General features: G+C 44.3%; 3 protein-coding genes across 6 annotated transcripts; all 3 read left to right on the forward strand.

Moving 5' to 3' along the window:
• The first annotated feature begins 6,366 nt into the window (after positions 1-6,366).
• MTMR8 (myotubularin related protein 8) lies at positions 6,367-32,762 on the forward strand. Of its 2 annotated transcripts, XR_012630780.1 has the most exons (16): positions 6,367-6,715; positions 8,370-8,492; positions 9,162-9,324; positions 11,629-11,786; positions 13,291-13,419; positions 14,392-14,501; positions 15,955-16,027; positions 16,451-16,583; positions 18,291-18,400; positions 19,525-19,650; positions 21,316-21,365; positions 23,467-23,667; positions 24,091-24,219; positions 25,154-25,280; positions 27,155-27,544; positions 29,393-32,762. XR_012630780.1 is itself a non-coding variant. In XM_074883106.1 (14 exons), the coding sequence occupies exons 1-14, from the start codon at positions 6,554-6,556 to the stop codon at positions 27,437-27,439; spliced, it is 2,031 nt and encodes a 676-aa protein (XP_074739207.1). In that variant the 5' UTR covers positions 6,371-6,553; the 3' UTR covers positions 27,440-32,762. The 2 variants fall into 2 exon arrangements, 1 of the variants encoding a protein (XP_074739207.1); XM_074883106.1 differs by lacking the exon at positions 15,955-16,027 and having other exon boundaries at positions 6,371-6,715; positions 14,392-14,526; positions 27,155-32,762.
• On the forward strand, positions 29,403-43,008 carry ASB12 (ankyrin repeat and SOCS box containing 12). The gene is made up of 6 exons (XM_074883108.1): positions 29,403-29,492; positions 33,170-33,275; positions 34,851-34,998; positions 35,344-39,027; positions 40,934-41,779; positions 42,791-43,008. The coding sequence occupies exons 5-6, from the start codon at positions 40,969-40,971 to the stop codon at positions 42,922-42,924; spliced, it is 945 nt and encodes a 314-aa protein (XP_074739209.1). The 5' UTR covers positions 29,403-29,492; positions 33,170-33,275; positions 34,851-34,998; positions 35,344-39,027; positions 40,934-40,968; the 3' UTR covers positions 42,925-43,008.
• A 2,355-nt stretch (positions 43,009-45,363) lies between these two features.
• Positions 45,364-55,500, forward strand: AMER1 (APC membrane recruitment protein 1). 3 transcript variants are annotated; one of them, XM_074882553.1, is made up of 3 exons: positions 45,364-45,387; positions 47,226-49,950; positions 50,233-55,500. In XM_074882553.1, the coding sequence occupies exons 2-3, from the start codon at positions 47,296-47,298 to the stop codon at positions 50,644-50,646; spliced, it is 3,069 nt and encodes a 1,022-aa protein (XP_074738654.1). In that variant the 5' UTR covers positions 45,364-45,387; positions 47,226-47,295; the 3' UTR covers positions 50,647-55,500. The 3 variants fall into 3 exon arrangements, with proteins under 3 accessions (XP_074738654.1, XP_074738655.1, XP_074738653.1); XM_074882554.1 differs by having other exon boundaries at positions 47,226-50,071; positions 50,233-50,583; XM_074882552.1 differs by having other exon boundaries at positions 47,226-55,500.
• The last annotated feature ends 5,448 nt before the right edge of the window (positions 55,501-60,948 follow it).

Genomic DNA, 60,948 nt, shown 5'->3' on the forward strand with positions numbered 1-60,948 from the left:
AGATGAGCACATGATTTCACAATAAAATAATCAGTGACTTTTTTAAAAAGGGCAAATTTATGCAGCCTGTTGAAAGAAAAAAGCAAAGTGCAGCCTAAAATTCCTTTTATTTACAGTGGGAAATGAAGCATGAGTAAGATGATTAGAACTGTAATTAAACAAGGGAGTCAAATCCACAGATATGCACAACATACAGAGGGAGGCTCTTGGAGAGACAGCATAGAAGAGTCCTAAAGTATTTTTTCCACTGCAAGCCCTAGGGACATCCCTCCTTAATTTGATCTCTAACAAGAAGCTATCTCCAAAAGCCCCTCTGTTTACCCTTGAATAAAAGCTGAGCCTCAGGAAAAGGTCTAGCTAATTTTCTCACTAAAAAGATACTGCATACATAGTGCATGCATAGATACTGAAATTTGAGCTTCATTACCAATGGGAAAAAAACATTTTCTAAGTACAGGAGGGGAAAACCCCGGAGGAGATTCTGTCTGCAGCCAAGTAAAGCTTGAGTTTGGCTCCAGTCCTGAATTATATGCCTTTCTGTCATTTGCCAAACACCATCTCAGTTCTCCAGATGCTGCTAACGTCCTCATATCATACTGCATTTAAGTACCATCCCTGCACTCCTTCCCTGTGTTATACAGTCCTTGGCATGTTTTCAATAGCTTTCTTAAACCACATCCGAATTCACTGGTAGGTTTCAATAGCTTGCTGAGAGGCAGATAATCCACCATTGTCACTATGGATTGAGTGCTGTCTCAGAAAAAGAACAACTCCATTTCATCAAGGAAAAATAGTTAGGAATAAATTTGCCACTGCTAACAAGCTTGACTGAGCTTTGTGTGCTGGAACAAAGACTTTAAGACCCTGAAACATGTTAGTATTGCAAAGAATATTCTATTCAGTCTCTCTGCCATACATATTTTAATGCACTAGATCACTTGTATTTTGTTAATCATGTCTTACACTTCCTCAGAAGAGTACCTGTCAGATCCTTATAAAGTATCTGCTCTGCTCTAAGTCAATATGATCTCTTTTTTTCTATTGTGTAAGAGGTCTCAGTGCCCCTACCTGTTTCCAGATGTAGCAAGACAGACAGCCAAATCCAGCCCTCAGCTAACCTAGTGCAATGCCAAGGGGAAGACAACCATTCCCAGCGCTCAGCCATTGATTCATTCATGCAAAGCTTTAATCCAGCTGGGAGCCCAGTGTGCAATGGAAGCTGTTAAAAAAATGTTCCAGGAAACAAGTTTCCTACTTGACAGCAGGGCGAGGGAGAATAGCTGTGTCCTTAGGGAAGCCCAGGATCTGTGATATTTTGAAGACTGGGGCTTTATTCTTCACAAACAGAGATAGACACATACTGTAAAACATTATCTACGGAGATTTGTTTGAAACTGTAAACACATCTGCTTTGGCCTTGCTCAGACTTCTCTCACGGTCCCATTTCATGAATGTTCATGCAAGTGAGTTCTCAGTAACCTGGCTCTTTGCAAAAGTCAAATTTATATCTGTTTTCTCAAGTTCAGGCGGCAAGTACATTTTATATGAGCATGCCTTGTGATGTTCAGGGAGACTGTTTCTATTCAGGCGGTAGAACAATGCCACTTAATGATAAGTCCATTAAAAAACAAGGAGTGCAGCTCAAATTGCAAGGCAATAAGCAAGAAGAATCTTGTAGAATAATTTTGAAAAAAACAATACATCTGAGAAACATCACAGCCTGCTCCTAGCTATTCCCTAGAAAAGAGAAGAAACCTCACTGTATGAACTATTTGTTATGAAAGTATTCAGTTCCGTTCCAAGAGCAACAAACCAGATGAAACTATGTGTTCATCAGCTAGCTTCCTAAACTCTGCTGGAAGTGGATGTGTCAGGCAATTTCATCAGAGCTGTTATGATATTTTTTCTTTCCATTAAAAACATCTAGCCACAGCAACTGCAAAGGAAAAAAAAAAAACCACTCTGCTGAACATTTCCTTACCTCACATCTCCGTGATTTTCCATCTCTGCAAGTGATGCTTTAATTAGCTAAAAACCTTCTGACTCTAAGCAGGTTGGAGGTGCTGTTCCACAGCCCCATCACAGCAGATTATTAATCTAAAGCAAAGCAACGCAACCAGGAGGTCTAAAAATACCAGAGACACCTGAGTTACTCCGTTTGATTGTACTGAATTTAGCAGAGGAGAGAGATGGTCCCTGCATGCAGATTGCTTGGTGCCTGTTTGTAGTCACAACCTCTTCTGCAGTGTAGAACCTTTTGAAGGGAAGATCAGGGGCTAGACTGGATTTTTGAGTTACTTCAGCAGTATCACCTCAGAGGCAGCACATGTGCTAGTCCTGCGACTCCTTCGGTAGTACAAGAGATGAACTAATTATGTTTTGTCAAGCATATCTCTTGATGTCCTATGATGTGGAAGATACAACTGCAGTATGGCATTGGGAACCAGGTGTTAGGAACCACTGCACTTGACCCAGATGCATGGCACTAAGAAGATCATCACTGTCCAGGGGATGTCAACAGAAAAATGTGTAAGAAATGGTACAGATTTTTTCCATGAGGTATTTTCCAAACTTTCAGGGGAAAGTCATTAGTTGTGTAATACTGGGCCTCCTAGAAGAAGCTGTAATTATAATGGTGCTGCAACTCATCTCATAAGGACTGTGACATCACCTCATGAGATCTAAATTCACTTTAAAAAATTTCCAGTGAAGGGCCCTTTAGAATAAGGTCAGTTCCAAGGGTTAAAGTAAAGTTTGCAGGAGCCCAGTTCTGCTCTCATGCTTCTCAGCAGCCTTATATTCCTTGAATTAAGCTACTTTTAAATTTTTCTTCTCTGGGAAGATACTTCAGAATCTATTTGTGACAGTAAAAATTCTAAAATATGGGCAAAATCTGTGCTCCCTAAGGCTATTTCTTGAGACAGCAATTTCTTGAGTATCATTAAAGTGAGAAAAACAAACTCTGAAGGCCAAATTCATGCCTGGTGTCATTCAACTGACCTAGCATCAGTGCACCAGCAATGGACTTGGCCATGCACATACATTATGCTGTCTGCTTACAAAATGACAAAATCCAGCATCTGGGCAGGCCTGCGTGCATACCAACTGGAACTGGTTATTGAATTGTATCTAAACCCACCATCTCAATGAATTTTTGGCACCATTCTCTTTATAACACTCATAAACAAGGCCCCCCTTCTCAACAGCCCCTTTGGCACTCATATTCCAGGAGTTTAGCAGTGTGGGTGTCTAGTAATGCCCCTTCCCATCCTTCACTCAGTGAAAATGGCACAATAAATTGTTTCTCAAATGTTTCCCAGACAGAATGTAATTTCCATCCACATTATACAAGATTTCACTGTTTTGTTGATAGGGATGTATTGTGGTAGACTTTAGCTGCCTGTTAAACACTTCCTAAATGGTGAGTAATGAATAAAGATGAGATTACAGGAATTGCTTGGTGTGGGACACACCATACCTACAATTTAGCTTACCTTTCCCTGCAAACTGAAGATCTTCAAACTGGTCTCCAGATAGCAAAATAATTTTAGAAAGCCACTCTTCTATCAGTAGAAAGCCTATCGGTAACCTGACCAATTTGATGCCGGGGGTAGCACCACTGAAAGCAAGTCTGAAGGTGGCCTCCAGATGAATGGCAAAATCAATGTCAATGTAAGGAACTCAGAGCAAGATCAAAATAATTACAGGTTCCTGTAGTACAGGGGGATTTCTGTAATAAATGTGACTTAAAATGACAGAAAAAAATCTGTAGCATCTGAAGACACTGTGAGCTGTACTGAGAAGTTCACTCAAGGCTGTGACATTGTCTCGGTGGCCTTGTGCAAGACACTCACTGCTCTGTGTCAAGTTTTCTGCATCCATCAAATGGGGTTTTAACACACTGAATGCCCCTCATGATCCAGTGGAGGACATTCAAAAGCCTCTGTCCAAGAAAACTATTCACTGAAACTACTCTTCTAACAGGTGCAGGGCTGATCTCTTTGGATGTGCCTACAGAGTACACCAGTATCAGAAGCAATGTACTGGTGTTTGGTGAGGCTCTGCCTGGCTCAGTACACATCTGAAGTGGCTTGGCAGCAAATGGCACTGCTGTGAGCTGTATGGATGTATTTATAACCAACATTGTAAGGGAGAGGTCTTCAAGAATGCATTTTGCTCAGCTGAGGTGCTGCAGCCCTTCAAGGGAACATGCTGCGTCGCAGTGACACATCCTTCTTGTTCCACATCAACACAACTCTGTTGGAGGCAGGAGTTACTGATGATGCCACCTCATGTTTTAAAAATACTTTCCCAGTACTTGGAAAATCCAGCTGTTTCTTTCACTGTTCTGCTTCCAGTTTACCACAGCAGCCATGTTATTTCTTATTATGGAGTCAATGCTCTGATGGAGATAATGCAGTGGAGTTTGATTTTTTTTAAGCTAATGCAGTGGGGTTTGATTTTTTTTTAAAGCATTCCAGCTGGTTACAGCTCTAATTAATTGTGTGAAATGCAGCTCAGCCTTGCCTTAGCAAAGAGTCTGATCAAATTGACTTTTCTAAGTATTATCTTTGAAAACAAGAAAGTAGAGCAACAGAGAACAAAAAGAAGTAGGAGGACAGGTTAAATAGCCTCTTTTTAAATCCTACTCATCATTGATCTGGGTGGTTTTAAGATCCTTTTTTATGATTTCACCCTGCTTCCCAAATACACTCAAAATTTATTTGCTAAGCTCAACTCTGTGGCCAAGTTCTCTTTTAATTGCTTTCTTTTGATACCTCCCTTTGTTGCATCTCCTCAGGTTCAGTAAACACAGACTTCTGGTAGAAGATGTGCACACAGACCTGAAAGGTCCGAAAAGGAAGAGCGAACCTGCTGCCACATCAGGTGAGAGGGAGTGAGTTGTGTGTTAGACAGCATCTCCCCCCTTTACAGCATACTTATGATAAAGGCGGGTTAGAATTGCCTTTACTTTCAGATTTCTCACAGATTAAGCTGAATCAGTATGTTTCTCCACTGTGAGCATTTGCCAGCCTCAGCAGCTCAGTTCTGCTCTGTACTTTGCCCATGGCTCCATCTGTTACTTGAGAAAAGCTCCCTGGAAGAAGTCAGCACCCTTTATTCCTTGGGATTCCTGCTCAAAACTGGTCGCTGTGGCATAACAATTAGTTTGGAAGTAAGCTGTGAGGGGGATAGCGTCTGTCTGATTGTTCCACATCTTCTACTCCTCATCTCAAAATGCTTATTTCTTGCCTTCTGTGTGTTATCTTTCCCTTGGGAAGAGAAGAAAGAAGTGTTGCTATTATACATGTATATTGTGTAGTGCTGTAGAGTCCCCTTCAGTGATCCCCACCCGGTTTATTATTAACGTTGTAAACTATCATCATCCCTCTGCAAACCCCGGGAGAAGCTACCAGGGAAAGAAAATTACTTTGGATTGATGTGCAGCACAAATGCAAAGCCCTAACAAGAGCTGGCCCCACTAATTGTGGTGGAGAAGCCTGCATGCAGGTGCTGCTTGGCATCCGGCAATTGCACCACCTGTGTGTCTCTGTTTATCTTGAAGAGGTGTGTTTTTATATAACCAGTAGAAATGAACATTGTTGCTTACTTCTCAGATCATCCTATACCAGGTGTAAGGATTGCAGCACTGGTGGACAGGATCTGGGCAGCGTGCCATGGCTAGCAGTCTGACCCCACACAGCTTGGGTTTCCACCAGCAGAAGGAATGTAAGAGTATCTCCACTATCACCTTTTCGTGTTATCTCTAATGAACAGTATTTTAATCAACACCTTAGGGAGCCCAAGTGTCTTTCTTGCTGGGATCTGTAACAAACACTTGACTGGCAGATTACACTAATATTATCCATTATGTAATAATTGAAAAACTGTAAATTCTCAGGCTTGATACAAGGCCATCCTCCTGAAGTAAATTTCTTCACAAATTAAGGGTTTAGATTGCAATGAACACCTGGGGAAATTCTGCTGCCCATGGGTTTGCAAGACATCATGAATATTCATTGTGGAGGCAGCAGCAGGTGAATAGCAATTACAGCAGATCTTCAGGATCAAGCCTGGGTATCCACGAGAGACAGCATTATGCTTTGAAATTGAAATATAGGGAAAAACAGATAAAACAGGTATTAGTTCTGTTAAGTGCCTGTACAAAGCATTAACATGGTCAAATGTATCTCCAACCCCCTTTCACTAGTGGAGAATGCTATTAGCTGGCTACCCACCGAGGGCAATGCTGATGCCAGAGCTGAGGGCCTTACACATTGAGGAAAAAAGGGGTTTTTTTCCTGAAATATCCTCAGAGCTTCGTGTACGCCCGTGCCGGGAGGGCAGGGCAGTGGGCCTGGAGACACCAAGGTAAGAGAGAGGCCTCTCGGGGCGCAGGGGCCGAGCCGTGCTCAGGACCGCGGAGGATCGCGAGACTCCCCACCGCGCTCCAGGACCAGCTCCGAGTCACGGCGAACAGCCACAGCAGGAACGTGGCAACCCAGCAGACCCCGAGCCCTGCTACCCCGCCGGCGCTCTGCCCTCACCCAAGATGGCGGCTGTGGCGCCGCCCCGCGGGCCTCTCGCGAGGTTTTTGGCGGGGCCGGGCGCTGCCCGGTGCAAATGGCGGCGCGGAGGCCGGGTCGCGCGGGTGTGCCGAGGTGAGGCCGGGGAGGCGGGCGGTGTCGCCATGGAGCACATCACCACCCCGAAGGTAAGAGGCCGTCCCGCCACGGCAGCCAGCCGCTGTCCCGCTGGGGTACCCCTGTGGCGCCTCGGGGCGGCCAGCCGGGCCGGGCCCGGGGCTCCACTCGCCGCTCTGCGCCGAGGCCTCCCTGTGGGACACCTGAGGTGAAGCCTCTCCGGGAGCGGTAGGCCTCGGCCGGGGCTGCTGTCAGGACTGTGCGTTTTCAAGCACTTCTTTGTTTTGTTTCTTGTTTTGTTTTAAGGTCGTGACTAATTTCGGTAAACGAGCTGTCTTTGCTTTCCTTCAAGGCATATGTATCCGTGAGCGTCCCTTGCACTTCTCAAATGGGTCACGGATAAGTCTGGAAGGCTTAAAGCTACTTGACGTGGTATTTACGTATTTATTACTGTATCGCCTTCTTGGAAAGGAAATTTTTAGTAAGGATACTGATTAAAAGGTGGTTTGGGTACGATTCGTATAAACTTCATTTGTATCAAAGTGTGGAGACCCCTCAGTCCGAATAAGTGAATCAAAGTGTGCTTTTTCAGTTGAATAAAGTGAAACAGAAGCTCTGGGAATTCTGTCTTCATGACAGTTAAAAAAAATTGCATTACTTACACCTGGAAAAAAATGTATTTACTTTAGGCAGCTGTCCAGCCGTTGACTGATTTCTTTTTTCTATTTTTTTTTAATGCCATGAAGGTTGCTGTTTGCTGTGTTTTGTTTTGTTCTATTCTCTAGGATATTAGTTTGGGGATGCTACTTACCCATGTTGCCTAAGGTGCTTTGGTGGATCTGCTTGTCTCTAGTGGCCTGAAAAAGGGCAATATTAGATATAATAATTATACATGTCAAAAAACTTGATGTACTAGGAAGACATAGAGCCGACAGCTCTGCTCTTCAAGTTTCTTTGCTGATGTTTTCCATGATGTATCTCAGACCAGTGGTCTTGTAAGGAAACTTACATGCTCAATACCCAGAACTAATTTATCATTATTATCATTATTTAAACTGTTTGTTTCCATTGTCCTTCCAATTATTTTTGTCCATTATTTTTGCTTAATGATGAAAGAAAAATTCCAGCTACATTCATCAAGAAGCAAATAGAGCAGGAGAAAATCAATCAAATAATGTAAAATAATTTAAAATTTTATTATATCTGCACTGATGTTTTTTAAAACTGTTTTTATTAGTTAGCTTAGTGTGGTTTATGAAATGCACTTATATGCCTAGGATGTGTTACAAGAAGTAGCTACTAATTTTTTTTACAGTGACTGAGCAGTTGGAAGTCAGACTGGAGAGGACTGTTTCTTTTAGAGCAATACTTTGATTATACTGAATATGGACAGTCTTTTCTTTTGCAGTTCTCTGCCTTATTTTTTCTGCAACCTTGCACAATAATAAACTGTGATCATCACGGCTACAAATCCAGTAACCCTGTTACTCACACTGGTGCTAAACCTTGACTGTTTGCTTAACCTTTTTTGCTTTAATTTCTGGAGAAATAATTTGAATTTATAGTGTAAAGCTGAGTTAGTGTTGCAGGGGAGACTTTAATTCTTACATTTTTGTGTCTTACTTCCCAGATTGTATGTTAGAAGTTAAAGGATTGCAATTCAACGGGTGCTTAGATATTTACTCAAAGTTAAATTCATTTTTTCATACTGTTTTTATGTTGCAGGTTGAAAATGTGAAATTACTAGATCGTTATACAAATAGGAAGGCAGCAAATGGGACATTATACCTGACAGCTACTCATCTTATCTATGTAGATGCTTCTGCTGAAGTCAGGAAAGAAACATGGGTATGTTGTGATACCTGGAGTTTGTTTAAACATAACTATAAAAATTACTTTATATCTCATATCCAAAATGAGTGGGTTTGTGAATTGCAAAGTTATAGTGGTCTTTTATAGCATTTTGATACCAAATGCTTAACAGAAACAGCTGTTTTGAAAGGAAATGAACACAATGGTAATGTGACTTGATAGAGGTCACTTGCTTGAATTAGTGTTAGTTCCAGGAACGTAAGAAACTTGTTTAGTTTCCTGTCTGAAACTCAATATATCAAGCCACCAAACTTGAATTTACAGCTTTTAGAAGTGCAAAATTAGCACTGAAATGAGCTTTTTTTATTAATGCTAAAGTAAAATGTGAATGACAAAAGATATTGCATATGGGCATGGAGGGAAAGCAAAGTAAACCAGGTAAACTGAGCTGCACATCAGTCTCTAAAAGTAATTTTTATATATCTGTGTTTTTTTCAGTCTTGCTCTTAGTTACCTAGCCTTTGGGTGCACAGTCTGGATGTTTATTGTGTTTGTTTGATAAATACCACAAATAAACTCACTTTCTGCTGCTGGTTAGTTGCAGTAACCATAAATAGCTGATAGTATTGCAAAAACTTAGTACTGCTTCTACTGCTTGCAACCTTATCAGTGGCTTCTGAAAAATGTTTATTTCCTGTTTTTCAGATTTTGCATCACCATATTGCAACTGTAGAAAAATTGCCTCTGACCACAGCTGGATATCCACTCCTTATTCACTGCAAGAACTTCCACGTGGCTCACTTTGTTATTGGGCAGGAACGTGACTGTCACGAAGTGTATGCCTCATTGCTTAAACTTTCACAACCAGGTATTTAGGATGAGAGTCTGCTTTGCAAATTGTTGAAATGCTTTAAGCTGGAAGGCTCATCTGAGCAACAGAGAGAGCTTCACCTGCCAGACTATTGGTTTTGCAGTGTTGGTACAGGAGGGGGAGGATGTGAAATCAGAATCAGTTTCCACCACCAGAGATGGTCTGTGTGGGTCAGCTCAGTAAGTAGAATGCTGCCTTGTCAACTGGGACATTTGCTTCCAAACTAAAGAAGTCTTTTGGGGCAGTGGGAATGAGGTGGTCTCCCATGAGGAACTTCTGAAGACCCGTGCAAAGTTCACTGAGGTCGTATGCAGCATCTCAGGCTTTTTTCTTGTAGCACTCATGCTGAGTGTCAGATCCTGTACCTGGCCATTGTCAGTCATTTCTGTGACGTAGCTGTTGGCCATGTGTAGTTCTGCCCTTTCCAGTTGATCCAGATGTTCACAGAATTCTGGAATCCCACAAATAAAGCTTTAAAGGTTGGCATCTTTCATTTGTTCCCCTATAGCATGTTTAGGCTACTCTTCAGTGTTTGTCTTTTCAGTTGTGAAACCTGTGCTTCAGCCTGGCTGCCCTGACTTGGAGTCACTCTTAAATTAAGAGTGTAAGCCAGACATCCTCAAAAGCGTGTGGTCTCCTCTGGCTTGAGCTTCTTAGTCCACCATGGGTGAATCTTCAGGCTCCTAGTTCTTCTTGCAGGACAGCATTCCACTGAGTTTTCTACCTGGCTTCTGTCTGTGCCAGCTTCTGTTTTTGGGGTGCTCCTTCAGTGAACCAGTATTTGGAGTTTGACTTTATTGTAAGGATGCCATCTGTAACTGCATGTTGTGATTATGTCACTAGTCTAAGGGAAGGGAATTGATAGCACCAGTCTGGTTCATGCTGGCCATCCCGTAGGACTTGAATAGAAATACTCTAATAGAATGGGTTTTGCTGAGTTTGGGGTTTTTTTGACTGATATTAAGGGCTTTGTCTATTTCCAGCATCTCCCTTGTGCTCTGAGCTTTGGAGTTTTCTTAGTTCTGAAGTTCTAATGCTGTATCTGGCAAGTTTCTGGTGTTGTGTTTAAAAGCTGTCACTGTTCTCTCAGTTTTGAAAATTAGAGACTTACATAGTGTCTTGAAGCGTGGGAGCTGTCACTGCAGGGGATTACATCAGTTTCTTTTGTCTTGTGGGTTTTTGTGTAATATGCTGCAGCTCTTTCTTTTGTTCTATTTATGGATTTTAACAGTTCTCTTTTGTTGTTTTTAAAATTTCTGTATGTGTGCTTCCTTCATGTTTTTTTGGCATATAATTATTTATGATTTGCACATGTATGATTGACAGTGATGGGTTACCTGTCTGGTAACCTGGCTACTTTATCAGACTCTGACAGGTTTCACTCTGTCTCTGGAGCACTTGCTGCCTTGGGAATCAGCTGAATGAGTTATTGGTTGGATTTGCATTTTATGAAGAGAGGGAAGGAAATTGGGATGGTAGAGATGGAGGGAGGAAGAAATTACCATTTGTCAGACACAGCCTGAAGCTTTTGTTGTGCTGACAGTAATATTCAAGACATCTATCAAGTTTTCCATGCGACTCAGAACTCACTGTTGAACGATGAACTTACAGGTGTGCAAGAGCTGTTTTATGAACTCTTCACAGAAAATATACCTTTTAATATATGTTTTCATTTATGGTTTAATTCTTATGATATAAATCTTGTCTAACATGCCTATTGCAGTGAATTCAATAGGAAGTAATTTGTTTGGGAAAAATTATTATTTTGAAGTTTTAATTAATTCTAACAAAATGTTTTAGTGTATCTCCCTGCATGAGGGAACTGAGTATTGCAAATTTCAGAGGATTTCAATATGAATTGTCAGCACTCAGTACTACCCCGAACAAAAACTTGTAAATGTGAGGTTGAGAAATTTGAAATATCTGTACTCTTTTTTTTTTTAAGAAGTGAGAATCAGTCTTAACTTTTCTTAGAGTGGTGAATTACACAAAGTGCCAAAAGAAGACTTCACGCTTCTGATATTTGAGGAGGCAAAAGCATAAGGAAAACAGCTCTTATTAAAATAGTCAACTAAGCAGTACAGTGGCATAGCCCTTTGGCTTCTTTAGTAAATGATTTCTAAGTCTCCTGATCTTTCTTGACTGAATAAATTTTTTCAGTCCTTGTATCAGTTGTAGTACACCTGCAGCTCATTGGCTTGCACAGTGTGCTTGTCCAAAAGGTGGCCTTTAGGAAGAAGTGTTGACCTCTCCGTGTGTCTTTTGTATCTAAGTAGTTAATTTTTTCTTTCTTCTTCCCAGTGAAACCTGAAGAACTTTATGCTTTCTCTTATAACCCCAAAACGTCTAAAGAGAACCGGGAAATTGGATGGAAGCTGATTGATTTAAAAGTAGATTACCAGCGTATGGGAATTCCAAATGACTATTGGGAAATAACGGATGTTAATAAAGACTATGAGGTAATTCTTGCCCAAAGTAGCCATTTAATGCAGTATCTCTTCTTTGTTATTAATGACATACAGCAGTCCTTCTACTGCTGCATAAGTGATGTCTCTGGGGAGGAATGAGCTCAGTTGGTTTTAATCGAAGCAGCATCATCTTGATGCAAAGTTGCAGATAATGATGCTATGAAAGAACAGAACAGAGCTCCAGAGTCACCTTGGTTTGTTTTGATCCCCCTTGGCAAAGTACCAGATACTTTTTTTTGGGTTTTTTTAGAGAAATGTCAAACCATCTGTTACGAAAAACCTGAATTACCTTTAGCTGCTTTTGGTATTTCCAAACCCTGTCCCATCAGGCTGGTGACAGATGTGTAGAAGAGAAATAGATGGCAGCAGTTTGGCTTGGTGGGGAATGAGGCAGAGTGGAAAGGGATTAGGTAAGGAAGGAAAAAACAGTAACGGAAAACAGACATGTTTTTTCTTGCTTGGTTGGATCTTCTGCTAAATAAGGGCTCTCGGTCATTTCAGTCCTAACTGACTACTACTGTTGGTTTTTTCATTCTCCTCTGTAAAGTCGGATTGGATTTAAACCACATTAAATGAAAGCGTTTTTCAGCAAGTTTACTTACTTCCCTTTTTATTTCTTCTGATGTTGTGTACAGTCAGACCTTTCTGTCTAAAACACAAAGCAAACAACTCTGAGGAAGATAGAAATTACTAAGTCTTGAATCTCTTTCCCCTGCTTGCCACTCCCTTCCCCCACTAGTTTTTTTCAGTGTTACGTTTTGGGTTGAAGAAATAGAGTCCTGTGCTGTCAGAAGTGACTGGTAATTTTAAATGACTATCTTTGGATGCCCGAATTGAGATACGAGGTGAGAGGTGCTTTTTCCATTAGCTGATTAGGGCATCTGAATGTGGGCATCTAAAAATCATTAATCACTTTGAAGCTTTACTTGCTAGTATATAAGTCCCAAGTGCCAGTGCTCTGTAATTTCCTCAGGGTTTCCACCTTATGTTTTAAAATTGTCAAGCCTAAAGTAAAGCAATACTTGGAGAATAGCTTATCTGTGAAGTACGTGCTGAAAAGACTGTACTTGTTTGAGAAAAAAGGATAAAGCTGGTCTGCGAGGATGTTACCTGATTGCTGGAAGCTCATTTTAAGTTGAGTAAGATTTAGAGGGAACTTTTTAAATATAGTCGTTCTTAATTTCTCTTTTTGTGACAAATCAGAAGCTTTCATAAAAATTACGGATTTAAAGAACTTCCTTTTAAATTGTATTGTGTACTGTGCAGTCCATTTTTTTAAGTTCACTTGCAAGATCGATTGTTTCATTTTGCACCTATTCCTGTGTTGTTTTTCTAAATGCATCTTAATGGCTTAAAATTTTTGATGTGGACTGCATTAGATACAGTATGACAGACAATCTATTCCTGTTGTTTATAAATGCTAGATCATAAGCTAGGGATGAATTTTGAGCTGCTAAGTACTAATATGTGAATTTTTTTCTCTCTTTTCACTTAGGTTTGCAACACATATCCTCCAGAAATAGTGGTGCCTAGAGCTGCTAATAAGGCAGTGGTGATTGGAAGTTCAAGGTTCAGAAGCAGAGGGCGGATTCCGGTGCTTTCTTACTTGTATAAAGAAAACAATGTTAGTTGTTCACTGTCTGCTGTCTTTTGGGGGAGTAAGGGTTCCCCTTCTTGTCCAGTTCCCTTTTAGTGAAAAGAAAGAATAATTATTAGAGCGTATTAACTTTATGTTTGAGAACTGTGGTTGTCTTAACAGTGTTAATAATGGTTTGTTCTAAGTCACAGAATAAGCTAAGGACAAACACTTGGGACGCATCCAGAGCTGTGCAAAAAGCACAAACTTTCCAAGCTTCCTGTCTGGATTTTTTTTCTTTAATCAGTTTTCAACAATACCTTGTTACGTGGGGTTTTTTAATCTACTGTTTAGCAATATTGAATAATGTTTTAACAAGGTACTTGTTAACTCAGCTAGATTTTTCTTCATATTGAAGAGGAGGAACCACCCTGCAATAAATCCCCACTAGCTCAGAATAAGAGAAGGTTTCAGTGGGTTTTTTTTCCACTGAAGACCAGAATGTAAATTTTTAACTTTGCTGTCTCAGCAGTGTTTTGGATGCAGATGTCAGGAAAATGCTGTCACAGTCGAATTGTTGTTTTCCTGAGGAAGCGTGCCTTGACCTGGGCAACTGTATGGAGTTTTGCTGTCAGCTACTGAAATTTCCCTAAAGCATACTCAGTGCAGTTCTGTGTGGAACAGTAACAACTGATAAGCAAAGTTGTGGAAGAGAATGGTTTGGACAATAGAAACCAAGTAGAAAACGAGAAATGCGAACATTTGGGATACTGATCATCAGGCAGAGCATAGTAGGTTTGAGAACATAGCAGTGAAGTTTGTAGCAGGGCTCCTTAGCCTCACTACTTTCTTAAGATTGCCAAGCTTGTAGCTTTGAGAAATATTCTGGTAGTATTCCTGTGTGTCCATTTAAGTAGCAGTTCTTCAGTGAAACGGAGGACACAACAAATTCTTGTTCTTTGGGGCAGTGCAGTAGAGACAATCTGAAAGCAGAAAAATGTGAGCTGTTGTGTGTTGCAGGCTGCCATATGTCGTTGTAGCCAGCCTCTCTCTGGGTTCAGTGCGCGCTGTCTGGAGGATGAACAAATGCTGCAGGCGATCAGAGAAGCCAACCCTGGGAGCCCCTTCATGTATGTTGTAGACACAAGGCCAAAGGTATCTTCATGGGGTTTGTGGCTACTTTTAAAGCTTGCGTCTGAATTAGTAATGCTATTTTCAGTTCGTTCCTGCACAACTCTGCTAATGTTTTCTTATGCTGCATTAGGTTAAATCGTGTCGGTCCTGAGTCAGGAATTCGGTATCAGGCTCCTGGTTCGGTGTCTTACTGTGACGAATACTTGTGCATAATAAAATGGCAATGTTAAGTACTGTTAAGAATGCTCATGCTCCTGGAGTATTCTGGGTTGAGGTTTGTGTTAAGGATGACCTGAAGCAACTGGCAGTCTTGAAGCTGGCTGAGACAGTGAAGCATTTTCCTGCAGAGAGCTGTGTCCTTAATATGTTGCATTGGAGAGAAGCCTTAGGATTCAGTTCCATGAGGCTGAAGTGCTTTTATCAGCAGACCTGGGAAGAAGTGGGGCTGTATGAAGCCAGTAACAATTGAGAAAAGCAATTCCTCCATTTTTTTTGCCTTTGTAAAAATAACACTAATGTTCTCATGATGTGCAGCTTGGAGTTTAATACAATTCAGCTCCTCTGTCCATAGCCACTATTTGGGGCTAGAACTTTGTTGCTGAGGTGTTTAAGAGGATATTGAAGAAAGATTTGCAAAATGAAATCTCTAATGACTGTCATCTTGAGGAACTGAATTCAGAAACAAATTCAAATGATTGTTTTGTAAGCATATTGATTGGGAGTATAAGCAAATTAAAACAAGAATTTTCATAGTACACAATTATTTCAATATAAAGATTTTGAAGTGCTTTGATTATTTTAAAATTGAGCTTTCTGAGAACTTGCTTTGCTGTTCAGATATTATTTTATAGAAACTACAGTTGTGGTTAAATTATGACAAGTGCAAGAAGGGAAATACTTTTTGGGAAAACAGGGAATGTTTCACCTGTTGTTCCAAGATGTGTTCTGGCTTTTTGCAGTATGACATTTCAGAGAGATAACCTATTCTGTAATTATATGTATGTTTATAGCAATCACTGCATGTTCTTTTGGTACAGATAGCTTTCAGTATCATAGATGTTCGAGTGAAACCTACAATTGATGGCAATTTTGTTCTAAAGTATTTGGCAAAAAAGGGAGAATTTAAAATTGGTTGTTTCTCCTTCTAATAGAACATCTGAATGGTAGAACTGAAGCACTAGGGTTATTTAATTGTTCTAAAGATGTATATACCTTATCTGACTCTTCTTTCTCTCCTCTCTATGGAGGCAAATCACTCCTTTTCCCAAATTAATATGTGGGGGGTTAAGGTGCTCTTTTTTTCGGTCAGTGCTAAGGATTTCGTGGTAGCTCTTGAACTATTTTGGGTAATTGTTAGAGCAGCTGGCAGCTTTTCTACTTCTTTTCTGCAGTTCCAGTTGGTTGCTGTATTCTTTCTGCTCAACTTTAATATTTCTATGTTTCCCTCAGGTGGCTTTATTTCATCTGTGCATGTATGTCTGTGAAAAGCTTTGGAATTCTCTTACTATTTCTATACCACCATGTATGTATGTTACTCGTAAAAATGGCTTTCCTAGTTTTACTTTCATGTGCTTCTGTCTGAATCTTTTTACATAGCTTCACAGTTAAGGCAGACTCAATGTCTCTCTACCTGTTTTGTTGACAGCAGTATTCTGAAATTGGGCATGGTTTTGATACTGTCTACCCTAAGAAATTCTCTCCAGGGACTTAATGAGTCTCTGCATATGACTAATGGACTGGAGATATTGGCATAATTTTAGTGAAACAGCTGGAAGTAATGTCTGGGAGGTGGGGAAGTATGTCTGAGTAACAACTTCGTTCAGTATATTTTCTGGGAGATTTTAAAAGAAGAAGAACTTGCAAAACAGTCTTATTTATTTCTGCATATTGTTTGTTGTAATTTTCTCTCTTTTCTTTCCTATTCCTGTTCCCTTGAATTTGACAGTTAAATGCCATGGCAAACCGAGCTGCTGGGAAGGGTTATGAGAATGAAGATAATTATGATAATATTCGCTTTAAATTTATTGGTATAGAAAACATCCATGTGATGCGGAACAGCTTGCAGAAACTCCTGGAAGGTACGTACGGTCTGTGCAAGTGGCCTGTCTTCATTACCCATGGCTACTTTTGGACAGAACCTTTTGCTAAATATATAGCTCCTACATGCACAAGTGCATGTGGACTTGGGTGTTGTGATGGAAGCAGATGAGCGAAGTCAGTATCTTGGTTTGCTGTATTGAAGTGGCTGAAAGTATTAATTTTGTTAACATGCTTTCCTGCTGGACATTTTATTATTGTGCTTAGTTTTATAGTGGTTCAAAAATAGCAACTAATACTAAAAACATTCCTTAATTTTGCTAGTTACATAAAATATTAATTTCTTAAATGTGCCAAATTAAAAGAAGAAGGCTATAGAAATATTACATGTTACCATTAAGATAGTCTCATCATGGTTACTTTGTGAGCTATTGAAAGAAAACTAACATACGTTGTTGAGGAAATACTTTTCTGGGGTTTGCTACATTTAGTTTCAGTGTTAAACAGTATTTCTGATTTGAAATAAAATTTTGGCCTGATCTTCGAAAGACTTTAATCTCATATGTACATAGTTCTTATTTTTCATTTATTTCTGATATCTTTAACTGAACTTCCTTTTAATACATTAAAATATATGAAAATGCAGAATAGCTCAGGTAATTAAGCTACTTCAGGATTGTGATCTTAGGGGGAAAATGCAAAGCAGGGCAGAAGAAATACTTACCTGAGCCAGTGGAGATCAAGAGGTGAATCGGGTCCATATTTTCACTAATGTAATTTGTAGAAGTTCCATTAACGGTGATGGTGCAGCTTGGATCAAACCATCATACTCTGCTAGGTGGTTTCCAGCACTATTAGCATCCTTGTGCTGACAAAGACTGCAGAACAGGGCAGAGAGGATGCTGCAAGTCATTCTGCTTGGTCCCTGTGCTTAGTTTTCTAAAATGTAATACAAGTCATTCAAAATATGAGTTTAATATTTTAGTAACCAGCATAATGGTCATATTGCTTCAAAATAGTTGAACAATTGATGCTACAACTGCCTGGCCAGGTAGCACTGCAGGATCTGTGATGACCTTGGAGAAAAATGAGGCTATTCACGTGACCAAGAGATTGGCCTGGTCACAAGTCTAAGTCCTCAATTGCCTGTTCCTGGCAGATTTATTTTGTGGTGGAAGAAGAGGCAGAATAAATACTTGCTTACTCCCATATTCTTCTTTGACGGTGATAAAATCTCTCACTGATGCTTACATGCTATTGAACTGTATTACTATAAGTATTTTCTATGCTGGGTTAACATAGCGTCTTGAGTTGCATTCTAGGTTAGACGTGTTATTTCTTTCTCTAAAGTAGCACTCTCCTTCAGATCTTTGTGATGGTGACTGCATGCTAGTGGTTCTTAGATGTGTGTGCAGTGGTGATTTACAGTGAAGTAACAGATCACTAAACACTTCCTTTGTTGAAAAAAGCTGAAAAAATAATGAGCTACCGTTTAAAAAAAAGGAGGAGGATATTTTCAGATCCTCAGGTTCTCTCATAGCTAAAAATTGCTGGTTTGTGTATTTAAGTATTTTGTGTAGTTCCTGTGTCCTTTAGACAGGATATTGCTGTTGATGGTTAAAAAATGTGGCAGTGTTAGCTTTTAGGATCTACCAAGCTCTGTTGCTGTGAAGGGATAATGAGGAGGTGGGAAAAAGAAAGAGATATTGTTAATGGAGTATCAGTTAATTCCTTTGTTTGTTTCTTAGTGTGTGAAATGAAGTCCCCCTCAATGAGTGATTTCCTCACTGGGCTGGAGAACTCAGGTTGGTTACGGCACATTAAGGCTGTGATGGATGCAGGTGTCTTTCTTGCGAAGGTAAAAACTGTACTCCAACTTGCAGGTGAATTAAAAAATATGTACTTGTCTGTTAGGGACTGCTCCAAGGCTGTGAAGTTGTTTCTGGAGAGAAGGTGGGAAAGCTTTGCTGTTCAGGCTGGCCTCAGCTCTCAAAAACAAGCCTGCAGTTGGAGAACATCGAGTGGGTTACCCAGCTGGTGCTCTCCTAGACACTTCCTGTGACTGAAGGAAATGCTGTAGGGATTGGGACATTGTCCAGTTCACTGTATTGTAACAAGCAGTTATCTAGGCTTTATTAGAACTCATTTGAAACAAATAAAATCACAGAATGTGAGTAAATGACCTTTAGAAATGTCTCTATATAACACATATTTACTAGTGCAAACAACTTGTAACCTTGTGCTCCTTAGTTATTGAACTGCTCTGCTTTAAATGAGGGATTGTTTAGACCAGTTTATTTTCTCCTGGTTCTGTGTGATGCAGGGACTGCTAATTCTGTTTATTCAACGCAGTCCTCATTTCTGCAGAGCTTGTGGCTTTGCAGGTCAGACAAAAGGAGAAAAGTCACTAAGGCACATGGCTCTTCAGTAATAGTAAAGGGCATGCAGGCAACATGTGGCAAAAGTGGTGACCTGTAGGTGTTGTCTGTTCTCTCTTCAAATTTTCCCATGTAGCAAGCAGGAAGCTACTCTGTGTTTCTCTTCTGCCATGGGTACAAGGGAAAGAAGGTGATCCATATGTGAGATGTTGGGATGAGCTCTTCTAATTTTCCTTGAGAAGTTCCTAGTCCCTGTGCATCCAATTACTATTCTTTATTCATCCACCAAGTTCTTCCTCAGAGGAGGGGACTGAGAATTCCTGGCCTTTCAGAAGACTGAGCATTTTGAGATCAGAGGGTGTTTTTCTTGACAGTCTGTATTGCTGACAAGGCGTGCTACAGCATTTTATTCTAGTTGGGGTTTCCTGTGGGTTGATGGCTGTGTGCCCAGAAATGGTGCATTTCCATGGTTCAGGTGAGAAATGACAAATTTTCTCCTTGGATTTTAGGCCGGTCAGGTAAACACAGATGAAAGCATAGCATTTAATTACAGTAACCAACCTAGAAAGCTACTGAACTGTTCTGTCTGGTGTCTCCTTCACAGGCTGTGAAAGATGAAAAAGCTAGCGTGTTAGTCCACTGCTCTGATGGGTGGGATCGCACAGCCCAGGTCTGCTCACTGGCTAGCCTCCTCTTGGATCCATTTTATAGGACTTGTAAAGGCTTCATGGTAAGTAAGAACATGAGTGTTAGAATTTCAAGAATAAGTACTTCCTGCATTTGAAATGTGAACAGGCCCTAATTAAGTGTTTTAGGCCATTTCTTGGAACAAACGGTAGGTGACCTATATAAAACCAGCTTTGATTCTATGAACAAGCTTTAATTGCTCTGAACTGCTTGGGCACAAAACACCAGCAGTTGATTTACAATTCCCAAATCTTTGTTTCCTTGAATGTCCACATGAGAGCCACTAATGAGACATTTGAGCAAGAGATGAGAGAGTAGAGGATGCAACTCTGGCATCAATCCACAAAAAAGTGGTGAAGCAGCTTGTTATTTAAGCCTTAAAGTGAATGGTCTGTTATCTGCTGGGATTTAAAATTGGGTGAACTCATTCTTGTGCACAGGGCAGCATATAACCTGTATATCATGTAAAATCTGTGCATCACTTGAGACCTTTTTAAATCCATTACACATGAATTTGGCTGTTTGCTTCTACTGCAGGCTTTTTCTTGTTTGAAGCCATCACTGCATAAATACAGTGTAATCTGTGATGCTATCTTTGCGTTCATCTCTTTTTGTTAACCACGCAAAAGAGAGACTGCTGCTCTTTCTCGGAAGAGTTCCTTAAAAGAAACCCTGAAATCAGAACAATGCAAATTTGCCTCTTCCAGTGTGTTGCACTGCTAGGACTGTTTCCTTGTATTCCATGCTATTTTTATTATTATTATTTTTGCTTCTGGATTATACTGAAATCTTTTAACAGTTAAAATTACAAGTGAAACATCTGCCTGGCCTTTGGCTGAGCTCTGGACAATTATGTATGAACTAAGAGACGTGATTTTGATTAGGAACAGGAACAGTAACTAAAACAGGCAAATGCTTGTCTGTCCTCTGAGCAAATATGCACAAATCCTTTGACAGTGGTTGTTCCTAAATGAATGCAACAGAAGTGTAAAGAATGGAAAAATTTGAAAAGAATGTAACTTCAGTGTTCAGAGTACTCTGAATTTCTGCTTTCCTTTCATTCTTTTAAGTCTCTGAATGATGATATCAGGAATTGATCTTTAAAGATAATGCAACAAGGCAAGTAATAATGGATTCAGCATCAGTCATTTGGTTCCTTATGAGATGTGTGTTCAAGGAAAATACTGCTTGCTTTTTAATTTCTTATATATAGCACAGTCATTCTATTTAAAATAGAAACTAAAACTAATAGTTTCTCTGATTTCATCCTGAGCTCAATACACGGTTGTAGTTCTTATATTCCTATTTGTGTTAAACATTTGTTGAATTCCAGTTGCTGATATATTTTGCTGAATGTCATGATACTCTTTTCTGAATTAAGTAGTACATAGTGTAATATTAAGCTGTTAATTCTTTTAACTCAGTATTTACATATTATGATTTTAAAAACATAGAAACTCCCTCCAAATAGTACTGGACTTGCTTGAAGTAACTTCTGTTCCAGCAGTGACATTGTACTGGTAGCTGTGGATGACTAACCTATAAATCACTATTACTATTTTCCTTGACTTCTATGGATATACTCATAACAGTAGGGTCAGCAGGTAGCATTGGTTGTAAGTTTTTTAGAGTTTAGCATCAAAGGCTTCATTTTGCTCTTTCTAAACAAAGTAATGCTCTTTTTTAAATCTCTGTTTTGCAAATTAAGGTTCTAATAGAAAAGGAGTGGGTTGCAATGGGCCACAAGTTCTCACACAGGTAAGAAGAGCATCTTATCTTGGGTGTAGTGACTGGGTGAAGGCTTGGCTGTGAAACTAATACAGTGTTTTCAGGTTTATGTACTCATGAAAAATGTAAATAAACATATGAGACAGAGGAGAGAAGTATGGGAAAATACCAGAGTTGGTGACATAAAGCCAGTATCTGCTAGGGTTGTTTCATCAGTGTTTTTTATTACTTTACAAAATCATAGTCTTGAACAAATTGTTTGAATTCTGAGTGTTTTCCTACCTGTAAAATTACATTCGTATTATATGAGGAGTGCTAATGTTCCAACAAGATGTGTTAATTCTTCTGCAGTCATCTCCTGGAAGAAAATCTCAGCTAATGTTTTTCAGGACGTTTACCAAGTTCAAAGCATAAAGTTGAGCCTGTTATAGTGCTAAAACCCAGTTCGACTTGCTTTCTCTAGGCACATTAAAATTGCTGTCATTCCTGTAATTGATAGCCCACATCTAGTAGGGATATTACCTTGAATTACCACTTGTTATATTTACCATATAGAAATTAGAAACTGAGATGATACAAAAGAATATGAGGAGGGGAGGAACTGGTCTGTTCGGTGATATTAGCTTGTTAGAAAATTGAATCTTTGTTCTCAATGTTGAACAGATTCCTGTTTTTAATAATAAACCAAATCTGTTTCCTTAAAGCATACCTGTGGAAAATAAGCAATATGCACATCTTTATACTGGTATATAAGAAGAAGCAGTCAAAGATAAACTGCTGTTTGGTCATTATTGGCCAAATAAATGTTCTGTGGTCATTGTTTCTGCTTTCTCAGGGATTCTTTTCACCTTTCTTGCTTTAAGACAAAAAAAAAACCCAAAACACCAACCCCAAAACCTCAACTCCTATTCTTCTGTTATATCTTCTATTATAAAGGATTGTTCCAAGTATGACAACTTGGCAACAACGGATACGAAAAGTACTCGAGACATGAATTTCAGCATTGACTGAGTATATGAACTTTTATTCCAGTAGACAAAATCATTCCTCTCATAGTGGTGGCCAGTGCCTTACAGTTCTGAGGGAGACCAATCGTCCTTTATGGTGTCGCTTAGGTTATTGTGGTCAGAATCCCAGAACCAGGAACTGGGATTTGATCAGCTAGGTCTCTGTCGCAAGAAATCTTACTTCATTTTTCCAACTAAATTTGGGGATGCCTTGTTCCTCTCTGTGGATTTCCAGGTATTATCCCTTTGTAAAAAGGGGGATTCTGCTCCAAGTTTTTTCTCTTAAGAACAGTTATTACAACACAGTAGTGTGTTGGCTGCTTTCCAGAAATGCTATGTTTCTTTTCTGGTTGTTTCTTGTTTTATGATGGATTGTATTGAACACCGATAGATCCCTGACTAGATTTTTGCAGAACTAGTAGGGTTTTTCTGAACTTCATCTAAAGCTGTAAAAATATTTTTTGATTGTTGTTTTGGGGTTTTCTCTGAGTTTTTCTTTTCTGAATAATTGCGTACTAGGATTTCACTCTTGATGTCCACATGGAGCAAAATCAGGTTGTTCTGACTTGCTGCCTGTTGTGGCTGTGCCTGCATAAAATACTCTCACATCCATAGAAGATCGCAGAGGAAACTCCCCCTCCCCACTGTTTGTTATTGTTCCTGGCAGAAAGACAGAAATCCCACCAATGTCAACCTTTTTTCCCCAATTAAGGGCTAGCATTATTTCTTATATTCAAGCAATAGATGGTTCTTTGGAGAACATTGTCTTTTTTTCCTTTATGCTAACATGATAGCATAGGCTCAAGGATTCCTATTTCACAAATATTTCTTGTGATGCTTGTAAGTCTGTTATGTGGGGTCTTTCACAGCTAATTTTACTTTAGAGTAGGGGACACTGCACAGTTCTCATCACTCTTACCAGGTACCCATGGAGAACAAGTAATGCTGAGGGTGGTACGCCTTAATGTACAGTTGCTGTAAAATAAATCACATGAGGCTTTTTCTCTGCAGAATAATTTCTTACTGTAGTAGTGAAGAAAATTTCCCAGTGGTTTAATGGCGAGGGGATTCTTTTTTTGTTGGGCAACAGGGGGTTTGACCCTGTTTTGTTTGCATCTCTCTAGGTGTGGCCATTTGGATGGTGACCCCAAAGAAGTATCCCCTGTCTTCACTCAGTTCATTGAATGTGTCTGGCAGCTCATGCAGCAGTTCCCGTGCACATTTGAGTTTAATGAGCGTTTCCTTCTTGAAATCCATGACCATGTCTACTCCTGCCAGTTTGGCAACTTCCTTGGGACCTGTCATAAGGAGCGTGAGGATCTGAAGTGAGTTGACAGTTTACAGAGCCAACAGTCCAGAAGTCACTTTAAATGTCACCAAAAAAAGCAGGTTGTGTTTGTGTATTTTTAATGTAACTGTAGATTGGTTATGGGTAACGTTGTCTTGGTAGATGCTTATGTTCTACAGTGTGGAAAAAAAACCCTATAGATTGATTATATCCCCAAAGTCAGATATTTTAATTTGGATCACAGTAATAACTTGCAGATAAGCCTTTTGGACTGGATGGTGTTCACTTTAAATTGATTATATATTCCTCAGTGATGTATCTTGTGTTTATGAAATTAATCAGATACTGTGTGAAAATAGTTCTTAGCTCCCTTAATCTAATTCTACTCAGAATGGCTAATGTTACTAACCCATTTAATGTGATTCTTTTTTTGTGATTAGATGTTATTTGTAATTGACAGAATCTTTGAGAAGACCCATTCTCTGTGGCCTTTCCTCTTGCAGAAGAAGCAGGAATTAAGAAATCCTTTGTACAGAGGATTTACAGCTTACAAAGAGCTTCAACCAAACACACTACCTTTCAGTTTCCAGTAAGTTGCTTATTTAAGAAGGGGGGCATTTCTTTCATTGTAATGTAGATTGGTAATTCAGGTTTTATAAAATAAATTTTCACTTATTAGCATGGTTTATCTTTCCCCTCCATTCCTCATCCCTAAACTGAGAGTAGTAGTGCATAGGTAATTGCTAAATAAATGCAGGTACTGTAATTTAAAATAATAATTTTTCCTTGGTGTTGAGAGAGAGGCTGGGGAAAGGCAAGGAAAAGAACAACTTCAGATGTCTAGATAGACCCACACAACCCCCCTGACTGCTTGCTCTGTCAAATTTACTTGAGAGGGTAGGCAACTGTTAAAGAAAGTTCCTCCTTTCTTCCTTTTTAATATATATTAAGGAAGTCTTTCAAACAGAAATTTCAGTGCCCGGTCACACCCAGGCTTACGCAGTCAGGGTGGTTTTCATGAGGGATTTCTTGTTGCCATGTCTATTTGCTTGCCTGCGGTGTTACAGCTGAAGTGGGTTAGTTTTGTTTTGTTTCTGGCTCACTCCTGTTCCCTGCTGAGACGGGGGGTTGCAAGTGTATTTTAAGTGCTGTGTGTGGTTACTGGCAGGCAAAGGATTTTAAAAAAAGTAGGGAGGTAGGGCAAGCTGAGGACTTGAAGGTGAACTCACCAAGTCTCCAGTGAGTCTGCTATAGAAAAAAGTATATTTTTGTCTTATGCTAATACCTACTGCCCAGTGCATGTGGATCGTAAAGCAGGAGTGCTTAAATCCTTAGAAGTTTTTTTGAACTTTATGAAAATTTGCCCATTTATACTGAATTTTATAATCTAAGTCTGTGACAGTTTTTAAAAATCAATTACTAATCGCAATTTGTTGAAAACTTTTTTCTTAAACAGCATCTAGTTTGTTGGCCAGTAATGTACAATTGGCCGCCTAATTTTCTTTTCTTGCCCTGTTCTTGAGGTTTTGGTGTGGGATGTATAATCGCTTTGACAAAGGAATGCATCCAAAACAGTGTGTACTGGATCATCTGCTAAGCTGCATGAGCCAAAAGATGAAACTGGAGGACAATGCATCTGAATTGGAAAATGTGAGTCCTGAATCTTAATAATATTTAAAATCACATGACTGTTTTGGCAAATATAACTGGGATTGAACATTGGCACTGAACAATTGTTTCAACATGCTTGGGCAGAGCTGGGCAACATGAGTGGTTAAATGACATTGCTGTGATAAATAGGTTTGGTTTACCCAAAATTCTCATCTGCTAGGCAAAAGCTGTCTTCGGTCAAGTTCTGTTGCAGGCTTATGGTCTAATTCTCTAAACAAAGCAGGTGTTAAAAGAGCATGTGGGTTTCAACTCCACTCGAAGAAAAGTTGAAGGGAGAGGGAGAGAAGAAAAGAATAGGCCTGCTTCTGCCCACTCCCCCCCCCCCCCCCCCCCAATACAAATATAGAAAAATATTCTTGTTTTCAGCTCAACTCCACATCTTTTCTTTCCTGCTTTCTTGTTCACAAGCCACATTGGAAAAAATTATGATCAACGAGGTATTAAAACAGTTGAGTTACTTAAGTTGGCTTTCATGTAATGACCGAATTGTAAGTGGATTGTGTAGGCTGAATTACCCTCTAAAAGTGGCTACCTTGATTTAAAGTGCATTGCTAAAACAAGATAGGGGATCTTGTGCATTTACTACTTGTGTTCTGTGGTACTGGAGAGCAGAGATCTTGTGTCCAGAATAACCGATTTCTCTCCTTCAACCCAGAATAATAAAGTAAACAGCAACACACTTCACCATTTAGTCAGTTCTGATCAGATTCCCCAGAGAGCTATATTTATCTATGTGAAGATGTAGTGTCTATGTGAAGATCTCAGCAGTGCAAGACGGGGAAAAAAAAATGACAGGTAGTCTTGTTAGCTTTTGAAGTGCTGCAGTTCTGTGTTTTCATATGTATTGGTTCTGGGTGGGATGGAGTTAATGTTCCCCACAGCAGCCCTCCTAGTGCTGTGCTGTGTGTCAGTAGCTAGAAGGGTGCTGATAACACACCAGTGTTTTGGCTACTGCTGAGCAGTGCTCCACAGCATCAAGGTTGTGTCTCTTAAGCATTCCCCCCTCACCCCCAAAGACAGCAGGCTGGGGATGGGCAAGATCTTGGGAGGGGACACAGCTGGGACAACTGACCAAAACTGACCAAAGGGAGATTCCATATCATATGATGTCTGCACAGCAATAAAAGCTTGGAGAAAGGGGGAGTGGGGCGGGGGCATTCCTCACTACAGTGTTTGTCTTCTGGAGCAAATGGTACACGTACTGAAGCCCTACATCCTGAGAAGTGGCTGGACATCACCTGCTGATGGGAAGTGGAGAATAATTTTTTTGTTTTCCTTTGCTTCTGCGCACAGCCTTTGCTTGTGCTTTATCAAACTGCCTTTATCTTGACCCATAAAGGGTTTTTTCTCATCTTCCCCCCCCCCCCCATCTTGCTGAGGAGGGGAGTAATAGAGTAGCTTGGTGGGCACCTGGCATCCAGTCAAGGTTAACCCACCACAGTCCTGTACAACTGCCTGAAAGAAGCGTGGCTTTTCTTTATGCTTGAGGGTCTACTTGCAATATTCTTTCTCTGCATATTTAAAAACAGAAAAAAAAAAAAAACACAACCCCAACAAAACAAAACTCTAAAAATACAGCAGTAGAGAGTCATCTAAAAAATATATCAGTGAGAAGACCTATTAGTGTCCTTTGCTAGGTTAATGTGAATGCTGAAAACTTTACTTTTATTAAACAAATAATGATGTTTGTATCAAACATGGAAAGGTCTGTGCCCCCGTACTTTAATGCTGGATTACAGAGCTAAAAGAGTCACTGGCACAGGACTATTATGTTGACAGTTGGTTTTGTATATCCCTGACATTTGGGAATAATAGCTTTCATTAATTTTTTTAATGTCTTTTTATTTTTGTAGAAACTTCCTTTCCTTGATGGTCCTTTGCCCAGTGAAGCTTGCTCCTTACCTAAAATAGGATGTGCTGCTTCAAAAACACCGATGCTCAACACTCCTCAGGATTATGAAGGGGAACCACCTCCTGTGTTGAGCAATGGTGCCTCAGCAGGGTATATAGATGTTACGTCAGACGTGGACCAAAAGCACAAAGAGAACCTGTCTCATCACCAGGACCTCCATGACCTTAATGACGCCATTGACGTGTTAAACTCCCAAGCTAAGGATGGAAAGCTGCGGCACCATTGATCAGCTCTGAGAACTGTGTTCAATAACCAGGCGCTTGTGGTGGTGAGGCATGAGGGAGCTGTGCCCCTGCGAGGTTGTAGACCCCCTAACTATTTACAGCTATGTGTGAGTACGTATGTTTGCAGGGAGCTGTGCTCACTGTAGAGAAGACAGTCTGCGTTTGGCTTGGTCGCATTGTTTTGTAGCTAAAATGAAGATGCATACAGAGCTGCCCAGAAAGCTACCCTGAGTTAATGTAAACCTTATTTTTCAGTGGAAACACGATGTGTGTTTAAGGTTTATGACTGCCTGCCAGGACCGGTATTTCAGGCTGAAAGAAATCTTGGCCAATTAACTGGGGCTTAGGAGTTATGCAGTGTTTATAACTGGAGTAGGAAAGATGCAATCCATTTATACTCAGTGGTGGTGCAAGGTCATCTTAAAATGATAAAAGAAACAAAACCCTTTTCTTAGCTGTGAATGAATCTCTGCATGGACCCTCACCTTGTGGCAGAACTGATGCATTTTTTGTTTCCTATGCATATTTGTTAAACAAAAACAAACTCTCCTGTGCCTTTTTATGGAGACCATTTTAATGTCTAGCCATGCAATGTACTACTTTTATTATTGTAGTGTAGAGTGGTGTATTTGGTCACCTTTAGTCAGTATTTTTAAACAAGGTTTTTTATCTTATGCCAGCTTCTCCGGGATCTGTGCCGATCCCCTGAGTTTAGTAGCTTCTTTCTAAGCCAACCTTTCAAAGAATAAGCTTTTATGGACCTTATTTACTGATTGTGAGAGTGCAGCAAGCCACAGAGACAGCCTGTGACAAGTGAATTTTTGACAGAGGGAGGATTAGAAATGAGAAAAGATAGGAGAAAATTTATATGGAAATTTTCTCTCTTGTTTTATGATCTTGGTTAAATTGAAGCAAGAGAGCAACTCTTTCTTCTAAGCTGGAATCAATGTTCTTTCCTTGCATCCATCAGTGAGGCAGTAATTACAGATGAGGTGTGTTCTATTATGGAAATGGGGCCTAAAATGATTACTTCACAGGCTGAGTGATTCTAGTGAATGTTATCTTGGATGTTAAAATTACATGAACTTTAGAGATGTTTTGTTTGTACTGTCAAGACATGGTGAGATGAACAATATCTCTCATGGCAATGAACTTTGTAATTTTGTGAAGCTGATGATGAAACATAAATTGGGATGTGACACCTTACTGAAACAAGAAGTGGACATCCGGGCTCAGGGCTGTGGCTGTAGCTTGGACTCACTCAGTGCTTGTTAACACTACTTGTTTTTTTTAAACTGCGGTAAGCTCGGCTGCAGATACGAGTTCAGAGTTGCAGGTTTAAAACAGAGACATATACTCTATTTATACAGAAGTCTTCTGAAGAAACAAGGGCTTGCCTCCCCAGGGAAATGGATGACCCAGGAAAGCTGTTCCACAGTACTTGTCCTGGACAAGCTTCTATAGAGTGTTTAATTGCACGGTGTCCCTTTGTGCAGTTTAATTCAAGATGCTCTTCTGCTTTCTTTTGGATCCTGTTGTTCAAATGAGATGCTGCCATTAGGTCTTAAAATCAGTTTCCCTCTTTTATAAAATTTTGAAACAAATTGAAAATATTTTCTAAGTTAGCCATCCCAATCTACAATAGAAAGTAGAAACATTCCATTATAGAGTCATAAAGTGCAATAGCTTTTGTTCATCTGCTTATGGTGAAATGACTAGGTTAGTTTCAGTGTTCAAGATAGAAAAGAAAAAAAACCACCATCAATAAAAACTCCCCTGAGTGTCTCACTTCGGGTAAGAAAATACATATTTTATTAAGCATATCAAAAGCCCCAAGGAAAAAGGGCACTACCTGAAAACAGTTTCTTCAGTGACTAGAATGATAAAGAAAAGCTTTTTTTAATGTTGCAAATCTTTCAATCTTAAAGCAAGTAATATAGTTGTTTCCATGGTAGGAGTGAGAGAACTACAATGTGTGATTGATTCAAAAACTAAGCACATAAAATACAGAACCAGATATACTTAAGCTGAAGATGTTCAGAATTTGTTGTGTGGGTACGTATCAAAAATACTGCATCATACAACAGCTATGTTTTATTTTCAAGGATGCACATTTCTGAATGCATCTTTTCTTAATCTCACGATGAGTATCTTCTGTTGAGTCTCTTTTGCTCCTAACAAGAGATCTGCTAAGCTCCTAACATAAAGTTAGTCTACCAGCCTTTTAAGTTTGCCATATCCACATACTCCTAAAGTGAAGAGATTGCACCCTGTATCTTAATCCAGCTGCTCTAGATACCCGGGGTTCAGAATCTGCTGTAGATTTTCACTGGAGGGTGCTGAGGAGGTTATTTCCCTTTGCTTCTTTATAGTGTAGAAGCTCAATTTCACACATGCACTTTGCAGTTTGGAGCCTGTTTTGTACGGACTGATAGATCAACCCCATCTTTTCTTTCTGGGGAGTAGAAGAGTGTAGTCGATAGTATGCACTGCTTCTTAATTAGAGAACTCTAAAATGGTAAATGAGACCAGGACAGGCACTTTTTAGGACCAGTTATTCTAGATGTCATCGGTTCTTTTAATGTGTTCTCTAATGAAAATTTGAGATACGGAATTGTAGAGAATTTTGACTACTGAAGGATTTCAACATGCTATTGATTAATCATTGTATAAAAACATTTTGCAGAAGGCTCCTATAAATGTTTACACATTGCCTTGTCTTTTGAATTACCATAGATTACCTTGAAAAAAGTATAATCATCTTTGCTTCTTCCTAAAACGTGATGCCGACATCTCCACAAATTCTTCTTGACTACAATATTACTACAGATGCATATAACCATGAAAAGATTACTGCACATACTGAAAGTATTAGTAAGCTTTTAGTAATCTTGCTGCTTCTGACTTCGGTAACAAAACAATGGATGACTTTATACTTTGAAATGCAAAACCTAGCCAAAAAATAGGGTAATGATCTGTCTTTTTAAACCTCTCGAATTTAATATAATCAAACCTCGTCAAAATCTACAACGTATTAAAAATTATTCGTGCTGGTGCTGTAAATTTACAGAGCTGGAAAAGATTCCAGCATTTCCTGGCATTCCATGACATTATTTGTTTGAAAACCGATTAGCTAGAAGCTTTGTAGTTTTGATGGTAACTCTTGTGTGTTTCAAGACCAAAAATGAAAAGCTGTTTGAAGCACTGCAGCGTGTCCTCAGGATCAGCTAGGATTGGCTTCCCAGAGCCTTGCAGAAAGCTCGTGTTCCCTCGTTACAGACTGCCCTGCTGACAGTGGTGTGTGACTTGATTATACGTTCCCTAAAAGTGTTAAAGGAAATCTAAAAGCTGTTATGTATGAATCTTCTTAGTAAGCACCATGTAGGTGAAAACATTCTGTAACTTATTTATTCCTAGTGGAGCATCCATGCGTTGTGAAGACACAAGTACTGTTTTATTTGGAGCTGTTAAGTGAACAATGCAACTTGCTGCTTTCCATTTGGATTCTTCTGACTGGGAGAACTGGGAGGGAGGAGGGATCCTATTTGCTGCGGATGGGCTCTGTTTGTGTAAAACTCTTCCTTTTCTGGAGCACCCCAAGATACTCCATGATATTGTGGTTTCATGCCTGTACAGTGTCTCTCTGGCTATGAATAGGCATAGCATTGCAGTGGGCAAGTGCCTGTAATGTTCTGCATTAAAGCTACTACTTTGAAGTAGAAGAGGGACTCGTGTAGCTTTGTTTCTTGGTTGAAATGTCTTAATGTGAACTTCACAATGCTGGATTCTTAAATGGTATTTTGTTTTACAATTGTTGCCTGTGGTAGAGAAAATCCAATCAGTGCTGCTTGCTTTATAGGAAAAAAGGAAATGATTGGTTTGCCCATAGATGTTGTGATTCTCAGTTGGCTGCCTTCTCTGGGAGAGAAAAAGCAGTTTGTTAAAGCCTATAGGCATAACATACTTCTAGCTGCATATTTTGTTCCTGCCTTCCATTAATACACCTGCTAGGTGGGTGCTCACTGGTACCTAAAGCTACTCTGACTAGGATGGAGGCTTCAGTTTGCTCCAGTAAGTTTCTCAAGTCCTGGTGAGAGATCTGCTGGGAGCTGAAGGTGCACGGAGCTTCACAGGATCTCTGCCTTGAGTGCACCTTGCTGGGTTACAAGTGGGAATCTCCATGTCGGTGAAGTGCCCCATGTCTGTTCCCATCGGGTTTGGAGATGGTGAGCCCCAAGAGGTGCGCAGGAAGCACCCTTGCATCGAACAGAGCTGTACACCTGCAGGGACAGCATTTAGAAGAGCTCTTGTGCCAGATGCTGCTTCAGTTCACATCTTCGGGTAGCTTCAGGGCCTGACGGTTGCTCCCCCAAAGGGATCATTTCTTGGCACTGTTTAGTAATGAATATTTGTGGATGACCAGGTGAACTGAAAAATGTGTCTGCTGTTTTGCTCTTTCCCCTTCCCCACCACTCTGCGTTGAGTGCTGGGGTCATTTTTTGTATGGACCTAGCGCAGTTATTCCTTGTTTACATACTGTCCCTCTTGCACGTATAGGCACTTCCTGTGCCTCGGGGCAGAGTGGGGGGCAGAATCTCTTCTGAATGTAGTAGTTTTGTTTTAATTAATACACAGCACTTGATTAGTTAGATGAGGAATGTCTCAAGCCAGGTGATGTTAAAGTCCATGTTTTCATAAGCATCTTTAGCGCTAAGAGCAGCCAGGTCGGTGCCAATTGCAGTCAGTGCAATTTGTTAGGTCAAGTATTTTAATGTACAGCGCTGTGTCCTTTTGGCATCTCTGAACTACAAAAGCAATGCAGAAAGAGAGGGTAGGTTGAAGTGGTTGACCTATATCTCTTCTCGTACCATTTATCTGTGTATGTGTGTCTGTATTTAATGTAGCAGCATACTACTGGAATAACTTGTAGCACTGGACCTAGTCATATGTAACTGAGCACACATGTACTTTTCCTCTCGCCCACAAACTGATCTTTGTAGGAACGTACCTAAAATTATGTGTAGTACTCAGCTGAAAATCGTAAATGTTTTTGCTGTTTCTGTAAGTCAGTCGTTATTTTTGTCATTGTAACTGTTGGACAGTTGTATAAAATTGTGGATGATGAAATCCCATATTCTTGAATGCGACGGCTATATTCATGTAAGTCATTTTAGTTAATGGACTGCTTAAAAAACAAAATGTACCATGTTTAGAGGAGCACTGTGTCTTTTCTTCTCTAAATGTATTTGTTCCATGAAGTTTCATTTGTATTACAGTTTATTTTTATTCCCTACAAAAATAAATACCTTGCCTTTTTAAAGTAAATGACTAGCTGGTTTATTGGTTAATTAAACTCAAAGCAGAGCTTCACACTTTTAAATGTGAAATCCATCAAAGACTCTTTAGTGGAGCTTATCTTAAAGTGAGTGTTATTCCACTTCCCCTTCTTTTACGGAATAGAAACTAGGTGACCTCACTGGTTTTGGAGGGACTGCTGAGTGCAGCACTGCTCAGTGTCTTTTTTAAAAAAAAAAAACAAAATAACAAAAAAACAAAAAAAAACCCACCCAAAGGTAATAATACTAATGAAGCTGTATTAAATCTTAGTATCTTCTGTATGTTTTGTTACTTTGACTTTTTCCTTTAAATTAGATTTTTCTTTATATATTGAAACCAAATACCTTTTCAATGTTTTGTTCCTCCTGGAAAGCTGTCTACCCCTCTGTCTACAGGTGGCTCCAGGCTGTCTTCAAAAGCCGCCTGAGAAGCAACTAGACCTTTCTTCTGGCCTGCTGTAAGGAATTGAGTCTGACCTTTGTGGGTGTTGCGTGGTACCAGGTGAAGAGATTTTTTTTTTCTGATATCTGTGAGTGAAGAACCTGCAGTCCATCTGCTCTTTTATCCAATTCTTTTTAATCATAACTTCAGTAGTGAGTCAAAGTGGGTTTTTTTTGAGTGCGGACAAACTCAAGTGAGGTGGGAGAATGCTTGAGGGAGATTCCAGGTGCAAAACTTGCCTTGTGTTTATAACCAAGATTGGAATCTGTGCTTTAATAACTTACAGCTGTGCAGTAACAGTCAAATCCCACAATTAAATACAGATCTGCAAAGCAGAGAGAAATGAGGTGATACAAGTTAATTTGATGTTTATAAGGCTTTACAGAATGCTTCAGGATGCCATTTGGATTGGTAAATTCATGTAAATGGTTTAAATCTGTGCCTGGCAAAGCAATGTAGGCTATTTTAGTGACTAATTTTGAAATAAGCCTTTGGAGGTTTTTAATGCTCTGTGTGGAGGTGGGGGAACTGAGTGACATGAATGCAACTTGCAGAGCATGCTGAAGGTTAGCAGGAGAGATGGAGAAACTGTTTTACCCAGATCAGTTAAGCACCAGACCTTCAGCCTTTACTCCTAAATATGAATAGCCCTGAACTGTCCATCATCAGCTGGGGGGGCGGGGGTAGGACTGAAGACAAGGAATAGACCCAAGGCCAGTACTTATTACCCAGCCCCTGATTTAGTATTTTCCACTGCACTGTGCATCTTAAAAATGGGTATTTCTTTTCTAGGTATTAAGGCAAAAAATACGCCTGACGCTTGGGTATACTTAGTCCCCAGATGTTTCAAAGTCTTTTTTCCTTCTTACTAATTTTAAATGTTCTTACTAATGCCAGTGAAGTCCTTCATGTACCTAAATTAGTCTTGCCTTGCATTTAATTGGATTATTAGCATTAACACTGACTAGAATTGATAAAGCTGTAATTTACATTTGGGGAAAACGTATTGTCTGTTTGACAGCATCTTTGCTGAGGGTGATTTAAAACTTCCCTATTGAAGCTAACTTTAGTTTTGAGGGGGCAGGTTTCATTTAGAGTTGTCGTAGGAGTATTGCTACAGACATGTTTTCAACAGCTCTTAGGAAATACCTTATGCTGAGAAAAAATACTGATCAGTAAACTTAATTGGAGGTATGTACTGAAAAATCACTGGTTTAAGGTCAAATCTGCTGTTCTAAGTTCAGATAGAAAAAGCAGTTGAGTTAATCTGCTTTCTTGTTGAGGTTCAGATTCGCGTGTGCCAAGGATGCTTTAAAATATTGATTTGTTTTCATTCTGCATCTGTGGATTCTTTGCAGTAGAGCAATAATACTTGATTTTTTTTGTTTTTTGGTAGCCATGTCACTTTGTACTCAAATTTTATTCAGTTCGGTTACCCAGCAGTTAAAGATGGCAGTGATGATTTGCTAGAGATACATTGGTGTTAAGCCTTCATGCATATATGTAAAATGGATAAATTCCTCTGATACTGAAGGTAGACTACAAATTTTTGGGTTGGTGCCTTTTAAAAGGGAAAAAAAAAAAAGCCAACCCAGACTAGCAGCAGAAAGAGCATGATTTCATCTGTTTGCACAGGCAAGGCCATGAGATACTCTCGTTGCACTCCAGACAACGCAGGAACAGGATTGAACCTCCACTGTAGCCATTCACTGCTGAGAGGGGAGATGCACTCGATCCTTAGCACGGGTCTGTGCAGATCGGTCAGCGTGTGGGGCTGCTGCAGGTCCTCCTAAGTTCAAATCCCTAAATAAAGTGAAGTTTTGTCCTGAATAATGTTTCTTTAATAATAGGCAGAAGGTGTAATTAAGTGTAATTACTTGTAATTAATTACAATTTCTCTCACATGCGATCAATGTTCTGTACCTTGTATTTTGTTTCACTTAGGGGGAGTGGATGGGATGGGGGGATGCAAAACCCAGTAGCCTTAAGAGTAATAACCCTTCTGTAAGTCAGACCAGAGCCCTGTTTCCCATGGCTCTGTTGCAGTGGTTTCAGGAAAAGTGAACCCTACTTACTGAATATGGTTTTGTGGTTTTTTTTTTTCTCTTGCTCTCTTGACAAAGAACAGATCTCAGAGCCTGCTCAGCTGTGGGAATGAAGCGAGGAATCCAGTGTGAGTGGGAATCAATACAAATACATATGTAAGCCCCCTTGTCAGAAAACCCACATATGGATCTGCAGAATAAGCAGGTGCTGCTCTTGGCCAGTCACTTTGCAGGCCAACACACCAGAAAATGTATGGACCAAAGGCTGAGGCTGACTTGACTCTCCGAAATTTGAGTATTCTGCACATGTTCCAGTTTCTGTACAGTAACTAAGGGCAGTCCCCTCCTTGGTGAGGCACTTAAAGGGACTTAAGCAACTCAGAGACTTCTACAAATCTTACCTGACAAGGGGAAAGCAGGGAGAGGATAAAGATAAGGGGAGTCCCTTTGCCATTTTAAGGAAATCTGGTCCAATTCTTGAGTTTTATCCTATTCGTATGTCCCTTTATACAGCACTTTAGAACTTGATACTTCTCTTGATATTTTTTTTTTGGTTGGTTTGGAGGGAGGTGCATGAGCAGTAGTGTTTTGAAAGCAATGATTTTTGTTGTGCAGTGATCCAGTGTGTGTGTGGCTAGAGACAGTGTTTGGGGGAAATCTGGCAATTCACATGGATCAGAAATTCTGTTTCTGAAAGGTGGTTGTTGCAGTCTTACCTGCTATTGGAAAACCCTTTAAGAGCAGATCTCCTATGCCTGCTCTTATTGCCTGCTGTTTTGAATAATGAAAAAACCCCCTTCACTTATTGCATATATGGTTTGTGATCTCAGGGCAAAGATGCTTTTGGGGGTGGCATGACTCAGAGCTGATTATTAGAGTTTTACTTCCTCCGCAGAGCTTTGGAATGAAAACCAGCACATTTTAGTATTGTAAAATAAAAGCAGAGTTCTCCCAGGAATAACTTTGAAGCGTTGCCAGCCCTGGAGCACTTTTAGAAGAGCATACTGGGGCAAACAGGCAGATTCAGGTGATCAGTGTCACACAGATAACTCACGTAACAAAGAGTAGGCACATGCTGACTTTGGGTTCTGTATTTCAGGTCCTTAATGATCATCATGTCGCATCAGTTTACAGCTGCTGACTCCAGTGCATCCTTGGATCTAAAAGGAAAGGGGCTCCTGGAAGGTGGTGGAAGTAGGGAACCATCTTGCAACACTGCTGAACTTCAGGGGCTCTGATGCTGCCAAAATTCCTCAAGGAATTACAGCTCATGAAGGAGAAGAAACAGTTGCTGGATTCCTCCTTCACTGCTAGCTACATATTTTGTATGTTAATGCACCCATTAGTGATGTGCCTGAGAAGGAGCCCTGGGAGCTGTTGGTGTGAGGGTGCATGGTGTAGGCGAGGGATGGTCCGCAGGTGTTCGTGCCCTCTCGTGGTTGGTACCTGAATCACATCGCTGCTGGAGCCACCTCCAAGCTGGGTGGTGAGAAGGCGCCCAGCAGAATAGGCAGGTGTAAGTGCCGGAAAGCTGCGAGCAGATGTTTTGATCGGCGGGGAGGGCAACTCCCAAGTTCAAAGGCTTTGCTGCGGTTTGGCAGTGACTGACAGCTCAGAGGCAGGAGTCAGACGTAGCCCCACACAATAATTGTGCATTTCTGACCTTGAGGACTGTTAGTAAATCCTTAATCCCCGCTAAATGATTTATTTGGTACTGTTTAGCACTAAACTTTTAAATCGGAATGCTTAGTGGTGTTAAATCAGAAAGCTCATTACCTCTTTTCAGCTGCATTAATAACTATAATCTCTTTAATGGAAGCAACATTACTGGACAGGATTTACCTTCCCAAAAAACCTTCTTGACTGTCGTTAGATATACTTATGCCCTTTAATTCTTCCCCAATTAGTGGAGAGCTGATAAAGGAGTTGCTTTGCCTGGAGCACGTGTCGGGTCAGCCAGTGGCTCGGTGGCAGCCTGTCTGTGCTTGGAGCTTAGGCAGAAGGTGAAGGCCTCTCCTGACTCCTCAGCCTTCCCTGGTGTTCAAAGTGTTGGGAAGCTTATCCAAAACAGGGGTTTATCTGAATCTGCTGATTTAAATATTTGTGCAGGATGCTATTTAAGATGTTTCTTTGACTGTTAAGGGAGCACAATGAGTATGCCAGTTTGCATTCTTCCAGTTGAGGGTGAATTTATCAGCAAGTACTTTATACTTTTTGCTTCATTAGTATTCAGTTTAATCTTTGTTCCTTACCAAAGAGCTGGTCTTGTTTCTAAGATTTCTGTTCTTGGTTAACAACTAAAAAGCAGCACACCACTGACAAAAGAATATGCAGTTTATAATGAAATTTTCCATTCAAGGATTTTCCTTTCATCTCCAAGTTCCCTTACAGTTTCCTACATTTCATATTTTCTAACACGTATTCATTTTGTTGTCTGTATCCCCCTTTTTCCCTTTGTAATACACTGTCTTTTTAGTTGCTGCTTTTATTTCTGCATCTTGTTGAAGGGGTTTCCAGCCAGCCGTGGCTTTTCTGACTGCAGCATCCCCATTGTGGTTGCAGCTTCTTGATGCTTAATAAACCCTGAACTCCCCGCTCTTGCTCCGATGTTTATCCACATCTCTCCTACTTGATAATTCCATTCATAGAGTTGACTTTGAGGGAAATTGACCTTCTTGAATTAACAATCTATTTGTGAGTGAATTTGGAGAAAGTGAAACTGAGGAAGCCAAAAGTCTAAAACCTGTCAATATTGAACGTTTTCCTGCTCTCCATGCTTTTCACAGTCTGACTACAAACTGTGAGTCCGGCGGTGACGCCAGGGATGTCATGAATGTTTTGCAGAGCCCCCTGATTTTATTTCTTGCTGCAGTGGAGATTTTTCTGTTGGATAATTTGGTTCCCCTCTTGTTATCTAGTACCACTGATAATGCTGCCTCAAACTGTCAGACTGTTCCTGCTCCACTGCTGAAAAGTTTGGAAAAGGTTTAAAGGGAACTGGATAAAATACGATTACACTTACCAGCTGACAGCTTTTGATAAGACAGCCCAAACACCGCTCCCTGCTTTTTTTCTTTGCCCCTGTAAAGTTTTCTGCCTTGCTGTGTGCTGCTTAATTTTATGAAGCCAAAGAAGTGGTTTGTTCTGGCAGGTGTAGCTGGGAGGGAAGCCTAAGGAGCGCTCAGGTGAGAAGTCTGGACTGTCTTCAGGGTCTTTTGTCCTTCTTGTGTTTAATAAACAATTCTGAATGTTGCAAATGGTCATTTGTATTGCTCTGAAAGTGGAAAAGGCAGTCAGGATAATGTAGAGGCTGGTGCTGCAGCAGGGACTGTGCTCTCCTGGCCGGGGCCTCAAAATCGCCTGGTACCCTGCGATTTATGCAGGGAAATGGTGAAGTAAACGCTTTGTGTTTGCTCGAACGGGTCAAGCAGCCTCCAGCACCTGTCCCAGCCTCCCCCCACCTCGCTGCCCCTCTCTATATTTACCCAGGGGAACCTTCCAAGAATGGAAGTGGTAAGATAAAACCCCTGAGGGGCTAAAATTAGCCCCAGCGCACCCTGGCCCTTCTCCCCGCGGTGGCATTTCAGCTGTGAGCTTGACAGCCTGTGTCGTTCCGGTTGCACAGAGCGGACGTCCATCCCCAACACAGCAAGATCCTCTCTCTATATATATATTTTTTTTTTGTTTGTTTAAACTGAGGGAGAACTTGCTATGGGATCACTGCTGCCTCGCCCACCCTGGCTATGAGCATCACCTACCTCTCAAAGGTAAGGCAGCATCACTTGAAGGTAACTTGGTAACCAGCTGTAAAAGTGTGATTGTATTCTGTCACCTTTAGCTCCAGTCACAACCTCTTTTTTCGGGGGGGCCTGCAGAGGCAGGGACAGCTTCCTTCAGCTCAAAAGGTGACCACTCTGTTTTGGACTCTTCTGCTTGAGGAACATTTGTGAGCTCCCCACACGAACACTTACGCTGTCAAATTAAGGTCCCTTTGGAGAGGCTTATTTGTGTGTTCAGGAAATGCTACAGTTGTTTTTTTTACTTTTCCAGACCATTTCCCTTAGGGATATAACTGGGCCTTCCTTTTGAATCAAATCTGCAATAAACCCCCTACGCCATTAGCTATGGGTGGGGGGGCGAGGGGTGTTTCCAAAGGTCTAGAGCTTATCAGCATGTCTAATGAAGAACAGTAATGTTATTATTTCACATATTTCTATTTAAATCATCCGCGTTAATGTAAACAGGTGGAAGCACAGCAGAGCTTTGCTGTCGCTCACTGCCATCAACCTTGCTCTACTTAACCAAGATGCGAAGGTGGCTTTGCACGGGGGCTTCCTCCGAGCTTGCACGTCTTGCCACCGCAGGCAGATGTGGGACGAGCCTCCTGTGACTGCCTCGTTACTGCCCAGCTTCTTTGCAGAAAGAGGCTAATTGCTCAGCACAGCTCCTTGCCTCCTCCCAGGGAGGAGCTGCTTGGGGAGATGGAGCTCTGCCACTGCTACCTCTCCCCAAGGAAATCTGAGATGCGATGGGGTTGCGACATGGTGAGAAATTCCTCTGCCCTTCCCGGTGGGTGGCGTTTCCCAGCTGCTCAGGTGCCAACCTGCATCGCATTCCTCCCCGACGCTGTCGCTCGGCCATGGCGAGGCAGACCCTGCACCAAATGCCTGGTAAACGTGTCGGGGTTCAGCCCTGGCTCTGCTGTGATCAGTTCAGCATCCCCTTGCCTTCCTGCCACCACCCTGTGCTACCCGCTATAAAAAGCCAAGACCCTTCTTGCAGCCGTGCTCCTCGGGCTTGAGTAGGCAGGAGAGGGGAGAGGGTTTGCTGAATTCAAATATCAACATTGTTTCAGGAAGGGTGATGCTGAGAGTCCTTAATCAAACCAGCCACCTCCCCATTCACTTCATCTCCTATTTTGAAATCCAATCCCTTTAAAAACAGTGGCAGGGTATAAAAACCTTGCAATGCTGCTGGCTTGTAAATTAAAACACCTGAGTTTTCTGTGGGTACCAACATACTTGGAAGTGCAGTTGCTGGTCAGGCGTCCAGCAGAAGCCTTGGCTGATACAAAGCAGAGCTGATTCCTGCTCTTTTCCAATGTGCTCTTCACGCAGTGGCTTCCCCAAAGAACAGCTGGATGGGGTGACTTCTGAGGGTTTTAGGAAAATGGGTGGCTTCATCCACCAGTGGGGTGTAGAGTCCTTGCAAGAGCCAGTGGCCACTCAAGAGCCTTACTGAGCTCAAGGTCTGAGTATCCCATGAGTAGTCTCATACCTTTTACTGCCTCAGGGTCTAGCAGTACAGCATTAAATAATTTCAAAAAATAAAGTAAAAGCCTGTGAGCTCCATTTGAACTCCAGTGAGCAGCGTTTGAACTCCAACACCAGATTCAATTATCTCAGCAGGTTCTTGATCACAACATTTTAAGTGGAGGTGACCCACGTACATGCTACAGCGATGACCTCCATCCTTGCCTTAGCCCTTCACCAGTGTGGATTTCCTCACCTGTGGTGGCAGGGTGATAAGCATGTTGGCAGCATCATAATCCAATGTTGGGGTTTTTTTTGAGAATCTTCCTTAAATTGTGTATAAAAATAATAATAAAAGATGGTGTTGGTGTCAGGAGGCTGGTTCTAACCCAGTGGTGGTGCTGGTTTTGTTGTCCCATAGGTCTTTGGCTTTACGTTTTATGATGAAAGTGGTACATGGGAGACAGACCAAAAACAATGAGCCTAATGGATATCACTAAAATGTTCTCCATGCTCCAGCCTAGAGAAGATGAAGAAGACAATGGAGAAAGCGAGGAGCTGAACCGAGCAGTATCTGAGGATGATTATGAAACCCTAGATAACCTCTTATCCCAAGACAAGTACAAGAGGTTCATCAACCGCAGGAGTGGCTGGGGTGTACCCAGCACCCCCCTGCGCCTGGCTGCCACCTGGGGCTGTCTCAGGAGTGTGAAGGTCCTCTTGGCCCATGGGGCGGAGGTGGACAGCCTGGATGTGAAGGCTCAAACCCCTCTCTTCATGGCAGTCAGCAATGGCCACCGGGAATGCGTGAAGGTCCTCCTGGATGCGGGGGCCAGCCCCGTTGGCAGCATCTACAACAATTGCTCGCCACTGCTCATCGCCGCGAGGGATGGGAATGTGGACATCCTGCGGCAGCTCCTGGACCACGGCGCAGAAACCAACGTTCAAGCAAGGCTGCCCGAGTGGGCTGCTAACTCGGTGGCTTGTTCCGGTCCCCTCTACCTCGCTGCCGTGTATGGGCACCTGGAGTGCTTTAAGATGCTGTTGCTTTACGGTGCCGATCCTGACTATAACTGCACCGAGGAGAGGGTGATTGCCCAGCTCAAGGAGCCCAAGACTCTGCTGGAAACCTGCCTGAGGCACGGCTGCAGGAGCAATTTCATCAAGCTGCTCATTGACTTTGGAGCCAACGTGTACTTGCCCAATGTCACAGTATATGAGATGGCACCCCACAGTGAGGGCCTGGAGCTGCTGCTGCAGGCGAGAGGTAATCTCTGTGTGTGGCCCCGGGGCTGGAAATGAGCATTAATTTTGCTCATTTGGGTGCAAGTGGCTTCAGATTCCCCTCCCCTTTACCTCTGCTTTCCAATAGCCTTACCCAGGCTTTCCTACAAGGTTCAACTCCCTTTGCAGCATCACTTTACTGCATGGGTCTCTCTAGTCTTAAACTTCTGAGTATTAGCACTATTTTACTCTGAACTCTTATTCCTCCCTCTCCCCCAACAATTGCTGTGTTCAGGCCAAAAACCCCAAGTCTCCAATACTGAACACAGCAGGAGAAGGACATCACAAGTTTATGGAGAATAGGTCCACCACCAGTGGTTAAATCTGATGGTTTAGATATATAGGCTACCGCAGGAAATTCCTGAAACAAATTGCTGGGACTTGGAGGAGACTGTCACAGGAGGGCTTGATTCCAATTAATATCCACCAAATATCCTCAATTTCTACTGCTGGCTGTGACGGGAGGTGAGTTACCTTGTTTAGGATCTGGGGCGTGATGCGGTGCAGCCACCATGTACATTTACATGGTTATCTTCCCTCTTGGACTCACCACAGCATCTGCTTTTCATGAATATTTCTAGACACTTGCTAAACTGCTTTCAGTGAGGATCCTTGGCATGGTCAGTGCTGGTCTGGAGCACACAGGGATTTCCACAGCCTGGTTTTTCCACTTAATATCAGTCTGTTGGGTTAAAGGCTGCTTTTTGCCATTCCTCTCCTTTCTGCTGCTCAACTTTGGCTCTTCTGTACTATGTCCAGAAAAACTGCATTTATTTCCGTATGACAGTGGAAGATTTCATCTCTGTATGCCCAGCTCCAGTGAAGCACATGCTATGAAGCTTGTGGCTGAATATGCAGCGTCACCAGCCCTAGCAAAGACATTTCATTTTGGTCTATCGATGTCCCTTGGCTTAGGATAATGCCCGGTTTGGAGGGGAGCAGGGTTGTGTGTCTTGAAGGTGACCATCTCATTTTCCTCCCTCTCCTTACGCAGCTCATCCCAAGTCCTTGATGTCTCAGTCCAGGCTGGCGATGAGACGCCTCCTGAAGCAGGCTGGCCGCCCGCCCACCCTCGGCGAGCTGGAGATCCCGGCGGTCCTGGCAAACTACCTCCAACACCAGCCGTGATGCACAGCCCACTCTACCTTCCCCGTAGATGTGTTGAGCACCCAAATTAAAAGACGCTCTGATAGCTGCTCAGGGTGAAACCGATGTGGATTTGTGGTTGCAAAGTAATTTTTGTTTATGTCTCCAAAAAGCAGCGCCCGTGCAAAAAGGTGGTAAGGGAAGGGGGGGAGAAAACAGAGACCTCAGCTCCTGCTTCACATTGGCGTGATGGTAGAGCAGGATCTGATTTGGCTGTGTTTGGCTTTAAACTTTCTTTACTGAAGGACTTTACACCTTTAATGAAGGAGCTGGGAAAATGCGTGGAGGGCAGAGGGAGAGGAGCAAAGGCTGCTTTTACCTCCTCCTCTCCTGGGTAAGAGTGAGAAGGAGGGAGGCACAACCAGGCTTCATGCCTGTGGGTTTTCCCCGCAGCGTGGCCTCAGCTGCCTTCAAACCCCCTTTCCCAAAGAGGTTTCCAAGTGCCTCCTTTGCGTGCTCCTGACCCTGAGGGCACGTTGGTGCAAAGCCCGGTGCTCCCAGGTGATGGAACAGGCAGGGGCTGGGGTAAGTATCCAGAGTCTCCACACTCCCTGACTCTTGTCTCCCTGCCCTAGCTCTGTCTTTAGACATCTTACCTCAGAAGCAGTTCATGTTATGGCCGAGGGCTCTTTTGTGATTTGCCAGGTTTGGGGTTTTTTAATTAAAAATGTTGCTACTATTCTTATTAAACTATTGTGACCTGTTTGGTGAAATATCCTTTAATCAGAAGAGCCTGGCAGCCCAGCTGGCATTGTTTGGAAGGGATGCTGGGAAATGCTGCAGCTGGGGAATTTCAGACTGAGCCTGGAGCAGTGCCGCCCGCCAGCCGCTCCTGCCTTCGCCGGGTCTCTCCAGCTCTCGTGACCAGCGACAGGGACAACGTGGATGAGCCTTAGACATCACCCTCACCAGTGGTGGCTGGAGGAGCCTCACTGGCTCTTCCCACAGCCAGGAGCCATCAGATAAACCACGCTGCTCCTCGGCAGCTCAGCACACACCTGCCAGTGACGCTCTGGACCGCAGAATACATCCCCTACGGTTTAGTCCCCCCCTACCCGAATCGCATCTCAAACACAAGTGCTGTTGAGGCAGAGGCACATGGCCTTCAGGAGCTTCTAGGATTGCTCTTTGCAAAACACAGGAGTGTTTTTGCATTATTTATAGGCTTGTTTCAAATGTTGTAGAATCTGTTAATCAGCGTCTATTAATTAGGCTGTGGGGCATCTCCCGAGGGGAGCATTAGGGCTTTGAATTAGCCTGGACAAAGCGTTGGGAATCACTCTGTGGGGAATGACGCAGGGGCTGGGAAAAGGGACTGGTGGATCTAATGGGTCTTGCTCTTGCTCTTCTCTAGCCCCCCCAAAGCAGCCTCTTCTCTGGGGGGAGGTGGATTAAAGGCACAAGGAATCAGGGCAGCAGGAGGGTGGATGCCCTTGACCTCCATGGCAGCAGCTCTGTAGCTGTCTTCTGCTGGGGAGTGCTGGGTATAACTGTGTAGGGGCACTAAGCTGCTGCTAGAAACGCGATGATTTCAGCTGGAAATGCTCCAGCATGCTGGGAAGCTTAATTTTATGGGGCCTTTATAAAGTGATGACAAATGCAGACGGTATCTAGTCTGCTAGAGCAGCACAAGGTCTTCCTCCAAAGGATCTGAGGTTGGTTTGTGCTCTGATTTGGGCTGCCATCACCCAAAATAATCCCTCTGACCTGTCGCCCCCTGCCTCAGAGTGGCGGTGATGGGGATGGGGCCACCCTGCCCGGGAAGGGATCAAAACAACCACATTTTGGGAGGAATGATCCTAAAGAAGTGGCTCCAGCCAGCTGCTCCTCTGTCGTTTCCCCCGTTTTTTAAGGTGTTCCCTTTAATTTTGGTCTTGCAGGGGCTCCGTTTCCACGCGGCTGGTGTGGGTTTCCCCAGGCCGAGGGCGTGGCCGTGTGGACCCGTGGGGCCCTCGGGATCTGGGCTCCCCAAGCCGGGGCGGTGGGTGACACGCAGGAACAGTGACACGCGCTACCCCGGCACACGCGCGCGCGCTCGCGCTGTCACGCGGCGGCGCGCACGTCCCAGACACCCGCGGCGCGACGGCGCCACGCGCGTCGCGTCACTGCCCCCCCGCGGGTGTCAGCACGTCACGCGCGCTGCCACGCCCCCCCCCCCCCCCCGCGGGGCGCAGCGGCAGCAGCGCGCACTGCCTCCCGCCCCCGCCACACCCTGGAGCGACGTCACAGCGGCCGCGCCCCCCCCGCGGGGACCACGCCCCCTTCCGCCGGACAGCCCCCGCCTCGGCCACGCCCCCTTCCGTCACGGAGACCACGCCTCCCTCGCCGCGCCGGGCGGACCCGCTGCCCCGGCGGCCACTTGCCGGCGGCCTGGGCTGGCCCGGCCCGCGCCCCCCGCCCTTCCCCCCCCCCCCCCCCTTGGGCCGCAGCCGCCCCGCGCAGCCGGTAAGTGCCGGGGGGCGGGGGCGGGGGGGCCGGTGGTGCGCGGCTGCCCTGCGGCTGGCAAGCGGGCCCCGGCCCCGGCGGTGCCGCCAGCCGGCGCGGCGGGCGGTCGGGCGAGGCTCTCCCGAGGCGTTCGGCCGCGGGGCTGGGCCCGTCCCTCTCCGGTCGCCTCCCGTAGCGCTGAGGTGGCCGCGCGGTTTCGTGGATGCTCGCCAAACTTTGGCGAGCCCGGCTGAGTGAAAGGCGAGCACCGAGGAGGGGAAGAGCCGTGGCCTCTGCCGCCTTTCCTCTGGCCGGGGCGAGGGGCCCGGGCCATGGGGTCCCCTTCCAGGGCCAGCAGCTCCCCTCTGGACGTGCCCTCCTCGTTCCCATCCCGAGGGCCGGCGGCGGGACCGGCCGCTTCCCCCAGCATCCCCAGGTCTGCCCTTGGCCGCCCCGGGAAGCCGAGCGTGGGTGAAGCGCTGCCTTTCCTTATTGTGTTGGGCTTTTTTTGTTTTTTAAAACCCTGTTTTCATATTTTATTGGCAGTGGTGTTTGCCCTCGGTGACTTTATTTTTCTGGCATCTATAAATAGCTGTGTCTCTTGATGCCAGCTCTGATGCGGAGCCAGAGCGAAATAATTTTCAAATTGAATTTTGGAAATCTTGTTCCCGTTTCATTTCAAACCCCCCCTCTACTTTTTAAGCAGTCTGCGTCTACAGATGCACGTGTATGATTTTCTTTCAGGCCTATCTAACCTGATCCCTGCAGAAAGGCTCCAGAGAAAACCCAGCAGTGCTCCAGAGAGTCTTTGGGGGCATCTAGGACTCCAGAAAGGCTCTTGGGCTGACCTGGAAAAGCCCAGTTTGTCGGTGCGAAGGGGGGTTTGCCTGCCAGGTGAACGCCAGGGGTTATCATTAGTTATAGAGGCAAAGCATCACTGCATTCTTCCCCACACTTAAGCAAAAAAAAAAAAAATTTAGATTTCAGGTTTGCAGTTGGGTTGCAGGAGCTAGAGGCCATCATTTTTAGTTTGGGACCTCTGGCTAAACACTACGGAAAGCTTCACCAGCCTCACACCAGTAAGACCTAAGCCTCAGGCTTTACAGCTTAGCAACATGTTACAATTTTTACTGCATTTACTTTCTCCAACCTCACCTCTGCAAAAAACTTTATTTTAGTTCTTTTGTTTCTGACATCAGTCTAGGATCAAATTTAAAACCTACCTTTCTGCTTCTGAGATAATCTGGTCAGGGTGGTTCATGGTGGATATTTTTAACGCAATTCTTTCTTGCTGGGCAGGTGATTTTAAAAACAACTGAAATTTCCTTGGGGAAAAAAAAAAAGTATAGTAAACAGCTTTCTTCCTGGATACGTGTTTAGGGTAAGGGCTGCATCCTGATCTGGATCTTTGTCAAAATGCTCAAAACCTGATGCTAGGTCTGGGAGAGCTGGAAGTGGGTTTGGCGGGTGTCAGTCCCTCTCCTTGCTGGAGCAGCCTGTTTCCCCACTGAAAGGCAGCTGGTAACTGAACCCAGTTGCCCCGGTGGCAAAAAGGCCAGGAAGCCAAAGGGGTTAGAGTGAGGTGGCTCAGGGGTCAGACCTGCCTGTCCCTGTGCAACTGGGATGCTACTGAATGGAGTCACGTGGTTTTCCTGCACTTGCAAACTGGTATATTTAAGCATTATGTTGTTTTCGTACCTGGCTTTAAGGAGCGGAGGGAGCTGAGTGGCTGTCAGAGGCTTTTGCGGCTCCAGTTCCAGCTGGCAACAAAGCTCTTTGCCTCGTGACACCTCTGTGCCTCTGGCGTTGCACCGTCTGCTGCCATCTCCTCACCTCTCTCCCCTTTCTCTTTGCTCTAGGTCAGCTGTTGTGCTTCGATCTCTGCGCCCAGAAGAGGACTCTGCTACCAAAGTCATCGTTTCCAGCTAGATGCACCCGAACCGACCAGCTGCCATGGAAACGGGCTGCACGGAGGAGCCTGCCCGGACCAGGTCTCAGTCGGTGGTCTGTGGGCAGCAGGAGGGAAGTGACCAGCGGTGGGAGGAGAGTGGGGACCGGCTGCCTGAGCCAGGCAATGCCTCTGTCGCGGCTGCAGAGCCACAGCAGCCTCAGCCACCCCCTGGCAAGCTGAAGAAAACGGCTTTCAAACTGTTCGGAGGGAAGAGGAGCATCTGTACGCTGCCCAGTTTCTTTGGAGGCAGAAGCAAAGGCCAGGGGAAAGTAGCCTCTAAAAAGGGCCTCATTAAATGCAAGACCCATGATGGGCTCAGCGGTGCTGCATATGACAAGGGCAGTGGGGTGCAGCTGGAAAGCCCTTCAGAGGGGAGCAGGGACACACATCCTTGCCCTTTGCCGAGCTCCCAAAGTGCTCACTTGGCCATAGACACCAGCACCAAGTTTGATTTCAGTCAGCAGGACAGCTCTCCACCTGGGAGTATCGAGGGCTGTGAGAAAAAGCCCAACGGAGATAAGTCCTCCTTTCCCAGACCCAAAAAAGGCCTGAAAGGATTTTTTAACAGCATCCGGCGTCACCGGAAGAGCAAGGTTGCCGAGTGTGAGAAGGCAGAGCTCCCCGAGTGGACCGGGGATTCAGAGGAGACCAGCAAAACTCCTGGGGTGGGAGTGGAGAGCCGAGGGGCTGTGGAGGGAAGGGGACTGGGGCCTGTCCCTCTTGCCGTGGCCTGCCTGGGGAGCTCAGAGGATGACCACTCGGTAGGCACAGCCGCCAACTGTGGCGAGGGTGCCGAGACCGGCTGTCTCGTGGCTGATGAAGGCAGCTCCAAGGGCGACGTGGTGGCAATGCCGGGGAAGAGGGACCTTCTGGATACGAAATCAGAGGCTGATGCTGTTGACTGCACAGAGTTTGACCATGGCAATCTGCTGCTGGCCTTTCATCCAGACTTCATGGACAATGACCCTCCCTGCCTACACTCTGGGGACCTGCTAAGCATCATGTTAGGAGATGTCACTTCCCTGAAGAGCTTCGATTCCCTGACGGGGTGTGGAGACGACATTGCTGAGCCCGACATCGCTGAGAGCACCATCTCTGTGGAGCGCAGCAGAGATGCTACTAAACGGAGCTCCTGCCTGGTCACCTACCAGGGCGGTGGGGAGGAGATGGCCATACCTGAGGAGGCAGAGGAGTACCTCCACCAGATATGGAACAGCAACACGGCAGGGGACAGGAACTATGGAGCCCAGGTGTCGAGTAGCAGTTTGGAGACCCATGCCTTGCACGAGGCAGAAGCCCACCCCTACGTGGGGGACGCGATGGATGGTGTTGACCTCCTGACACCACAGAGTGACCAGCAAGAGTCTGCCCCTAATAGTGATGAGGGTTATTACGACTCCACCACACCAGGGCCAGAGGATGAAGCCGGAGATGGGCTCGGTGAGATCAAGAAGGACCGTCTTCCCAGAGACAGTTACAGCGGTGATGCACTTTATGAATTTGATGCTCTCATGAGTCCCTCTCACGGGGAGGAGTCCCTGTTTGAGAGCAAAGTCTCACGCCCAGGGATCTTCAGCTACTTCTTGGACTTCTGCCTCCCTGCCGAGAAGAGCCTGATCCAGATGATGGATCAGAAAAGAGGGGTGATGGAAACAGAAGAAGAGCGGCTAGCAGCCATTCAGAAAGAGCTGCTGTACTGGGAGCTGCAGAGGGAACCGCTACTGAAACGACTTGATGTTCCCAGCAAGGAGAAGTGTCCCCGGGAAAAGCAGTGCGTTGAATGTAAAACTAGAGCAGCCAGCTCAATTGGCAAGAATCAGAGTGGCCTTGGTAGTGAGCAGATGGCCTCACATGCCCTAAACAGGGGTGTGAATAGTGGGGTTTTGGTGGCTAGAGCTGAAAATCCGGAGTGGAGGGATTTTCCAGGGACTCTGTGTCCAGAAAACTGTTACAACAGCCAAAAAGCCCAAGGAAGTTGCCTTATTCAGCTCACAAAAAAGAACTCAGGGTTCGATTCGGACCTGGATTGTGGGTTGTTTGGGGGCTCCATCCACAGTGGCGTAGCCCCAGCCAAAGCAGGGATGTTCCCTAGCTATGGACTCCCAGAGCATGAGCGTGGCAGTGGAGTGGAGACCACCACTGGCAAGCCCCAGGTGGGCAGCGAGCGTGAGCCTGAGCATGCTGTGAGCTTCTCGCAAGCACTGGTGGAGTTCGCCAGCAGTGGGACCCTCTTCTCCAGCCTCTCCGAAAGTCTGGGGAGCTCTGCCTCCGGCTCTTCCTTCACCCAGAACCTTCCTGCCCTCCCCACCATGGTCACCTTTGACGTTGTTGATGTGGAGCAGGAAGGAGAAGGGGAGTGCGAGCAGCATCCCGAGATGAATGCTGGCGAGGACATTGCTGAGGCCTTTGATGATGGCTACGGACGGAAAGAGTCGTTGGCTGAATGTGACGAGAGAATGTCCCCGGGGTACTCCCCGGGCTCCTTCCAGAGCTGCAACTGGGGTGTTGCCAGCCTGCCCCGCCACCTCCGCCTCCACGGGCTGAGCCCCTCCATGCCAGCACCACTCTCTGTCGCCCGGAGGAGCCGGTCACTTGACACGGAGAGCCTGGAGTTTGAGCTTGCCGACTCGCAGGTTGCCAAGAGCAGCCTTCAGCCGAGCCAGCTCTGGTCGAAGTGGGAGGGTGGCAAAAAGGATTTGGGTGGAGCAAGGAGGAGCAGGAGCAAGGAGGAGGGCGAGCTGGTGGCTCCTGATGGTGGGTTGAGCTGGCTGGGCTTGCAGCCCATCCAGCATGACACCGACACGGCTGCTGGTGGGGTGAAGCACTGGGGTTTTGCTCCGGCTGCTGCGATGGAGAGTGCCTGGGAGCCATCAGAGCAGCCAGGCACCGTGTCCCCTTTCCTGTCTCTTTCCCAGAATGTCGCTGGAGACACTCCAGACAGGCGGCCCCAAGAGCTGGAGCTGAACAGGCACCCGCTCAGGCCCTCCAATTTACCTCTGCAGACCGACACGAGGCGATTCCAGGAGACAGCCAGTCCCTACAGGTACCAGGGAGAAGTCGCTGCCAAAAAGCTGGCCCGCTTGTTACCCTTGGGAGAAACAGAGCCCGAGCTGCCCCCGAGCTGTAGTTTCTCTTGCTCCCCGGAGAAACGCGCCAAGTGCAAACCCGTCGGCATCGCCCAGGGCGTGCCTCAGCATCCCAATGGCAGCACCGACACGGTAAAGAGCCCGGAGTGCTGCGGAGAGCCCCTGAAAGGCAGAGCTTCCCCTGGCCACGCGCTGCCTGCCGGCTGCCGGAGCGCTGCTGTGAGCGTCACCGAAGCTGAATAGCTGCTCCGGGGAGGGTGTGAAAAAGGTTGCAAAGGGCAGGGAGGGAGAAAGTAAACATTAACGAGCAATTTGTGAGTGACTTGAATTTAGACCTGGACTGATAAGGATGAGCTCCTCTCCCGCAGCCATGGTGCATGGTCTGGCCGCTGCGGATGCTCTGGCGGGGTTCAGAGCTGCCTCCGGGCTTCATACGTTAACGCTGAGGCACTTGTTTTCCAGCGCGAGCTGCCACGCTCTTGAATGCCAAGTGCAGTAGCAGCACCTGGCATGCGCTCGCGTTGCTGCTAGAATACACGCTGGGCGCGGACCCATTGCTAACGTGGCAGGTTTGGGTTTTTTCTGCAGGATTGGAGCTGGGGGACCAAGCCTTGGGGAAACTTGTGAGAGAAACTGAGTTTCTTCTTCCTCTTCTCTGTGAAATGTTTTGGTTCAGGCTCACTTTGAATGTCTTCTATCTCAGTCTTGATTTGGGAAGGCTGGGAGGAAGGATGCTGGTTATTTCCAGAGCAAGGACAGGAGGCAAGTCAGCTGAAAGGGGAACTTTGCAGTAATATTTTTATTTATTATTTTTTTCCTTTGCCCCAAAGGAAAGCAGGAGCTTTTGTGTGCGTGCTGATGATGTTTTCCAGGTCTAGTTTTAATTTGCTCAGAGATACTGTGCTAGGAGAGATGTGCTGTTGATGGTGTCCCTTTTAAGAACAAAGTGTTGGTCCCTTCTTTGTCGTGGTCTGTCTTCACAGTGTGTAATTGCTGATTGAAACAACCTTTCCTGTGCTTTGTCCCACGCTCCTTGCCTCTCCCAGGCCATGGGCACACGGATGAGGTCTTTGAAATAAGCTAAATTTGCATCGTGCTGGTAGCTGTGAAGTTGCCGATGCTCTTACTTTCTTCAAAAGGAAGTTTTGTGGGTTGTTGTTTTTTTTTTTTTTTAAATTATTTTACAATTGTTTTCTTTGCATAGACTCATACAAGGAAAGTATTCTGTTAATTGGAATACAGGATGTAACGCAGCCTAAATTAGGCTTCACAACTTCTTCCTCCTAACTGGAGGGAACAAAAAAGCTGGAGGTTGCTGCAGGTTTTGGATTTCTTTTTCCTCTTCGAAGGAGCGTGGAGGAGGGACATGAGCTAAGGAGACAGACTTTGTCAGAGGAGGTTGTGCGAGCTCCTGGAAACATCTATTTCAGGCCGGTGGTCCTTGAGGTGTCTCCCATGTCCTCCATGATCTCAAACACGCTTGTCTCTAAACCAAACCTCCCTGTCTGTGACTTACAAAGCTTCTTCCTTCTTCTGTCCAAGCTCTGTATTCTGATTTTAATTCAGTTACTGAGGATGATTTTTGTTCCCCTCACCCCAAGTTGCCCCTTTTCTGCTTTTTTTTTTCAGCAGTTTGTAGCATTAAAAAAAAAAAATCATGAACTGGAAATATCAGAGTTTTCTCCCATCTCCGGAGCAGTGTGGGGCAAGGGGCAGCTCTGCCCAGCCCTAACTTGCTTTTCCTGCTGACTCCTGCCCACGGCAGGGAACCCCCCTGCTGCTCTCTGGACCAGCAGCCCCACACAGATGTGGCTCCCATTGGAAACGTCAGCAACTCCCTGCATCACTGTATTTACAGGCACAAGCAGCTGGTTTGGGTTTGTTTTCCCCACCTCGCCCAAGCAAAATGAGGTCCCGATACTTCTTTTTTGAGAAGGGACTCTGTACTACCCTGTCCTTATATATATATCTGTGAAGGAGCAGGGAAAGGCAAAGCCAGGCTTTGCCAATTTAACGTGTTTTTTTTTCTTTCCTAAACAGACTGCTGAGGCTAGAGTAGACCCATCTGTGTATCCATGGGCTTAAACCTTAATTTTTCAGTATTTTCCTACCAGTATTCCTGCAGGGAGTTATTGCAGGAACCTGCCATGCCACGTTTATTTCTCCTGTCCCTTTGTGCAACCAGAGAGGATTTCGTGGGACAAACCTGGCCCTTGATGCTGCTTCTGCTCCACATCCCCAACCTGGAGAGGAGAACATGATAGGCCAGTGAAGGGTCCCCCCACCTCTGAGGTGTGAGTGCAGTCTCCCCTTGTTAGCACAGCGTGTGAGCGTCTGCTAATGAATATTGCCTAATTGGAACTGGCTCCCCTCTTGCTCAGAGTAAGGACAGGGTCAGGTCTTGTCACTGCACATCTCACTGCCACTCACAAAATAAAAACCACAAGCAAGTACTGCTGGCGACACTGGAGACGTCGTCACGCAGACAGGCATTCGCAGTAATTGCTTGGCCTGAGCAGCAGCCCCTGACTGTTTTTTTAATTACTATTTTATTTTAGCGTGTCACCAAAGGCATCTTGCGGGTTAAGGGGGTTTTTGCGTAGTGTTCTGTTTAGACATGGTGCAGCCTTTGCCAAAGTCTTGGTGAGGTATGAAAGTGTCTCGGTGCTAAAATGAATGTTCAGTGCATGTCTCTAGGAATAATTCTTTTGGTTGTAGGTACGTAATGGAAAGGCTTAGTGAAAACAGCTTCTAGACTCGAATGTGTGAAAGCAATACAGCCAAGACTTGATAATCTGACTTTATACCAAAGGTTTCTCCTCTTAATTTAATGTGAACTAAATGAAGCAAATACCTATTGATTTAAAATGAGTTTTCTAAAAGCATTTTTGGAGCTAATTTGCTGGATTATTGGTGTATTCTGCCCTATTAACCCAAAGAAATAAGAATTTTCAATGAGCTAATCCAGCCTGTAAATTATCGCTGCCATAGAGAGATTGGATTTCACTGCCTAAAGTATTGTTCTTTCTAAAATACCGTCTGCCCCGGGATAAATAGAAACAGATCTTCTGGTCTTGATGTGGATCAAGCTGTTAGTCAAATACTGCCTTACCCAAGGAACTCAAATTTGAGAGTGGTAATTGAGGCTTTTTATGAAAAAGGGCTTCCGAACCAAAAATAAGTCATAAAAATCAGGAATAGTAGATTGTCTTGCCAAGATATTAAGGAAAAACTTCCCTGGAGGAACTTGCCTGAATACGTCCCTTCCAGGGAAGGTCTTTGCCTCAAAGCGATGAATTGTGGCTGTTAACTTGCGATGAAACCACCGACGTTCGGGTCAGTCTACCAAGTAATTCTGTATTGCATTTTGGGGACTTTGGGTTTTTTTTGTTTGCTTTTATACACATAAGAAAATGGTCGATTTTATCTATTTTTGTATAGTTTTGCATTTTATATTCACAGGGAAATTTTATGGACTGTTCTTTTACTCGTGTGCGTTGTCTTTTAAAGTGGTGTGGTTTACTGTTCCGATGGAGAAAAGGCAATTATTGCTGCTGCTGCCACTGCCCGTGCAATGCAAGGAAACCACCTTGCTCCTCGTACCCTCCTGTAACGTGCTGTTCCACTTTATATCCAGGGCCAGCTCTGAAACCCAGCAGCCGGTCCGTTACCAATACACACGCTTGCTCTTTGCACACACCGCTGACATGTCTTTGTTTTAATACTGCTTTGTCACGCTCATCAACTGTTATTTCTTTTTTTAAGTTTTGTTTTTCATCTGAATTTGTGGACTTTGGTGATTTCTCCCCGAAAATGTTGTTGACTGTCTTTAAACTAGAAAACTGCAGATTTCAGCTGGGCTTTTCCCTTCTGTGTGCTTAAATTATTTTATCCAAAATTGGGGCTTTTCTTAAATCCCCATGCAGGAGACGCTGTTGGTTGGTGCGTGGCGATGCTCTTGAAACGGGTGACGAATTTCCTCTCCCTTTGGTGTTCCCTGGCCAGGCTGGGAGTATTTAAATAATCCTGGGGTCGGCCTGGGATTACCGGGGTTTTTTGCCTTCTCCCCTCCTGTCACGCTAGGCTGGAGCTCCCCATGCCGCCTGCATTGCCAGCATCAGTAAAAGCATCCTCCTGGAATAATACTGCCTTGAATTTTGGGATCAGAAATGCAAGGAGAGCTTCTGGTAAGCTAAGACCCAACACTTGTTAATGTGGCTCTTCTTGCTTTTGTTTTTTATTTAGTTGAATGAATATGCTGCTTTGTTTGCTTGACTCTGTAGGAGTTGTGCCCCTGCAGAGTTTGCAACCCTGTGTGGGGTGTAAGGGCTGAAATAACTTCTCTGCAGAAGGCCACGGTGATTAATGGAGCAGACAAGAACAATGTCAAACAGTGATGTGCAAAAAGAAAATTAAATGCTGAAAAGCTAAAACATTACAGCCAAAAGCAAATTTTTTCCCCTTCTTTCCCCCCACCGCCAACGCCAGCAGGGATGGCAATTGCCACTGAGACATTTGGCTCTGCATAGATTTTTGTGTCTTTTAATTAAATAGCTCTTCACCTAATGGTGCTTTTTAAAATTTTTCTTAAATGGGTTTGCCCCCATTCCCAGCATGGGGACTGGATGGGCAGGTTGCTCCACAAACATTCCTGGGGCGCTTGGGCCCACGCCACATTTCACATTCCCTCTGCCCCTTAATTTTGTGTCTCCTTCCTCTCCAGCTGGGCTACCTGCTCTACCTGCTGGCATTGAGTCATCCTAGAAGATACACTTGGGTGAAGTGATAAATTAAAATCTAGAAAAGCCTCTCAGTTCTAAAGAAAAAAAAATAATTAGCCCTTTTCACAGGTGGCCCTGTGCTTCCCCTCTGCCATCCCGCTGTGGGCAGGCTGCAGAGCTGGTCTGCAGATGCCCTGGGAGCAGAGGTGGCTCCTCCCAAGTGACCGACTTGTCTGAATTTTTTTTTTTTTTTTTTTCATTTTCTTTCTGGTCTCATTGCTACTAGTCCTTTAAACTTTTTAATGTATTGATTGTGTTTTAAAATGAATGTTCCTTTCACTGAATTCTAATGAATAAACTTCAGATTTTTAGAGAACATTGGATTTCACTTGTGGTTTGTTTTTTTCCTGCTTGTTTTATGCTTGATTTAATCTTTTTCTTTTCCCTCCCCTCCTATCTCTTGATTATTTGCAAGTGAAGTGGCTTTTTCACTGGGAGAAGGGAACAGAAGAGATGCTTTAGAGAGCACAGCACACCGCTGGTCCGTAACACACTCCTCGGCCAAACCCCATGCCGTTAAATGAACCCCGCGAAATATCCATCATTTAAGGCACCAGCCCCTCAAACCTTCCCTCTTCATTTCTCGTCCTCTGCTGTCGCTGGGCTCGAGCGGTGGCCAGGGCTGATGTGGGTGATGGGGAGCAGAGATCGTGTGGCTCCGAGTTAGTGAAGCATCGTTGGCAGGGTCTGTCCTCGCAAGGTGCCAGCGGCCACAGGTGAGCTGGTACACGTCAGTGAGTCAGGCTGAGCTCACCAGGCTCCTTCCTTTTCAGCAAATTTTATTATAACAGGAATTTTGGTGGCATCCATGGGAGCTGGAAAACCAGTCATGGCTTTGCCTCCTCCCCTGCCCTGTGCTACCTGGCTGGCCTGACTGGTAGGTTCCTTGGTATGGAAGAGAAGGGGTTGAAGGCATGGCTTTAATTTGGGTATTTATTGTTCAATAAGCACTTCTAAGGGAATTTATCAGCATTATTATTTAGTAGCATAGTTTCCTGATCTATTAGTTTCTCCGGGCTGTGTCTCTGCTGCAGTTGTGTATCCTGCTCCCCCAGGGCTTTGGGAGTACCCCTGGGCGAAGGCACATGCTCATGAGCACTGCTGAGAACTGCATCTTCCCCCAGCTAATAGCTGATAAATAGCTTATCCCTCCAATCGGTTTTAATTAATGGCCTCTCCAGCATTGCTTTGGGTGATGAGGTGCTCAAAAGCGTGTAGCTGGGGCAAGGAAGCGTGTGGCCAAGTGAGGGATGGGGCAGGGCGGGAGGCGAGCCGAGGCACCTGCTCTTCCTTGTGCTCCAGCAGCTGTTTAAAAGAAACTCATCTTTCTTCATTACTCCTGCTTCACCCTCCTCTTCTTGCTCTTTAGCACCTGGCCTGGCTGATTTCATTGCTGGATTTCAGAAGGAAAGCTGAAATAAGATTTGCTAGGACTCCAAGCAATACTCTGAGTGAATAGAAATGATGACCCAGGAGCGATGGGGATGTGGCACCCCATGTTTGTATGGGGGTATAGGACCTCTCCTGCTGTTCATGAGGCAGTGGAGAGGCTGACAGCAAACACCACGCACCACAGATCGGCTTTTCTCTGAAAATCTGCAAAGCCTGGGGTGCAGCCCAGAGGCAGGGTGAGGGGCAGGCAGTGGCGTCAGACACTGGATTGGGGCTCAGCTGCTGTTGGAGCTGCTTCAGTGAGACAGCTGGGGAAGACTGGGTTTTGCCCTGGCCAAAGACTTTTATTTATGATGGCACTCTCTCCATTTTCCACGTGTTTGCCCGGGGCGCTGCTGCAGCACTGCCAGGGCAGTGCTGGGAGTATCTTTGTAAGGCTGTTGCAGGTGCCAGGAGCATCCTTTCCCCCAGCCTGCTCCAAGCTCCACCGGAGAGCTCACCTTTGATCCCCACAGTAGCTCGGATGGTGCTTTATGTGTTCCTTGGGTACCTCCCAAGGTTTCAAAATGTATTGAAAGGCCCAGAAGAGTCCTGATTTCCCTTCCCCTTTCCTTGGGCAAAAACTGAATTTGTAAAAAGCTGTAATTATCTGTAGTGTCTGATGAGCGGCTACATTAATGAGTCCAGAGTGGCCATGGAATGGGACCCAGCTGCAAGGCAGATGCCCTGGGGAGGCTTTGTCCTTTCTGACTATATCCCTGGGAGATTCCCAGCCATCTATCATGCTGGAGGGAAGGGCAAACCTCTGCTGTGGGGTTCGGGGTTTGTGAGCAACTGGGGGTGCCTATTGCCTCTCCTCCTCCTTGCACTGATCTTTTGCTGCCCCAAACCTCCTTAGATGGGAGCATCCTCTCTGAAAACTGTGACTTTTCTTATAACACTCCACTCAAAGCTTCCTCTCTGCTGCCCGTGCCTTCCCCAATGTTGTGCCTCGGAGGACATGCCTGTGTCAAGCCTGAATCTTTCAGTATTTTACTTTTAGATGAAAACAGGCTCTATCATGGCCACTGATTTTGCTCGTGGACCACCAGCTGGGGATGAACATCGGTTATTGGGGAAACTGCCCTGTGCCAGGCTTGGCACAGCCACTATCCACTGTCTCACCCTGCCATAGATGCCTGTAGGTGATGAAAAGGTTCAGGCACTTCACCAACAGACCATGCACAGCTTTGCACAGGTCACACCTATTTAGTCTTGATGCCTCTAATGGGAGGCAGCTGGGAACTAGTGGTGGGATGGGTAGGTGTTAAAAACCACTCTACTGTAACAAAGGTGTAGAAAAGGTGGTGAAGAAGGTCTTGAGTAGGTAGCTAGAGCTCAGATATCTAAAGAGCTTTCTCAACAGATAAGAGCAAATATCTCCCTTTGGGCACAGCAGTGATGGTTCAGGGCTGCCCCACAGCTGTGTCCCCCCTCGTGTTGTGAACACATCTACACTGCATGCAGTCCATAGCAAAGGGCATATTTTAACTGAATTAATATGTTTTTCTTACTTGAAGCTTTTTTTTCCCCCAAGCCTGATGGAAAAAGGGAAATATGCACTCAAGGACTGTTTGCTGTCAGCCTTGGAGGAGATGCTGGGGGCTGTTGCAGAGATCAGTGGGGGCAGGGGAGGACCACCCATAGCCTTATTTTCTGGCTAGCTGCTGCCTTTCAGCTTGGAATACCTTCCAGCCCGCAGGGAAAGGCTTTCCCCAGGTTGGATGGAGATAGTTGCAGCCTCTGGCAGTGCCTGAAGCCATGGTGCAGCATATGAGGCAATTTTGGGTTTAAACAAGGGTGTTTTTGTTGCTTTGCCCCAGGGAGGAGGTTTGACCATGTCACCAGGGAAGGTTGATGTCAGTTGTAGCTTCAGGGGGTTTTGCCAGAAATAGGAGCTGGGGGAGAAGGTGAAGCGGGGTTTGAGCCAGGCGTTCAGGCAGCTCCATCCCTGCTCTGTCCTTGACAGCCGTCCCATGGGATCGTGTGCTCGTGTGACCTCCCCATCATGGGGATGGTGAGGGACAGAGGCAGCAGCTGAGGCCACCTCTGACAACAAGCAGAGAGGGACCACCACGAGGGAGAGGCCACCAGCCCAGTGCTTCTCTGGGGGGAGAAAGCTCCTGATCATCCCTAATTGAATTTAAGGAGGGGAAAAAAAATACACAGGCAGGGGAAAGGGCAGAGGGCAGGTGGTGACTGCCACTGATTGATGAGCTCCAATTATTTTCCTTAATTTTAAACACGGGCAGAGGTCTGAAAGTTAATCAGCTGGGAAAAATGAAACATGGAGCCAGGTCAGTATTGCAAAAGGCTCTCCCCTGCCGAGGGTGGGAACCTCATCCAGAAAGGAGAAAAAAAGGCTGTTGGAAGGATGGGCAGGGGTGAGGGTTGTGTGCCTGGTGGTACTTGGTGGTTCCTGGGTCATGAGCTTAAATCTCATCTCAGTTTTCAAATTCTCCCTCTGGAGTCATGATCTTGTCTATCCTCTTTGCAGTCCACCCAGCTGTTATTCCAAGCATCCTTCCCGCATCCTACATGCTTCTTGGCTTAAAATACATTCCCCAAAGCACTCAGGTTGCCTTTCCAGATCCCATTTTTGAGGTCTAAGACTGCTAAAGCTGCAGCAGCATTTTCTCCCGAGTGTGATGGCAAAGCCTGCTGTGCCAGCTGGGGGTCCCCGGCAGGGACTGGAGTTATCTGGGGGACTGCTGGCAATGCTCATGACTGCAGGAGTTTAAAACCACATTGTCAGAAGTGCCTGGGGCATATTCCCCTTGGCTTCACCCACAGCAAACAACAGCTCACTGGCAGAGCAATGGATACAGGCGACTGGGTACTGGAGGGGATGCTAGAAGTCACCGGGGCACAGATTGGCAGAGGGATGCTGCGGGAGATGGATTTCACCTTGTTCCTGTGTTGCTTTCTCTTTCTCTCACTGCTTTCCTGCTGCACACGTAGCAGGAGAAGCCTTTGACTGTGGTATCAGAGTGTTGCTGGTGAGGGTGGTGTGATCTGCTCTTGGGTTGGTCCATCCCACCAGGGATGCTTCAAACCTTCAGCTTTAATTGCCTACTAGTAAATACAAATCGACTCATTCACTGCAAACAAGGCACTACTGAAGAAAACACACTGGAAGTCAGTTGTCATCATGCAAATGTATTTCACACTTTGAAGTGTTTCTTTTTTTTTCCCCTTTTTTCTCCAAAGTAATTTAAAAAGCCCTGACACAACAACATCACTCGGTGAAGGAAGACACGGGCATCTGTAATACTTGCAGGCTTCTTCTCGACTCTCATTTCCCAGAGGCTGGAGCAAAATGGGTCTTTCTGGGGCTGAACATGGCTCTAATGTAGTCTCAGCTGAGGATACTAATTAAAAAAACCCAAACAACAAAGAGATTGTGAACTTTACCTTAGTGGAAGAAGGGGTGGGATAGGTAGGGCAGCTGTGAGGCTCCAGGGCTTTGAGCTTGGGGATGCAGCTCAGCAATAATATGGGTGATGGGGGGACCTGTGGGGAGACAGCAGCACTGAAGAGGTCCCTGGGCTCTGGCATCCCTGGATGTCACTGAGATGCCAGCTAGGACCAGGCTGCCAGGCAAAGCACAGCCTGGCCCTGTTTCTTAAGCTGGGTGTGATAATTAGCAGCCAGCCCATTAATCAAGCCGATTGTTGGGGATTTGTGGCCATGAAGCTCTTCTGATGATGCTTCAGCTGCACAACGCAGTCCAGCAAGCTTTGCTGTATATTTAATTTTATCTTTATCTCTCTAAATCCTCACTTTAAGCAGAACTCTCTACTCTTGGGGGTGTAAAAGGACAGACAAGTACTGGTTGAGGTAAATCCCTTTTCAAAGGCATACAAAGCTGATGGGGTCAGGCAGAGGAGTGATCCACAGCTCAGGCAGGACCTACTTAAAGTGATTACTATCATGGGAGAAAATATTTCAGGCAGGCAAAACCCTCTGTGCCCCCCCTGATGTCTGCAGAGATGGAAAAAAAATAATGGAAAATAACGTTTCGCCTTGGAAACAGGCAACACTGAAGAGAAGTGGGGCTGGGTGCTTTGGGACATTTCAGGCTCATTGCAGGGAATGAGTGGTTGCTGTTTAATTGCCATCTTATCACAGAGGGCTGAATCACACCCCTGAGCATCACTAGGCATGGTGTAGAGCTGCTCTGTGCATCACTTTCTTCGACTGGGCTTTTGTTCCTGAAATTGCCCCAGTTTGTAAAGGTGTAGGGCAGACCTGCTGACCTGAGCCTGGATCTGAAGGCTGGGGAAAGGTCCTGGGTCTCCAACTGTCTCTTACGTCCCTCCAGAGATAGTAA

Source organism: Strix uralensis, chromosome 13, assembly GCF_047716275.1.
Source record: "Strix uralensis isolate ZFMK-TIS-50842 chromosome 13, bStrUra1, whole genome shotgun sequence".
NCBI classification, from domain to species: domain Eukaryota; kingdom Metazoa; phylum Chordata; class Aves; order Strigiformes; family Strigidae; genus Strix; species Strix uralensis.

Excerpts from the sequence above, each read along its gene's own strand:
- AMER1 (XM_074882552.1), top strand. The coding sequence starts at position 47,296 with ATGCACCCGAACCGACCAGCTGCCATGGAAACGGGCTGCACGGAGGAG.
- ASB12 (XM_074883108.1), top strand. The coding sequence starts at position 40,969 with ATGGGAGACAGACCAAAAACAATGAGCCTAATGGATATCACTAAAATG. Across the intron at positions 41,780-42,790 it reads GCTGCTGCTGCAGGCGAGAG|CTCATCCCAAGTCCTTGATG; the intron begins GTAATCTCTGTG and ends CTCCTTACGCAG.
- MTMR8 (XM_074883106.1), top strand. The coding sequence starts at position 6,554 with ATGGCGGCTGTGGCGCCGCCCCGCGGGCCTCTCGCGAGGTTTTTGGCG. Across the intron at positions 6,716-8,369 it reads AGCACATCACCACCCCGAAG|GTTGAAAATGTGAAATTACT; the intron begins GTAAGAGGCCGT and ends TTTATGTTGCAG. Across the intron at positions 16,584-18,290 it reads CTTGCAGAAACTCCTGGAAG|TGTGTGAAATGAAGTCCCCC; the intron begins GTACGTACGGTC and ends TTTGTTTCTTAG.